This window comes from Amblyomma mixtum, chromosome 1, assembly GCF_055824585.1.
Source record: "Amblyomma mixtum isolate Tamu chromosome 1, ASM5582458v1, whole genome shotgun sequence".
Classification (NCBI taxonomy): domain Eukaryota; kingdom Metazoa; phylum Arthropoda; class Arachnida; order Ixodida; family Ixodidae; genus Amblyomma; species Amblyomma mixtum.
Window position 1 is genome coordinate 55,783,126 of NC_143012.1, and position 71,109 is coordinate 55,854,234.

Sequence of the window (71,109 nt, forward strand, 5' to 3'; positions counted from 1 at the left end):
GACAAATTTTTAATTAATGACTAATTACTGATTAATCACTCAGCACTAATTGACTGCTAATTAATGACGCTTAAGCTTCGCCTTTAGGAGTGGAACGCGGCAGCGTGTTGTAGCGCTGCCAGGGAGTCCACGGAACGCCACCATCCGTTCGGTGCGATGCCTTGCCCTTTGAACGCAACGCTTTTTGAGGAAAGGAAATGGCGCAGTAATTCTCAGTCATCTCGGTGGACACCTTAACCGCACTGTACAGGAAGGGAGGAAGTGGCAGTGAGAGAAGAAAGAGGGGCCGTAATGAAGAAACTGAAAATTGTATTTGAGGAAAGGAAATTACGCAGGAACTGTCTCACATATCTCGGTGGACACCCGTCAAAACGCGGACACATCTGTCGACACGCACGTAGACACGGCTGCCGACACGGATTGCTAACGACAGCATGAGGCATTAAAGGCTTTCGCCTTAAAAACAGCAGACGGTTCAGCCTGCCAAGCAAGGAATATTATTACGACGCGGAATATAGTTACGGTGGGCACTTACTGTCCTTACATTCTAAAGGCATTTCAGCTGAAGCCCTTTACCCGGAAGCCTCTTACATGAAGGCATTCGCTCTAAAAAGCTCTACCGTAAGGTATATGCCCTAAAAGCCTTTGACTTCAAGGCGTTTAATCGGCAGCCTTTATCAAAATGTTCTTTGACCTAAAGACATTTACCCTGAAGGCATTTACCTTAAAGGCCTTCATACAAGTGTACATCCAACCAGGCACTCATCCAGGTGAAGGCCTGCCACAAAGCAGGCTGAAGGAATAGCACACAACGGATAAATGCGCGGAATGGCCACTATAAGCGCTTGTGCACTTAAGAAGCATTACTGAGCAGAGGGTGCATCAGGGATCCTATAAGGGGCGTGAGTGGCGGTTGTTGGAATCTAGAAGAGTGCGGTGAGGGGCTAGTTGGTACGACATTATGAGACCAAAAGTAACTGCGCAAAAGGACGGGACAAGAGAAAGAACCACACGGGACAAACGCAGACTGACAACTGATTTATTCCACCAACTCCTCTTTCCTTCAGCAGCAAAGCGCATGCGCACCAACCACAAAAACAAAAAACAGAAGCGACACTCATCTCGTGGAATCAAGGAACTCGAACTCCTTGCGGTACAGGTGTACTGAAGCATCGCTAATACACTTATCAGGCCCTAACCTCGCGATTTCCAAGGCCTCAATAATTTCTCGTTCCTGCTTATCCCTCGAGCGTCCGATAATCTTAGTCCTATCGAAAAGTGGATTACAATCTTTGTCATCATGCTTGCAAGTGTGACAATGCTTAGGCAGATGCTGCCCCCTTGAATCTTCTAAGGAATTTGCGTGCTCTAATAATCTTATGTTGACGCAGCGGCCAGTCTGCCCTATGTAGAACCTACCACAACTCAGGGGAATCTGATAAATTACATTGCATGTAAACTGTACGAACTTATTCCTGTGGTTAATGCCACACTCAACCTTCTTTTGCTTATCTTTTCTCGCCAAATTGCACAAACGCGACAACTTGCAAGGTGCAGAAAAAATGACGTCAACGCCGAATTTTCCGGGTTGTTGGAAGCCGTTCAAGTATTAGTACTAAGTGCCCACGACAAAACCACAAACAATGCAGTGCAAGGGGATATGGGCTGGGCATCGTTCGAAGCACGGGAAGCTAAGAGTAAAATATATGAAGAATGTCAGAGCAAATTAGGCGCTAATTGGTGGGCAGCTAAGGTATTTAAATGCTTATACAGAAAGAGCAGTGGCTCACAATGGCGGAGAAGGCTTAGGTAGCTAACCAGTAAGTATGCAGAACAGAAGAACCGAAAAGCAAGGAGGTTTAAATGTGGGCAAAAAAATGCAGAAGGTAAACACTGTTGAATTCTAATGGGAAAGAAGCAGAGTGTAGAACTATATCGATATTAGAAATGGTCGATCAAGGAGTAATCGTTCTATGATAACTCAAGAAACAGTGCCCTACTCTTTGAAGCTTGACCCGGGTATCTTAGAACGCGCACAGCTACAAAAACATGTATACCAAAGAAGATGTCATATGGGCGGTGTGTATTACAGGGTCTGTCCTGAAAGTAATGAGACTAGTCGCGGTGTGGCGCGTGCATGCTCTAGATCGGGAAACCGCTTTTGGGGAAGGAGCGGGAACCTTCAGCTTCACAGTGCAAAGACCTCAGTTGGCTTCGAGCAGGTCAAACGAGTAGACGTGCTCAAACGTGTACCCCTGTTTAGTCGCTGCGTCGAGGAAACCACGGAACAGCGCGAGGCGGTGAAGCTTTGCAATAAACTGAATAAATCACCGACCGAAACATTTGACAGCATGTGGTAATGATGCAATGTCCAGATCGCAAGGGTTCCAATGGCACAAAGCATTTACAAATGGCCGTGAAGACGTTCAGGACCACATAGTCAACGTTACCGTCCGTAACCGTCATCGACAGGCGCCTCGAGCGCTGCTTTTTGTGAACGTCGTCACGACAGTTTTTAAATGCCTTGTGCCATTAGAACACACGACGTGGACATTGCATCGTTCCCACATGCTGTCTTGATCACGTTGATTGACTCGGTAGGTGACTTACCCAGTTTATTGCAAAGCTTCACCGCATAGCGCTGTTCCAACGTTCGCTCCATGGATTCCGCGACGCAGCGACGAAATATGGGTACACGCTCGAAAATGTCCACTCGCTTCGCCTGCTTGCAGCCAACTGAGCTCGTCGCATTGTGAAGCTGAAGGTTCCCGCTCCTTCCCCCAAAAGCGGTTTCTCGATCTAGAGCGAGCACGCGCCGCTCCGCGACTAGTCTCATTACTTTCAGGACAGACCCTCTAGAAACAGTGCAGTACGATTCATTCCAGCGAGACCACGTACAAGCATGCAGAAGCGAACACGTCCAAGCACGCCTTGTACGAATCATCCGGAAATCATAACCGTTGGAGTGCTTGCGGTAATTGTAGGGCTTATTGTGACCTGTCATCGGGAGCTTTCTATCGGAATACTAGAGTGTTCCTTTAAAGCGCATGCGCTATAAAAAACAAAAGGTGGGCATCTCTCACAGTTGTCTGTACTCCAATAGCAGAGAAGTAGCTGTACTGAGACCTGTGCAACCAGAGAACAATCACCGAATGTGTACAACTGTAACCATTGCACTCCGTTGTAAGAGTACAGGAGCCAACTTTGCAACCCTTTGGCGGGGGGGAAAGGAAGTGCAACTGGTAGAGTTAAAGAGATTAAAAAGATTAAAAAGATCTTTAAACGGCGAAATTTGCAGCTGTAAAAGAGATTGGAATAAAAAACGTCGCATGCGAAAAGCACAAAACTTTAAAACAGAGAAGCAGTAAAGATTAGTAGCATTGGAGGCCTTCGGCATCACCGCTCACTTGACGCGCTTGAAGCCACATGTTTCTGCAATATCCTCCACGTAGCTCGTGTAGACACTTAAGGAACCTCCGGAATAGGAGGGACAACTCGTCGCGGGTCCCCCAGGTAGAAAGAGAGGGGGAGTGACTACTAGTACAGGTTCGTCTTCTTCCCGCGGTTGTGAGGCTTGAAGAGTCCAATGAATGTCTGCGTCGAGCAGAACACGCAGGGCTTTCCGTAAATGACCTTGCCGCGACTCATCGGCAGGGGCGGCTCTTCGGCGGCCACTTCTCCCAGAAGCACCTCGCGTCTCTCGATGGGACCCATCCAGGTGGCTTGATGCTCACCGGTAATGTAGTGCTTGTAGTGCACGTGAATGGCTTCGGCGTTCAGTAGGCGGGTGGCCAACCATCTGACGATGGTCTCAGCGGCATCGTCCATAAATTCCACCGACAGGAGGCAAAGGTAACGGAGCGTCTGGACCAGCACGATGTCCTCCTGAAGCAAAAAAATTGGCAGTGGTTTAGCTGTGGTTAAACCTGGAGGATTGCGAGAGCAACGAGGAGAGAGAGAGAGAGGCGATGGAGAGCGCGCGGCAGCGGCCCCGGCACGCTAGCTATGCGCCGCTACTGCGCTGCGCATGCGTGTGACGTCACTGCTACTCGCGCATGCGCATTATGGCCTTGCCTCAGCTCCGCGAAATGGCTCGGCGACTAGCGTAGTGTTGCGTTCGCAACAAAACACGCAACGACAGGTGGACGTCACTGCTGCCGATAGACGGGAAAACGTAGTGCGCACATTGGCGCTCCTTTCACAGATGATTACGAGTTGCTCAGCAAAAGCTGGGCTGGCACGGAGATCGTACACTATAATTGACAAAAAAACGGAGGCAGAATGAAGCGTAGTTAGAAAGGAATCAAGTGCAAAGGCGCGTCATATGAATGGGCTCAGAAAATGAACTCCTTCAGGGGACAGAATACTCACAGTGACTATTTCTCGGTAGTGACATTCGCACCGTGATTACACAGATAAAGGCAGCTAAAGAATAAACACAGATGCTGCAGCGGATGGCTCTGGGTGCCAGCACGGCTTCTTAACAATGTCCCGGCATCGCACAGCACACGAAATCAGTAGTGGGCCGCCACGGGCAGGATTCGATCCCACGAAATATTGTGGGGGATGGTGGACCGGGCCTGAGAAACATGGTCCTTTTTTTTAGAACGAGAGGTCAGCTCGGTGTACAACTTCCGATTTCGATGTGAATGAGACAATGACCTTCAATGTCTCACAAGGTCAAACCTTGACTGCGTGGTGGTATGGCCCAAACTATGGTAGTATGACCATGTGATCACATGACTATGGCCGTTGGGTGCCTAGCATTGACCTTGACTCTGACATTTGATTTGAGGCAGTGGGCACCTGACCTATGCCTTGAATTTGACATTCCATCTGAGACAGTGCAGACCATGCTGAACAGACCCTTCTCTCGTGCAACTAGGTTCAAGCCACGTTGAACCCCGCCCCTTCAGTCCTTCAGCTTCAGTGTTTTGCTCGAGGCAAACAGGGTCCCTAAATCCGCAAGCTGACGAGACCCGGCAGGTTTCGCATTATGTTGCGCATGCCTGAAAAAAAAATGGTTCCGGTTGCAACCGCCCCTGCCGAGGAGTGTGCTGGCAATATCCGCTCTGCTCATTCATGTCCGCTATGCTCCTGGCCCGCGTCCACTTGTATAAGCTGTCTACTTTTATCCGAGCTTCTGTCCTGCGAGAAGCGCTCCAATTGATAACAACCACTCGAAAAGTACACAACGCGCACAGACAGGAAAGTATGGCGATTGTGTTATCCCGCTGCTGTCATATTTTCGTTTCCCTAGCTCCGCAGAAATTCGCACAAACAACCGAACTTGCTATCGGATGAGTCGAAATGCTCGACTTCTCTCATCTTGAGAGAAATATACTTTCCAGCGCACTTTCTGTGTAACGTTAAGGAAATTCACAGAAATTTCACAGCGCGCATACAAAGTTATCGGGAGTCATCTATCTGCATATTTTTGCTAACTTCTAACAGCAGTAAAGAATGCTGCATATTTGGCGCCGCATAATATGTATGTACAGTACGGTTCACTATTAAGGGGAACATGCGATCGCGTGGCCCCCGCGCTTCGCGGCACGCTGCCGGCGAGACCTTGTGGGCATTGTCGGCACAAGACGCATGCGCAGTAAGCACGGCTGCTGCTCTTCCCACAAATGCGCCTCATGCCACATATTCTCGCCGCATCTAGGCAGCAAGGCTTCGTGAAGCGCGGAGGCAACGCGATCGCATGTTGTCTTTAACAATGGACCGTACTGTACGTAAATATTCTCAGTTATCCATCAGAGGGTAATAGCCCAAACAAACCTTTCCTACAATTATATTGTCATTCAATCTGGACTGTGGATGCATATTAAGTACGCTGTTTAAAATATCAATCATACTTGTGCATAGAGTACTCACATGATTTACGTTCGCAGACGCATCAGTCTTAGGTTTCCCGCGGTGTAATAACTACGCGGCGAACTGTTTTTTTTGTTTTTTTTACGGTCAGACTCCCTTCGAACGCGCGTGATAGACCTTGAGAAGCACCAAGAGAAGAGAAGTTACAAGACCTTGTAATTACGCATTCCTTCAAGGCGTTAAACTGGTAATGAATTTTCAACAGACTGTCCTGAGCAAAATAGTAAAAAACAAGCGCGAAAAGAGCAGTCACCACAACTTTTCAGAGCATGCGCGACATTAAACTAAAAAGTAGTGCTTCCCTCACATCGATGGCTTGCACTAAAGTCATTACGGATGAATTTTTGTTCACCACAATCCCACTAGAGGCCTGTGTGCTTACACAATCCCCTTAACCCCATTATCAAAAGTCCATTGAGAAAGCTAAGGTTGTTCCATGCTAATGGTGCAAGCCATGGCGCAAGACTACGTGCAAGCCATGGTGCAAGACTACGTGCAAGCCATCTATACTGAAATGAGAGGGCATAGCTATCAGGCTTCAATTCCCTGCGCTGCCGCTGCGAGTCCCTTCCGCGTAGCACAGTACCAGGAAGTCGTAGCTCTTGAAGTTGAGCCCGTTGTACTTGAGAACGAGGACACGCAGCCTGTCGTTCAGCGCCAGCAGCTCGCCCAGCTGCTGGTATTCCATGAGGGGACTGTCGGAGTGGTCGATGATCCGCAGCTCGGCCAGCACAGACTTTGCGAATAGAAGGGACCCCACCTTCGGGACGTTGACCGTGAGGCGGCCCTTCCAATCTCTCTCGCTCAGAAGGAACATGTCATCGTCAGTCAGGTGCAGTTCCTGTTCGCAAAGATCGCAAATCCTGCTCCGCCCTTTGGGCCCCGAACGAATGTCAAGGTCTTCGAGGCGGACACACTTCTGCGCCAGTCGTTCAATCGCCCCGGTGTGGACAATACCGCAGGGGGGGAGGGAGATCGCCCGGAGAACTGAGAGCGGGTCAAGTAAAAGCGTTATGTCCAGGTTTCGGTCGCAGTGGAATGAGTTCATGTTCAGCTCAGTGAGGTTCTTGAATCCCTGGAACAGACGTAGCAGGGGAGCAGAGCAGGAAACACCGGCAATTGCACTTGGTAAGCGTAAGGAGCTAAGGTCCTCCGACGTCACCAGGACCAGGCAGAAGGTGTACACATCCCTCCAGTTGTTGCGCAAGCTTGCCTGGTGGATCTGCTCGGGAAGATTTGGATCGTTGGCGGCGACGACAAGCAAGGGCTCGGACAGGTGCACCCGTTCGGTTGACGATGCCAGGTCTCTGAGTCGGGCGATGTTCCACGGGTGCGGTTGGCGTCGGTACAGCACGTTGGCACACACGCGGGCACATTCTGTAAAGTCGGGCGCCTCTGAGGGTTCGTTAGGTAGCGGTGGCGGCACTTCGGACGTGAACGCGAACTTCTCGATGAGGGGCCGACTGGCCAAAATCTCTCTGCACCGTGAGATGGCGCTCTGCAACCTACCGCCCATCAGGTGCACGTGCAAGTTTTTCACGTTCGGGCAGCGCGCGAAGAAGGCATTTAGAAGGTTAAAGTTGACGTCGCCTTCCACCTCAACGTACAAAACACGCAGATTGTGTGCCTTGACGTCGCTTAAGTCTCCCGCGCTCAAATTACCTATTTCCTCGAGCTGTTCTGCGCTGTCGCTTTTCACCATGGAACACTCCAGGTGCGTCAAATGCTGAAGTTGTTCCAGCATGAGGCTTAGGAGATCGTCCACACCCACGCGGGAGGCGACGCAATCCAATCTGCGCAGGTGGTCGCAACGGGCGATCAAGCGGGCCAGGCCCAGTGGCTTCGCGACGATGCAGTTATTGAGGACAAGTGTCACGAGAGGTGCTTCCTCGGTGTCGAGGTACCTCTTCAGCTCCAATGCAGGGGCGCCGCATCTGAGAAAGTAGACCGGTTCTGTGGCCATGCTGAAATGGCTGAAAACTTATCGTTGTACTCGAAGCACTGAAGCCCGGGATCCGAGAGCGCTCTTTGGGACGAGCTTCATCTGCTTCTGGCCGGACGGTGTAGCGGTACTGATCTGTCGAAGGAAATGGGCCACGTTTTCGACTTTTGAAGTATATATTCTTGATAGGCACAGGTGTGGAACGGATGCGTGACGGTGGGCGTCGACAGTGGTTTTCGCTGTGGTGTCATGCGGAAATGCTGCAACTGATAAAAGCTTGGCATGAGGCACTATCTAGGTAAGCATCGCAGAAAAATATCAGGTTAAGATGCTGTATTTGCAGCGCTCTCCTGTAGACGTCGATGATTTTTTCACGCTGCTGCAGCGTACTCGTCTTGCAAAGGCTGTTATTAGAGAGTTACGGCGCAATCCGCGATCAGCTACCGTGTCTTCCGCGTGGCGCCACTGCGCGTACGCAGAACGCCGCGAGAGCGCCAGATGGCGACACGTGCCCGTCAATCGAGCTGAGCATGATGGCAATTGCCACCACCCCGTTTCAAAGGGGGCGCTCCTATCCATCCATCCATCCATCCATTGAGTGCGCGCCTGCCACGTCGAGACCAATCGGCGCGTACGGAGTGGTGCACCGCGGTAGCGGATCACGGTCGCGGATCGTGGATCTCGTTATGCTATAACTCTCTATTGCTTGAAGAGCTGGTCAAAAACTTCATGGACATCGTGGATCTCGTTATGCTATAACTCTCTATTGTCTGAACAGCTGGCCAAAAACTTCATGGACACCGTGGATCTTGTTATGCTATCTCTCTACTGTCTGAACAGCTGGTCAGAAACTTCATGGACTTATAGTAACATCCAGCATCGGGGCGGCTTCGGCATTCAGTTGCACTGCGGTTTACCGCACGTACGCTGACGGAGAAGGACATCCCGCAGGCTTTCACAATTCACAACTTGTAAACAGTCGTGATGCTGCAGCGTGTGTGCGCCATGCTTACCCCATTCAGGCCTCCGACACCGAATATTGTTAGCAGTAGTTAAAGCTATAGCATTGGAAGTCCCATTCGGGAAAAAATCCATCGTCAGTGATTAAATTCGCCTGCATCCCAGAGAGAAGTGACGTCACCAGACCGGGAGAGAAGGGAAGTCACCAGATCGAAAGGGATGTTACTTCCGTTAAAGTCATCAATAGCTTCTCACGCTATCGCATATTTGCGACACAAAATGCAGTTAGGTCTGCCTGTGAATTTTTTTTCTTGGTGTGCAGGTTTGGAAAAATCTACTTATATAAACTAGCATTGTAAACACGCAAACCAGAATATGTTTACCAGTCGTGGCAAAATATGTCGTTTTTTAACGCATGAAAAGGAGTGGCCCAAATACGTAACGCCTATAGGCACACTGGCGGAGAAAAACGTAAGGTCAATTCGTTGGTGATTTTTTGCTACTTACTAAAAATGAAAGCCACGGCTCAATTTCAATAATTTTAGTTGTGTGCCTCTGCAACAGGAGAAATAAAATTTTGAAGGCTGCTCATCTGCACTTTGATGATTGCGATGAATGCTTTGGAGAAACGGAAGAAAGCGTTTAGATAAAGGTTTCGCTATTACGTCATTTGTAGCTTCTGCGGCACGGCGATGACACGTGTCGTGCTAACGGTACCAAGAAGTTCCGGAAATAGCGTTCACCTTTTTCTGTCTCGTTGCTTCCTTCCCCTGTGTTCAGCCATAATTACCTTCGTAGTCATCTTGGCATCCCTTTTGTGTACCTACTTCTTAATGAGAAATCATTGTCTTCAGACCAGCTAACTACTGAATATCTGTAATAGTTTATTTCTCTCCCCAATAGTCGTTTCTTCAAAGCGACCGTCTACAATCGAGCCTGGGTACATCAAACTGGGCATTTCGAATTTCTGGCAATATCAAGCGCACAGATTATCCCCTTGAATACTGTGTGTAATAGTATACCGGAAAATCACTCGGTATATCGAACTCCGGTTTCGCCTGTCGCTCCATATATCGAACTACGTGCTTCGCCCCTGCAGATGGCGCTTCTCATAATGACGCTCTTCAATCACCCTTCGCGCTCGGAGTCGAGTCCGCTTTAGGAATCCGTGTGAACAATTAACGTGAAAATGGGTTGTGCTTCAGGCTGGCCTTCGATCTCTTGTTCTCATTTTCCACGTCCCATCGTCTTTGTGCGGTAAGGCCGCCGGGGTGTCTCAGTGGTTATGGTGTTCGGCTGCTGACCCGAAAGACGCGGGTTCAAACCCGGCCGCGGCGGTCGAGTTACGATGGAGGCAGAATTCTAGAGGCCCGTGTACTGTGAGATGTCATTGCACGTTAAAGAACCCCACGTGGTCGAAATTAGGCCCCGCCTTTAAGGATATGACGCCATGGCGTTAAGGGATCCCGTCAGTGGCTACTCTTGCCCACGTAGACACGGCCACTGTCTCTATATTATTGATAGTTCCACACAACATACATGCAAAGAAAAACTTTTCAACGTGAAAAACCGTGAAAAAACTTTTCAGGCGAATACACAGATAGACATGACAGAACTGGCGCTGCACGCTGGCCAGGCAGGGCGTTGTGTTAACGAACGTGCGAGGGAACTTGAGCGAACCTGGGGAAACACATTAGACTCATACATGAATCTACCCGCCCATTGCCGTTCTTGCAAGGATCTAAACGGTAGAACTGTGAGCCACGGCTTGACAAGATCAAAATTCTGTCCAGGAGCAAAGATAGATTAGCTCGGGAAATATCCGAAGCCTTTTTTATCAAGGCAAGAGGCGACATGTGTGTCAGCACCACCTCTGTCTCCCTGCATGCCAGCGAATTCACTTTGCTTAAAAATAGGGGACGAAATGCAGTCTGCTCGTCTTTATCTACTTTTGCTGTCATCAACATGGGCGTCCGCAGAACTTTTTCCGGATGGGGGGGCACCCGATATCCGGGGATGGGGGAGGCGGTAGGTTTGTAGTTGTTTTCTACTAGGGCCTAAATAATATCCGTAATTCTAGGGGGGGGGGGGGGGGGGGCAACCGCCTTCCCTTGCCCCCCCCCCCCCCCCCCCCTTTCTGGACGCCCATAGTCATCAATAGAAAAAGAAAGAGAGAAAGGAAAAAGAAAAACTTTCCTTCCTTCTTTTCTTTCCTTCTGTGGCCAGTCGTAGATGCACGTGCGCTCACTCTGGTCTTTCTTATATGGCCGCCGCGGTGGCTCAGTGGTTGTGGTGCTCGCCTGCTGACCCGAAAGACGCGGGTTCGATGACGGCCGTAGCGGTTGAATTTCTTTGGAGGAGCAATTCTAAAGGCCCGTGTACTGTGCGATGTCAGTGCACGTTAAAGAATCCCAAGTGGTCGAAATTTCCGGCGCCCTCCACTACGGCATCTCTCATAGCCTGAGTCGCTTTGGGACGTTAAACCCCATAAACCAAACCAAACCTTTCTTATATGTTCAACGAAAATACGTGTCAATAAGCATAGTTGGAGTCAGCGGCCGTCCTGTCATGCCTATCTATGTATTCGTCTGAAAAGTTAGCGCTGTTTAAAATTTCAAGAAAAGAACATGCCTCTGTGACCTATGAAGTAGCTTTCAGACTCCATGAATTTTCGCGTTAAACGAAGTAATTATGTAAAAGTTATTTGTTGTCGCTTCGGGAAAAAAGCCAGCTTTTCTGGCGCACGCTATAACAAAAGCAATGCGAACTTTTTGGCCAGTGGCAATTCCTGGCAAGTTATATAATATTTCGACGGTAAAAAATTCAATATCAAACGATCTTAAAACTGTATCATGCACAAAAAAAAAGTATTACCCCAAATACAAACTTTGCGTGAAATAGTGAAAGTAGATTTTTTGTGATTAATATAAGCTTGCGGAACGCTCAGTGAATTACAACGTGAATGATCAACAATATCGGCGGAGGGATTGAGGATCAGCCTTTCAAAACAAGGTTTGGTTTATTGGGGTTTAACGTCCCAAAGCAACGTCCTAAAGGGGCGCCGTAGTGAAGGGCTCCGGAAATTTCCACCACCTGGGGTTCTTTAACGTGCACTGACATTGCACAGTACACGGGCCTCTAGAATTTTGCCTTGATCGAAATTCAGCCTCCGCGGCCGGGATCGAACCCGCGTCTTTCGGGTCAGCAGCCGAGCGCCGCAACCACTGAGCCACCGCAGCGGGGGTCATTTCTTTTAAGGACTTTGCCAGAATACAATTACGGTAAAAGCTTTCGGCGTCATGCATTTTGTTTTTATGTCATACATTATGCACGTTTAACAGTGTATAACGATTATTTTGACGTAATGGCGCTTGCAAAAGGGCTCCATGCGGTGTAAACACGATCACTTTTCTGTTGTGCCTTCAACGCACCAGTAACGAGACAAAATTTGCAGCACACATGAGTTAATAAATACTCACCAAAGTGTTTGGTTTGGTTTGGTTTATGGGGTTTAACGTCTCAAAGCGACTGAGGCTATGAGAGACGCCGTAGTGAAGGGCTCCGGAAATTTCGACCACCTGGGGTTCTTTAACGTGCACTGACATCGCACAGTGCACGGGCCTCTAGAATTTCTCCTCCAAAGAAATTCCAGCCGCCGCGGCCGGGATCGAACCCGCGTCTTTCGGGTCAGCAGCCGAGCACCATAACCGCTGAGCCACCGCGGCGGCCGTCACCAAAGTGTCGATAAATATGAAAACGTTAAGTAAGCCAAACGAAGATAATAGCGATCGACTGTTTGATGCAGCGTGCGGTGAGCGGAGTATTATTAGCGGCCCGTTTTCGGGCTTAAACATGTTTTCAAGTTTTTTTTTTCTTTTTCGGGAAAACAACGTCTTACTCTAGTGATTCACTGGTAGAAGAAACTAAGTTTGCGGCAGGACTTTTACTTAGGCAGCTTTAACGACTGCTTCCAGTCATAAGGTTAAGTAGCAGAGAAGTTTGTCGCAAGCATTGCATCGCAAAGCAACCACAGGACTCGAAAAGAACACACCGGGGCTGAAAGCGTTGTGTGGTGTGTGTGTGATGTTGACCAAGCTATTGATAAGACAGACTAAGATTTGTTGAGCTCTTTTCTGGTGCAATGGAAATTTTGTAACTAATGTAACTTTCTGTGTCATGTCACACGCACATATAGCCCCAGTTGTACGCCAAAGCCGCACTGTTGCTTGGCACTTACTGCGGAAATATTGTTTGACCGATAAACATTAACTTATGTAGCCCCAGCATGCCTGTTTTGCCATCTAATCTATTCTTCCATTTTCCCACACTGAATCTTCTACTTCCTTTTATTTATCTACTACTTGAGGAGATTATCTGAGCAAGCTTTTGTCGTCCCTAAGCCGATGTCCTCCAGCCCTTGAACCTTGCGTCCGTTAAGCCTTGGCCTTCCGACGCCCATCTGGCCAACTTTATTTGCAGTATTTAAAACTTACACTTCTTTGTCGGTGAGAGAGCTGCATGCACTGCCGTGTTTGCTCCTATATAGGTCGACCTTGTCGGGTCAAACAGACTTGACCATGGATGGAAGATTAAAGAAATGAAATGCAAAACTAACACTTATCAAAACGCATTTTTCCCATCTACCATTCATGACTGGAATCGCCTGCCCCATGAAATTGTTGAGTGCCGTTCCGAACCTATGTTCCGCGCGTTGCTATCGGATGTATGAGTGCGCAGTTGGCTTTCTTTTTTCCTTTCTTTTTTCGTCATGTATTTTTGTTGTTTCATATTTCATTCATTTTGTACTTGCTGTGTCATGCCTTGTTGTATTGCTTTTTTTTCCTTTCTCTTTTTTTTCTGGCCTATTCTTCTGTTATGTATCCTCATCCCCCCTGCAATAATGCCTACGGGCGCTGCAGGTATTTCCAATAAATAAATAAATAAAACCGCACAATGCAATTAAATTCAGTCGTCGACCAACACGTGAACCGGGTCCAGGACGAGTCGCAAATCAGGCTGCAAAGGCACTACGGCAGTAGTGTTGAAAGCCCTACGCTCTGGACACTTCTAGGCTTCACAAACTATGAGAATTGCCACCATTGTTACTGGGCAAGGGTTTCACGAGCTCCATATCTTGTAAGACAGTCGCGAGAGTCTTTATTCTCAGATAGGGTAGACGTGAATATAAACGCGTAGCCTCCGCACCGTTATCGCGCCCAACGTGTGCTTTGGGGCCGTTGTTGCAAAAACGAAACTTTTCCCAGCGCTCAGACACGCAAGCGATTCATGCCTCCCGAACATGGGCCACAGTTCATAAAACCATAAGCCCTCTTCTTTAAACCAACGGATTGTTTAGACTGCGAATAAGACAACACTGGCAACTATACTGGTTCAGTGGACACCTCAATCGCGCTGTGAGGTGCTTGTGGTGTCCATCTACAAGTTGAGGCAGTTAAACGCCTTTTGCTTTCTCTCAAAACCAGCGGTGGGTTTAGATGCCGTTGGTTTTGAGCAAAGGAGCACAACTGCCTCCCTGGGCCTCATCAATAGCGCTGTGAGGTGCACGAGCTGCACGTAACGCGTTACGGTACCTTTTAAATTTATTCTACTAAATGGCTTGCGCAAAGGCATTGCAGCCTTCATGGCTAACGAGCGCGAAAAGACGAAGACCAAGAGAAGACAACACGACACAAGCGCTCACTCGCAACTGAACGTTTATCGGGAAAAATACAGCAATATGTACACAAAAAGGCGAAAATACAAGGAAGCAAGAGATTAAGGTTCAATGACGCCGAACCAGGAATCTTGATCAGGAACGGATTATACGCGCATCACCAAGAGATCTAAAGCAATGCAATGAATATCTGTCGGCGCGGAAGAAGAAATACACGAGACAAAATCAAGTGTCATCAAGGAAAGCTACTTCATCGCTTGTTAGGGTGACTGAAGGGGTGCTAATGCACGTGTCGATTGATTTTGCGATCTAATACGCTTCCTTTATCTCGCGTGTGAGTTAATTATGGTGTGTAAAAAGAACAGTGGTGTTATCAAATTTTGGCGCACAGCGCTTACGCTTTTCTAGCCGGTCACATGCCCAGCAGTGGTCAGACAGGTTAAAGCCGCCTTATGCTCCATAAGGCGCATGTTTAGGCAGCGGCCGGTTTGGCCGATGAAAGCATGGCCGCAGGTCGTCAAAATTTTGTAGACTACATTTTTTACAGCTTTCAACGTATTTGTTAACGTGCTTGATGCCACATACCGTGCTGTTCGGGACGGGATACTGCGTGCTTTTGGAAGGCTGCACACAGACGGAAAAGCTTGGCAGGGGCGGAGAAAACGACGTCAATATCATAGCGTCTACCTACTTTTTGCAGCCAATGTGATGTGCTATGAATGTATGGTACGGGATGACAGCAACCTTTCTTTTTTCACACTTGTGCCTACTGCTGGTAGTGTGGGACCTGACAGAACTTGCAAGCCTCTCACATAGACTTGAGAAGGCCACTTCAGGGAACCTTGATGCCCTCAGCCTAGCTACATGTTCATGAAAAGCTTTTTGAGCATTGTGCAGACATGACTTTACGAGGGCCGATCTCAGTGAAGAAATGGCTACACCGTGATGAATGGTTTTTGACTGCGCTGAAGAGTAATTCATCAATGGCTTTGAACTTCTGGGCGCGTAACACCAGCAGACATGATCAGGCAAAAAGTGCAAGTTCATATCTAAAAACTGAAGCTGTTTTGGAGGTCGAAAAGAGCTACTTTCATTGAAGACATTTAAAAATGCAATCAACGCGCCTGATCTGAACTGAACTTGAAGCAAGTTTTCCCTCCTCCATGTCGATAATTTTCGCTGCGACGCGCCGCTCAATCGCTTGCATGTGAACCAGTTTTAACGGTGGCCTCAGAGTTTGGTAGTGAAGGAGGGAGCATCCGGCAACAACCTTGAAGCCTAGTCTTAACAAGTAAAGATATAGTAAAAAAAAGAGTGTGCCCCTCCCCCGTGATAGCGTACGGTAAAATCTAGCCCCGCGGCGCGCGCGCATGCGCGGATTAGCGCGGCAGACTGATTGTAGATCAATCTCCTAGCTGTAGGCGGCCGCGCCGCGGGTCGCGCATACGCGCGCACTAAAACATACCAGAATCAAAACATAAAGGACTGACTCGGAGGGCGAGAAACTGAAGGAGAAAACGGCTTCATAAACATTCGGCTTGCGAACGCTGGCCGCATGACGTCACGCTCCCTTCTTAATTTCTTTATTCCCTCCATGGGTAGTGATAGGGCGTGGCTCAAGCAAGCGACTACTAGATGGCAGTTTATATGGGTCAGGTTCGAAGGAACTTCCTAACGTTCATATTGCGGTCAGTAATAAAATCTTAAAAATTGAGTGCCAGTCGACAGGTTTATTCAGCATTATCGGCGGCCGTGACATTGTAGCATGAATACAGTCGCATTTTTTTTTCGTAGCCGTCAGAGAGCGCGGCATAGCCAATCTCATCTGCTGTGAAGCGCCTTGGTTGTGTTATCATTTCTCCATGCTGAAACGTATTGGGTAGGATGATGATGACAGCGTTTCGGTGTCGTTTTTAGCGCCGCCCTAGCGGCGTATCTTTGTTGTCTGAAGTTCTGCCAGGCTATCCGATCGTGCGTCGTCGTCGCAGCTCGTCCGTGCGTACGCACATAATATGCGACGTTCCTTGTGGTGATGGTGCCCAGCGATGGCCGTGTCCGTGTGGTGATCCCCAGCGAACGCACTCCGGTCTTCCTAGCGGCGCCAGGAAGGCGTACTTTGTCCCGTGCGCTTTCGTCCTGCGACAGCGGTGGCCCGCCGACGATCGCTAGGCCTAACCCGCTGCACTGCTGTTCCTGATCGACCCCCGTCACCTAGCCTTCCCGTTCAATGCTACAGCTTGTCTGAGGACCCGTGCACCGGACGGAGGACTGCACGATCTTGCGTCACACCGCTCAAGAAACCCCATTGTTGACGAGCGGGTGACGCCTGTGTTCAAGTGGAGCCTAGCTTTTTTTTTGTTGTCCGGCGCCTGCATGACACTCCCTGTGCGAGCACCGGCGGTGTTGTGACTCGAGAGGTGATCGATTCCGTTCGTCTACGTCGCCGTGGTTCCGGGAGCGCTGCTTCTCCGACGGAAACGCCGGTGTCACACCGCGGCGTGGTGTGAAGTGCTCCGGGATCGGGTTGCTGCTTTGCAGTGATCCCTGTTATTTTTCTTCTTTACACCTGCCTTGACTGCACAAGTGGCGTGACGTACAGGGAGACATGGCCGGGAGCTTTGATCCGTACGATAAGAACAGGTCAGTATGTGTGCGTGTGTATGACACGGTTCGGTCGGGGCGGCTATGCGGGCAGCTGTCTGTGAGGCGATAAAAACGGACGCCCGCACGGACCGGACGCCCGGCGATGACGGGTGCCGCTTGAACCGTTTCCTTCGACGAGGCTGCGTTCTTTGAGCTTTTGTTCTACTTTTCTTTTCGTTGCTCTGCGAGCTCGAAACAACGTTTTTTTTTGTCTGACGAGGGTAGCTCCGGGGAGCCGCTTTTGCTAGCGTCGCGCCCCACCACTCCGTTTATTTCGGGGGTTGAACCCCCCTTCCCCGTCTGCCGCCGAAGATCGTGTTTCACGGGACTCTCGGTTAGGCTTACGCGGTTGAAAACGAGCGTTTCGCGTTGTCGGCAGCCTCTTCCCGAAAGTTTCGCGTCACGGCGTCCGCCGCAAGAAATAAATGCCGCTTGTTGCGCCAACCTTGGAAGGAACTACCCTGTTGGTTGTCGCAACCTTTGCCGTTACGTGGGCCGCGCACGACCGCGATGTAGAAAGGAGGGGGGGGGGGGGGGGGGGGGAGGGGTTACTTGCGGTAGTTTTTAACCAATTATGGGAAAAGGGAGGCTGTAAAGCATAAATAGCAGCAACGTTTCCTCGTGCCGAGTGTTTTTGGAACGACTTTCGGGCGCCCGTATTTTTGGAGGCAGTTTTTAGGCGCCCAGTCTCCGCAAGGTTGTTGCCTTGGAACGGCGTTTGGGGCGATCAAGGCTGTCCACACCACAGGGCCGTTCAGTTGATGGCATGAGAAGGGTTGCGGAAAATGTGCCCGAACCACTGGCGGTAAGGCATCGCGCGTAGATTCGGGAAGTTTGCATAGTGGTGCGCGTGTGCTGGTGATGACGCTTCTGCCCATTGTTGCTGGCATTGTTTGTAACAGCGCTGTTGCAGGAATTTGCCGCTGCTATCAGTTGTCGCGCCGGTACTTGGGCTCAGGTCCTTCGATTACTCATCATAGTGTGTTTATAACTATTATGTAATTGATACAATCTGTCACCACACGGAGAAGGCATTTTTGGCACCGGAATGCAGAAACCTGGTATCTTGTTCTGATATTCTTTCTGATATAGTGTTGATAACCTTGGTGATGCATGGTGGATTGATTGTCATTTGTCACGGACAAATGCTCACATGCTCACAAGCTATGTGATGAGGGCTACTTGTCACACACAGACTTACGGAGAAATTCCAAGCGTGGCCTCATTTTAAACAACTCCAGAGGGTTTTTGAACTATTTGAGTTGACTGTCTTAGTTTCCTATCTCAGTTTCGATGAGTGGTTGCTCAAGATAACGAGGAAAACAATTTGAAAACACCGAAAACCAGGAAATTGGAACGAAAACTGGGATTTTGATCATACGATGTCATGTATACTGTCGCAAAACCTCTTGTGTGCGTGTTGATTGGCCAAATTGGGAACTCTTTAAGTGGCTGTTCTGATCGTTGTCGCAAATCACCAAGAGCTCCGAAATTTTTTACTGCGGCTAATATCGGCAGGAAAACTCGTGATGCTATGCAGGCCGACTTTGAAAGTGTCAGTAAAATGTGCGGAGGTAAAAAAAAAAATAACGCTGGAGTTCTGTTCATGCTCATAAATGCACATTTTGGTTCTTGACGAAAACTCTGCTCCCAAGGATCGAGCTGATCAATCACGAGTGATAGCTGGAGCATGTCTGTGTACTGCAGATGATCAGGCTGCGATCGTCACTGGCGATGGCAGCAGCGCTGAACACATCTTACTGCCTGTTCCTTTGGTGCACCTATAAAGGTGTGAAACAATGTTTGACAGCCTTCAGCTGTCTTTTTTTTTTTCGTGCCCAGGATGTATTGATTTAGTCACCTTGACTAAGACATTACATCACTTTATTCTTACCATGAAATATGCATTTAATACCCGTGTGGAGTGAATTGTAGCTGATACTAAGGTGAGAAAATAACTTTGGCAAAGCATGCAATCAATAAAACCGATAATCGGCAGTTCAGTATTGTTGTGCTGGATACCAAGGGAAGAGAGGTGTCATGGATGGCAGGCAAGTTTCAGAGTTAAGGTTAGAAAATTTACTATAATGTAGCAACTGCGGCTGGTCACAAACGAAGGTGATCAGAAATTTCTGGGTGAGGTTTCTGTCGTGCCTGCAGCAAAGCTGAAGTAATTGTGGTTGTGATCATGGGCCACATGTAAATTGCCAATCACCATATATTTTCCTCATCAGGCATTGTCTTATGTTTATTGGAAAGATGAATGAGAAGGGATGTTTGGGGAAATACATGTTTTGGAATTCTGCATAAAAATTTCCTTTTTTGCGACCTCTCTGATAAGTTAGACTTAAAACTTATTAGAGCTCATTTGCTTGATAGGACGGTATGTGTTGAGCCTCAACGAAGCTTGTTACATTCCTGTGCTTGTCAAAGGAAGGGTAAATGCCATGAAGCATTTGAAAAAAGAAAAAAATGGTATCTGCCTTCTGCTGTCCATAGGTTTTTTATTTTTTTCCGGCATTCTGGATATCAGGTGATAACAAAAAAAAAAAAACAATGCACATGTAATTGCAACAGTTCTCATTGAAAGTTGTTCATTATGGGATGTCAGAGCCTGGGCTGTAGCAGTAAACAAGCTGGAAACGAACAGAGATAAGGACTGTCATTGTTCCTTGGTGAGCTATTAAAGACAGGTATCTGTACTTTAAAATAGCTCACTTGAATTTGCTGCCGAAAGCCATACGGAGAGCTCAACTGCCCCAGTACTCAAGTAAGGAAAGGTGAGGAGTGCGTAGGTAAATACGGTGAAGTATGCAACTTTTAGAGTTGCTTAATCTTGCAGTTATTGCAAATGGCCTGCCATTTGTGATGAAAAAAAAGTTGCTTTGCAAACAGTTTGCAATGTCACTAATTGAATTTGAATATCAGAGTGGTTATGCTTCCTTTTGCCTAGGCACTGTGCTGTAAAGAAGACACTGAGATTATTTTTGTCTTAGAAGTGTAACTTCTTTAAAAAGTGAGAGAAAATGCCTGAAAGTACGGCTATCTGCAACATTTTGCCGCCCTTGCTCTGTGCTAGCTTGGTGTTAATAGCGTTCTCGTTTTGGTCACTGCACTGAACATGTACGCTCGCCGTCAAAAGTAAATGGAAGGCAACTTTGTAAAAAAAATTAATTTCTTTAAATCTAAAGCATATTGGTCCATGTTTGTTGGTGCACAGTGCAATTCGCACAATCACAATTAGGCTGCACATATGTATTCAAGGATGCATAAATTGGGGGGGCAATGATTAAACTTTTTTTGTTAATACTGCCTTCCATTTACTTTTGACGGGACCTGTACTCCATTTCATACATAGCTGGCAACGCTGTGGGCGCTGCGAAAGAAGTGCGTCCATGAAACCATATTACTCTGCCACGTATCGTTCGTTCTTCTCGAAACCTTGGCGAGTGTTTGTACAAAAACAAAGGGCAGGATAAAATGAAGTGCTAGCATTGGAAGTCATTGTCGGAGCTGTTAGGAGCTCAGTGTTTGGGCCCTGTGGCTGTAATTTTCACTCAGCGTGAACTACTTTTCAGGCTGCTTATCATGCCGCCACATGTAATTCTTACTTCTCTCTACGTCTCAACAAGTCGCAGGACGAGAATGCGGAAAGAGAGAGAGAGAGAGAGAAAAGGACGGAAAGGCAGGGAGGTTGACGAGGCGATGCCCAGTTGGCTACCCTACACTTGGGGAGGGGAACAAAGGGGAAAAAAGGAAAAAGGTCGGCAATGAAATGAGTTTTCCAAGTGACCAGCGACCACCATGTCACGGGAATAGAGGGCGCGCAATGAAAACTTAAAGAAATTAAACAAAGTCTAGGAGGTGCCAGTTTCTAGGAGGTGCCACTTTCGCTTAATGGCCACACCGCCAAAATTTTGAAACAAAAGTGCGGCCCTTACCTGCGTATATACGGTGTGGTGCACAAGCATATGTGGGCGCACATCACCAAAAAAGCTGTACATTTCGTTTCATTCTTGCACATTCGGGTTTATGCAGGCGCTCCTCTTTGCACCAGCAATTCTTCCACCTGTGTTGGCAGATCAGGCGACAGCTTGTTTTTTTTTTACTGGGAGGACGCTTTGCACATCGTTTCTGTCACCCATAGGTCAGAAACGTCGAGGCTAACGAAAAGGGTTCAGTTTAAGTTAAGGAGAATGCAGCGAGCTATGAAAAGAAAGTTGATAGGCTTAACTTAAGTGGTTTAAGTGACTGGAAGCGGGTAGAGTGGATGAGGGAACAGACGCGGGTTAATGACATCTTAGTCGAAATCAAGAGGAAGAAATGGGCTTGGGCTGAGCATGTAATGCAAAGACAAGATAACTGCTGGTCCTTAAAGGTAACAGAGTGGATTCCAAGAGAAGGCAAGCGTAGCAGGGGGCGGCAGAAAGTTAGGTGAGCGGATGAGGTTAAGAAGTTTGCGGGGGCATGGTGTCCGGAGCTGGCATAGGACAGGGTTAATCGGAAAGGCATGAGAGAGGCCTTTGCCCTGCGTTGTGCATATTGAGGCTGATGGTGATGATGGTGAATGTGATGAACTGTTGCTCACACTTGCTAAAGCGCTCTCATCTTGCCAGGTAGTGGCGAAATGGAATATATGCCTCGTGTATTTCGCATCATGCGGTGAATGCATTCGCGTTATTTTCACCGGCCACATTTTGCGGTGAATGCATTCGCGTTGTTTTCACCGGCTACGTTTTGCGCCATGAAATATTTCATCAGCCATCCAGATGTGAAAACCAAAATGTTGTTTTATTGTTCCAGTTTAGACAGGCTTCTAAACGCATAGTAGAAGACAGGATTTGAGAAAACTGCGATATTTTTCCACTGCAGAGATTCTGAGAAAGCGATTCCCTCATTTATTGCGTCAGGCCTAGTAACATTTCAACATGTGATTTTGATATAGTGGCCACTTTCTGTGCTGACTTCTACTTGGTGCAATAACAGCTGAAAACAGCAGGGGAGCGACTACTAAAGAGTTGAACCCAAGGCCTGAAGTTTGGCTCCCTTTCCATTTTTTGCCAGAATTTTGTCTGAGACCTCACTGAGGGTCAGCGGACTAGATTTTGGCAATAACAACTTTATTGTTAGTATATAACGTGCCTAGCCTCCCTATCATCGCTGACCAAGTATGAAACGCAGTACGAGCAGAAGTGCGTAGGACTATAGTTTTTTTGTCATGTGGTTGGCCCTGTGCCCAGTATTTTTTTCTTTATTTTAAAGTACACATGTAATTACATAAAGACGCTCAAGGATCCTTAGCCAGACGCTAGTTGTGGATCCCAAAATTAATACAAATAGGTCTGCTGACGATTCAGGAAAAAAAACATACATATTTGTCGGTGTAGAACGAAACATTTGCAATACAAAACATTATACAAACTGAGACACTATATTATGACATACATATAACCAAAGAAAAAATAAATGTCTTTCTACATTGAGACTGCCATGTTTAATAGGTTAATAGTAATATGCCAAGCCACAGATGCATATAGTGTCGCTTTACTGAGACGATTCTGTGTGGAGGAAAAAAATTCTTCAATGCTGTAAATGTATTAGGTGAATATATGACTGAGCATGGGATAGCATTCCAAATTTTGACACCACAAAAACGGACACATCGATGACCATAATGATTGTTAGATATTGGAAGCAAGAGGAGCCTTGTATGAAACTAAAGGAAAGGTGCTAGGGTTGCAGATAACATTGTTTACAAAAATTGCTAAATGATAGTCTCTTAGGTTAGTTAGTGGCATAATGTTATTTTGTTCAAATAAAGGCCGCGATGGAGTTCTAGGTGCAACAAAATTGATCATTGAGACAGTGTTGGGTTGACAATTCACAGAACACACTGCATTGTAAGAAACGGTGTGGGTTCAGACTGAATGCAGTGCTTTCAGCCCGAGTCGGCCTGCATTGTTGTCATGCATGTCGGTAATACGAGTGCAGACGATGCTAGGCTTCAGTAGCACAGATTGCCGGGCTTATTACAGTCACAGAAAGTACACAGCACTGGCACTGATTTCCAAAAAGGTTGTTTTCCAGCACACATATATACATGCGCGTCCCCGTAGCCTGAGTCGCTTTGGGATGTTAACCCTTTCAGGCGCTATTTTTTGTTTTATTGAAATCAGTTTTTTTTTTTCACCTAAGTAGTACATTCAGGCCTCAAGAAAGGGAGTTTGTTAGTTTTTGAGTGTGAAAGACTAGAGGGTAAGTTTTTACAACGATATGGCGAATTCCGTACAAAGTGTCAAATTTGTTAGAAATAGTAACATCGAAATGTTCTCATGTCTCAGCTAAGCACCCTAGGAATCGTGGAATCATTTCGCATTTCGAACATGCACATTACGCCTTAAATTGAGCAATAACAATCAGTGTTTTCACTTGCAACAAAATCCATCCGCACAAAAATGCTGGACGAAGTGCTACCTAGCTCACGGTTGAGTGAAATATTATTTACTGCGCTCGCTACATGGCACACAAAAAAACCCAACTTATTTGCGACAAGAAGGGTGCTCAGTTCGACCGGAACAATGATGTCGCTGCTAGGTGCACCAGTCTCTCAGAAAAAGCTGCGAGTTTGCTGTATACACAGTTGTGTACAGAGCGCCTGAAAGGGTTAATCTCCCACAAACCAAACTAAGCATATATACACGCCATATCATCACGACATTCCACACCACATGACACATGCATGCAAGGTCAGTGTCTGAAAAAAGGCGAGCTCTTTATCAGGAAGGCATACAGAGTGTGTGCTTACACATCTTCTTCCTAATCTGTACATCCTCTCAGCGTCAGTTGTTTGCCCTGTTACCCTCTTCTTGGTTCTGCCATTTCGCAGAGGGTGGTTCACAGTTATGCTATCTTTTTCTTTTTGTCCTGCGTTAAGCTACCGATTGAAAAAGTGATAGGCTTGTCTAGTCCTCAACATATGTTAGCCCAGACCCTCTCTCTCTAATGTCCTCGGAACACCGTTGCGTAATGTCTTTTTAAGTGGATACCGAAGATGAAGTCCATCCAGTTTGTGTTCTTGTTAAAATCGATTCTGTCACTCTTTGTAGGCAGGTCAATGTTTGGCCGACAGTGAAAGACATACTTTTCGTTGAGATAACTGCACTTAAAAATTTTCTCGTCACTCGATTCAAACTCGTTACGTCAAGGACTCGGTAATCGCTGTTTTAAAGTATAGACAGCATAACTTTTGTGTGCGCGTTTTCTTCTTTGTAACGATGCGTAAGGCATTATTGTACATGGTTTACTACATGGCATTCTCCTGCCACCGGTAAATAATTTGTAATCAAAGTTCGTTCTCTTGTTGTTTTGGTTTCAACAGCCGAATGATGACTGTGACGTTAAGGTATGCCTATAGGTCATCTGAGACATGAAAAAATCCAATATAATCGCTGGTTTTTCCTTTCAATTCACGAAAATGCTGAAGCCAGCCTGTCTCAAGTGCTGGAACAACAACTTATCTAGAAGCAGTGATTATATTGCAGCTTTTCTGTGCCTCATGTGACCGATAAGTGAATTTTGACGTTAAAGTCATGATTCTACTCTTGAAACAGAAACATTGTGACAGAAGAATTCTATTATATAATTCAGCGGTCGTTGGCAAATACCACATGGAGATCCGTGCATAGTAGTGTCTTCCACATCACTGTAGAGAAAAAAACACACCACCAGAGTTGAGTGTCTATACTCCTTTAAGGTGAATGGTAGTGTAGGCTAGCCTCGGAGACCCGCTCCAACGTTTTTATATGACCAGTGGAAGCTGCGCCTAAATGGAATGTTTTCCACCTTTTGTATTTTATAAAATCCCTCCTTTTTGTGAAACCAGCCTCTCTGTCATTAGAATGCAGTAGTCCGTTGATACAGGCCAAGTTCAGTTTGTCCTCGTGAGCCCCTTTACAGTGCTTGCTTGTTGCTGTAGCCCCATGATGTGAGCTTTGCACGGATGCCTATCTATTTCAGGGTGTGTGCAAGCATAGCAAGGAAGTAAAATGCTTTCAGTCCTGCAGTGTCCCACACGCTTTTGAAAGTTGGTGCACGTAGTGACCAAAGTACGTCTACATTCGGGAGAGATGAGCCTGACAAGCTCTTCTCTGCTGCTGGGGTTCACAATTCCTTCATTAGCTAATGTGTCACGTGGCTTGTGTTGTTGTCCGTTGAAGGAACAGCTGGCAACTAAGCCCGTCATAGTTCAAAAGCAGTAGCTATCAGCAGTTTTGTGCTGTAAATAGTAGTTTCATTTCGAAGATGTGCAATGTGCTTAAATGTTGTGCTGTTGCAGAGTGGCTTTAGAGGAATCACATCGTACTTGAATAATTTACAACATTTTATTGCGCTCGATGCTGTAGATTATTAGTAATTCCCCAACCGACTGCTCACCTATGGAGCTGAAACGTGGTGGCTGACAAGAACAGTTAGACTTAAACTTAGTACAGTTGCGGAAAGGAAGGTTCTAGGTGTAAGGTTAAGAGACAAGAAGGGTGCAGAGTGGGCTAGTTAACGCTAGTTAATGACATCTCAGCTAAGATGTAAACAAAAGCAATGGGAAGGGCACGTAACGTGGAAAGCAGTTAACCCAGTGGTCGTTATGGGTAGCAGAATGGATTCCAAGAGAAGGCAAGCGTGGCAGGTGTTGACTTACTTCAGGTGTGCAGATTACTTGAGTGGGTGCTGATAATGCTGATCCATTGCTTTTGACTTTTCATAATTCTCGGTCACTGGAAAATAATTGTATTTAAAGGGACTATGCAATAAATTAAAAGTCACTTGTAAATGTTTTCAATACTTAGAAATGATGCTAAGAATCATTCATACCAAGTATGACTCTTCGGAACTGAGCTGGCAATTTACTATGAATTTTTAAAAACTGCGTTTTTTAAAATTCGCGGGCCGATTGGTGTCTTCGTAGTGAGCGATTTTGAAACTAAAATCGTGGAAATAGACATCGCTAGTCCCGTGATGTCGACAGGCCACCACACGCTGTCATTTGCTGGAGCCGCGGCAGCCACAACGTCACGGGCACACTTCCGGTAGCGGTGAAAATCGTCTGCTCGAGCTGCCGCGCGACCCCCTTGGGCAAGCGCGAGCCAGGGCATGGCCTTCGCGCATATGGTTCAATTTACCTCTGCTGCCTCTTTCTGTCTGGAGTTTGGGAACCGCTCGCAGTGCCTTTGTCGGCCGCTTGAGGCGAAGAGAGACCGGAGAGATGCTGCGGACGCTGCTACTGTGGTGCTGGGTGCGACAACCGGAAGTCTCAAACCGAATGTCAGCGAATGACGTATTCATGGGTGGGGCCCAGTCCCAGAGCTGTTTTCATTATTTTTTTTCTGGTGCCCCGCATGTATGAGTTGAGGGGGGAGAGGAGGAGCGTAATTTTTAATCGTCTTTAACTTCATTGTTATTGATGCTGGCTCAAAAATTCTTGCGCTGGGGTGACGAGTGATGGAATGCCTATCTCCCGTCTGCTTTACGTAATCTCAATTAATTTATTGCATAGTCCCTTTAAGTGAAAATTGTGCATTGCTTTCTGGTACTTGAGGGTTTCTTTTTGCGTGGTTCTGAAGTGCGTGCGTGTGTTTTCTCCCTGCTCCAGCTGGTTCTTTGGGCCCATGTCGCGCCAGGAGGCGTCCGACCTCCTCATGGCCGAAAACGAAGTGGGCGTCTTCTTGGTCCGCAATAGCACAACCATATCGGGCGACCTGGTTCTCTGTGTCCGGTGAGTGCCCTCTTCCATCATTGGTCACAATATCACCACATTCCAACAGGACAGAAAGCGGGCAGTGTTGGGCGATATTTTGTGACATCCCAGCAGCGGGTGCCTTTAGAGAAGTGTTTAACACGTATCGAAATGTTTCAAATTGAAATCTGAGCGAGTGTGTTTTGTGCCTAGGTAATTACGCAGCCAAAATGTTATCCTGAAGGGATTGAACAAGTTAAGGAAACGGTGCAACTGTCGTTGTCCTCGTTCATCTGGGTGTTGTGCTTTGTTTGTGCTGTTTTTTTTTTTTTGAGTAAATTGAGTATTGCGAAAGGCATTGGCAGGATGGGGCTGTGACGGACTTTTTCTGGCCATTCGTCATGTTTCACTGACAACCACCGAAGGTCCCCTAACTGGTTCTCAAGCACTTTATTCAGTGGATTGACTGGACAAACTTAAAGAGATAATGCGAGTATTTTCTGCATTCTGAACACTTTGACACATGCATCGAAATAGAAGATTTTTCTGAGAAGGGGTAACAAGTTTTAAGGTCGAACCTTGCTGCGTTAAAACAACTGAGGCACCGAGGAATCCATTCACATGCTCTCCCTTGCTCGGGGACTGTGGTGTGTGCGATGCTGAGCACATGAATTTGCAGGTCGAAACCTGAATTTAGCAGCTGCATTATGCGGAACTTTCAATTAGTGCGCGTCGCCCTACCTGTTTGAGGACCCTACGGTGTTGAAACCGATCTGGAGCCTGTCACTGTGGCATGCGTCATAGCTTGAAGTGAAACTTTGGCAGTTGTGAAAGGGAACAGTTCAGCAAACTTCCTTCTCAGCTAGAATAAAAAATTTTCATTTCATGTCAAAGCCGTGATTGCTGTGGACAGAGGGAGAGAGATGATTGCCTCGATGGCCGAGGCTTGCTCCAGCCACGGCTGGTTCGTCTCGGTGACAGTGGAAGGCTGAACGTCTGTTCAGCAGCAGTGAAAGGTTAATGCTGCTCTGTAAACTGCAGGTGGCTGGAATTTAGCTAGAGCTCTGTGTTATGGCAATTAATATGCTCGTGACGAAGAGGAATTTTGGAGGGCATGCAGCAGCTGTGCTTTAACTAAAAGGCCACTTGCCTACTGATGTGTGGATACTTGCTGTTGTGGATGTTTGAGTAAAATGTCACTTGAGTTCGTGATGGAGGAGCACTGAGTTTTTGTGAGGTTGTTAAACCATCAAGGAACTGAAGGCATTTGCTTATAAGTGTAGAGGTTGTCAGATATTAGAGTGCAAATTAGGATTGCTAGTATAATAGTTATAGGTAGTTATTTAAGGCACGAAAAGTGGTGGATTTTTTAAAAGCGGTAAACGTCTTCAGGCGAAGGATTGGTCTGCACGTCGGATACCTAGCTTCGTTTGGAAACGGGGACCTGCCTAGTTGTGACCATTGTTGAGACGTGTTTCTAGTTAGTACATACATACCTTACTTTCATGCACCCTACTTTCACGCATGTTTTACTAGTTGGAGAAGTGTCACCGTTTTGCTGTGGTTTTCCGAGTTGATGATTATCGGTTGATTGTTGCCCACTTTTAAACTCTTCAACATTTACTAACCATAGGTTACTCATGCTGCCTTGTGGTTCTCAAACCAGGTTTTAGAAACTCGTGGGTTCCTTGGTGGGCTTTTTGGGCTTCCCGAGCATGTGAAAGTACACGTAGCTCAACCTCGACGTTCCTTTAAAGCTGGATTCACATGGGGGGGCCTTTGTGGGGGGGGGAATCGATGATGTTGCCGGTCGGCGAAAGCCCCTGCCCCACCGCCGCATCTGAGGTCTGTTAGCTCACCTACCCCGTCTCTCTGTGTGCACTGTGCTTTTAATTGCTTGACTCAAGCTTTGTTGACTAGCCTGTGATTGGTGTGGCTTGTCGATATACTAAACGTCAGTAGGACGGAAAGCTGGGCGAGTTGGTTTTCAATTGTACTAGCCATACTGGCACAGCGCGAAAGACAGACACAAGCGAAGGCGAGCGCGACAACAGCGCCGTGTTGTCTCGCCTTCCCTTGTGTCTGTCTTTCGCGCTGTGCCAGTACGGCTAGTACAATACTAGACGTCAGCTGAGCTGCAGCAGTTATGGAAACATTATTCGTGCTTTCATGTTTAGAAAAATTTATAAATACTCGATTGTTATGAAAGTGACTTGCAGGGGGGCGTCCTGCAAGTCTGTGTCGTGCATTATGCTATGGGGACATCATACTGGCATGCACACAGTTGTCTTTCGTTTGTAATTTGTTTATTGTTTATTGGGGTTTAATGTCCCAAAGCAACTCAGGCTATGAGAGACGCCGTAGTGGAGTTCTCCGGAAATTTCGACCACTGGGGTTCTTTTAACGTGCACTGACATCGCACAGTACACGGGCCTCTAGAATTTCGCCTTCATCGAAATTCAGCCGCCACGGCCGGGATCGAACCCGCGTCTTTCGGGTCAGCAGCCGAGCGCCGTAACCACTGAGCCACCGTGGCGGGGTTTTCGTTTGCAGTTAGTTTACCAGCCATCTGGCAAGCTTTATACAAGGCGTGTCATCGATGTTGCCATGCTTGAGTACGGGCCTTGGCCGATTAGGCGGAGGTCAGTGGGCACGGGTTGCAGATGTAAACTAGTGTTGACGGCTTTGTTTGTTTTTGTTTGTTGTCTCAACTTTGTTTTGCCCGCCAACAGGGAAGAAAACAAGGTGAGCCACTACATAGTGAACCGGGTGACCCAGGCAGAGCAGACGCGGTTCCGCATTGGCGACCAAATGTTCCCGGACATCCCGTCGCTGCTCAACTTCTACAAGCTGCACTACTTGGACACAACGCCGCTCGTCAGGCCGGTGAGTGGCCGACAGCTCTGTGCCTGTGTGGCTGGCTTAGTCTCGTCTCTGTGTTTCCTGTGTAGATCGTACTCCTTGGTCTTCGCATTATTATATTGCACAGAAACATGTGAGTGCAGTTATTTCATGCAGGGTGAATTTAACAGTGAGTAGCACTCTTATTCCCAAATTTTTGTACAAAGTTTTAGATGAAGTTGGTGCTAACGTGTGTACCTATTTTTCTACTAGTTATTCTGCCGGTTTACAGCGTATTAGGCAGTACGTAGAGCACACAGCAGAGTCTTGGATGGTTGCAACGAGGCTTGTAAGATGGCAAATGACATTGGCAATCAAAATTGAGGGGCGTATGTAACTTTTCCCGCATTATATTGAAGATATATATGTGTATGTGCGGGTGTATGCCTACCATGATGCACCAAATTAATGAGCTCTGAGAGAACAATGGAGTAGGAACTGCTTATCTATGAGTGCGAAACCAGGAAGCAGGCCAAATAAGCAAGCAAGCTGCCTTGCTAATAGTAAAATACAGTTTTTTCTTACATCTGGCAGTGGTCTGTGAGGCGTTGATCAATCTTTCGTTTCCTGCAAAGTAATCCTGCAGACTGCTGTGAATGTCTTCCGTTGTTTGCTCTTCCTGGGAAGAAATAGAACTCTGGGAAAGCTACCCACTCATATCATTGAGAGTCCCATTTTTAAAGCATCTGTGAATACATTTAATGGCTATTCCCTGAAACATATCCTCGTTGGAGCATGTGTTATGCATTGGAAACTGTGCATTTTTTTTTTTACAGCAATCAGTTCAGTATTGGTGTGCGTTGTGTTATGTTATGTGTTGTCCTGTATTCCATATTGAAAATGTATGTGTATATTTCTTTTTGTTGTGGTGTATTTGTTATTGCATATACATTTTGTTATTTTTCCGCCCTTCCAACGACCCTCAAATAGGGGTTAACGAAGTATCTGTGATTAAGTAAAAAAGCGCATAAATAAATGGGGGCCCGCAGTATAGGGGCTCCAGTGCCTTCAAGAAAAACGTCACAAAAAATGCCATTTCCTTGCAAGGGCTGTATGCTACTAAGGTCACGAAAAAAACATTCAGCAGCCCTTTCGCAAGTGTATGTGGTATCCCATGAAGTGTGTGCTCGCTTGTATAGTTGGTAAAACTAGGAATACGCAGCGTACAGTTTGCCGTGACTTCTGTGCACATCAATGCCTCCACACCCCGAAGCTTGGGGGGGGGGGGGGGGGGGTGCCTCAGTTTCAAATAGGGTAGTACTGTCAACTTGCCATTCCTCCATGTACATGGGTAGCTGGGTAGGGGGGGGGGGGTGCCTCAGTTCAAATAGGGTAGTACTGTCAACTTGCCATTCCCCCATGTACATGGGTAGCTGTCAAGATGTTTTGAAGTCCTTGAAGCATGTTGTGTAGATTGTCATTGTTCCGATTGCTGTCTCAAATTCGTGACTCGCGAGTTGACAGCTGCGTGTAATCAGCTTCCATTTCGAATAAGGTGCCGCTGCATTGTGATTGGAACAGCGTCTGTTCCATCATTTGTTGACACTCCCATGAGAGCCAAGTGAGCAGTTAAAACTAAAAAGAAACAAAAAGAAACATCCTTCCTATCAGGCTCACAGAATAGCCAAATGCTACTGAGTAGAGCCGTAGAGTGAACATAAAATTGCAACCATGCTGTAGCATCCCTGATATCTTGTTTGTCTCGCCTCTATTTATGATGAGATGCTTTGGTTTCAATTGTAAGTCAACCCTCTCCCCCTACTTTGGATTTTCAAATTAAAAAGATAGATCGACCTACAGTCGTGTAAATACATTAGCACCTATGGGCTTGAAGGACTTTTAATTTAGCCGGCGTTTTGAGATATGAGAGTTTGAGTTAAGAACGGTTTACTGTATTTTTTTACTGTATTTTGTATTTTAAGGGGGCAAAATGACACGTATGAGTGGGGAAGAAGAAAGTGAAATGAAGAAGTAGCCTTATCACTTAGCGCCATAAAGGTGTGATAGCTGATACAATAAGGGTCCTATAAAGATGTGATAACTGATAGACTAAGGGTCCTATAAACGTGTGATAACTGATGGACTAATGCTCCCGTCAGTCTTTTTAGCCTCAAGGAACCTTGCATGCCTTAGCCTCAACCCAACTCACTTTATAGTGAAACAGTCTGCTTAATTGACTACAGAACAATTAGTCCCTTAGTAATGTGGGCAAAGAGAGGGGGGGGGAGGATGGTGCTTGTGCAAATTTATGTGCTTGCAAACCCCGAGAAAAGCCTCAAGGGAGCCAAGTGTTCACCAGAATCCACTTTGAGAACTTCATTGATAGACTGACAATTCTGTTGGGTATGTGAATTCTACTGCACGGGATATTTTGGCATTAATTGGGTCAGCACTGCAGTGGGTTGAGGGCTTCCGCACTTGCGGAAGCCCTCAAGCATCACCAGTGCACTGTTCTGGATGCAGTGGTGCTCCAGCTGCTCCATTTGCTCCATTTTGATACATTTACATTTTGCTGCACCAGTCTGCTCCAAAAGTGACAAATCGATCAATATTGCTCCTTAGCTGCTCCAAAAAGAAGATACGGTCGCGGGAAAGCAACTATATTGAGCCATTCAGGATTTCGGTTGACAACCTACTAAAATGTTTTCGCAGTTGCCAACCTAGGGCGTTGGTGGGCTGCCTTGTGGTAAAATTTAGCAGCCAGTTTTTATGGAGGAAGGAAAGAACTCGGGAGAGGCTGTTACTTCACATTTTTTGAAGCCGGCTCCTGTAGGGAAAGAAACTGAGCAGGGAGCGTCCAGTGAAGCCTAGTCATAAAGACCATCGCCGCCCCCATTGAAGCGCGTGATTTCAGACCTTCATGTAGTAAAGGTGTTGCGGGAGTTGACCTTGATGTAACGAACTGGCTACGCCCTCTCTCTGTTAGTGCTGAGCCACTCAAAATTTGTTAGAACCACGCGAAAGTTCCGTGACGATAAAGCACAAACTGACATGAGAGGAACGCCGATCGCATCAAGCCGCTGCAGTTGGCGCAACGCGCCGTGCTCCAGCGCCGTTGGCGCATCTCTGGCTCTTTCTCTTTAGGAACGTCATACCACGTGGCGTTACAACTGTTCATGCTCAAAAGCAGCTAAAAATGATAGGGCATAGCAAAAAAGAAAAGACACGAGCAGTGCGCGGCCATCACTGCCGCGTGGTTGTAAAGAAAAATGCAAAGAAAAATCTCAGACTTTTTAAAAATTTCGTTATGTCCACGTTTAACTGTAGAGCCAACATGAAAAAATGATTCTAGTAAACGTGTTCTCTGGACTTTTAGTCAAGCACACTTGGTTGAACTTGCGTGCAAGGCAGTGTGAGCATTAATAAAATATTTTCTCTGTTTTTGTGATTGTTTTTTTTCTAGCTACGCATGGCTGAACCTTATCTCGTTAGGAACAAACTCTTTGTGACTCCTTTATTCCGTTCATGCTGTTCCTATGTTGCTCCAGGGTTATCGTTCTGATACAAATGTGCTCCAGAATGGATATTTTTCTGCTCCAAAAATTGCTCCAGAACTTGAAATGGCTGGACCACCACTGTGGATGCAGTATGGGCAGAGCCGTGCATTGAAAAATAATTTCAGTGCAATTTATAACCGCATCGAATGGTTCAGCACTTAATCTTCCCATGTCAAATGGAAACAAGAGAGGCTGTCGTTGTAAAGGCGCTACTGGCAGCGAGGTTGCCTGTTGCCGCGAAGTGGAAAAAAAAAAAAAAATCTGAGAAACCAGCTTGCATGCAGGAGTGGACAGATGTAATCGAAGCCCATCTGAATATTGCAGTGTGGGGTTCTTGCGAACAATAATTGGATATTGCAACAGTGGGCATACGTATTTCGTCCCTCCAGGTTATCACAGAAAGCTGATTCTTATCGGGCATGGACATGATAAGCGGCGCACTTTTCGGCCCTTTTGATTGTTGTTCGCGATTGTTCTTCAACATGCCAGAGTAGTGACGCATCGAACAGCTCTTGCAATGTACAGTTGTACCAGGATGCATCGAACTCTAAGGGGATCGGGAAATAGATGTATCCGTCATTTGGTATGCCAAAAATGGCTATAGATAAAAGTTATCTGTAACCTAGAAGCAAGGTTACAATGCACCCAAGCTAGCAAAGCACTTGTCGCAGCGACGTGTCGCCCACCAGCGGGCTGACTGCTCGCCAATACGTTGCTAGTCATTGTCAGGCTTAACCTGCTTTGCATTGAAGCCGCAGCTGACAGTGCTTTGGAGCTAGCTTTTGGAACTAGGTAAATTGTACTTTTTGAGAGCCAAATTAGGGAGTTTGTTCAGTACGTCAGTGAATACAGCATGTATTCGTCAGCAGTTACAGTATGCAAATTAGCGGTCTCAAGATGGGTGAAACCATTGGATGCACTGAAATGCAAGCACAATGTGCTATGGTCTGTTGCTGTTGAGCGTTAAGGGACAGAGGCACGGTCTGGGACACTGAACACCCGAGAACAACCAATGTGTGCATTTGCTTTCGCTAACTATGCAGTGATTTATAGCTGGACATTGTTTGTAGGGAAGTTTTGTTTGTACTAGGTTTATTTTTTAACAGCACCTTTAATTTAATCCACTGGACACAACTTGTGAGCGTCCTAAGCAGTTGATTTCTGTTGTAATGCCTCGTAAACTGGTGTAGGTTCCTAACAGTTTGAGGCGCCCTGCACACAACAGTGTACACAGTGAGCTCGCAGCTTTTTCGGAGAGTGTGATACACATAGCTGGTTTGTTTTTGTTCAGGCAAATTTAGGATTCTTAATGTTACAAACAGGTTGCTTTTGTGCGGCTACTGGTGAATGGGCTAAACTATATGCATCATAACAGTGAGCTTGGTGGCATGTCCTTTGGATTTCCATGTAGACTGATTTTTGACACCATTTATGGTATCGCTTTTTTGATTTTCTGAATTTCTACCATCTTCAGAAGGTAAAAGTGATTCCATGATCCCTTGGGCTTTCATTAGTTCGTCCTAGTGACACTTTGTCTGAAATTTTGTACACGCCTGCAACAGTCGTAACTGTTTAATTTCGCATTGGGAGACCGTCCTTCAATCGAAACAGTGGGTAGTGCCTAAAAAGGCTAATCAAAATCATTGTGTAGCTGATGTGAAACTATGCTCCAAGATCTTTTAGTCTGTTTTAGACTGGAAGGCAGGGGCCTCACTTATAAACACAAGGCTTGCAGTGAAGATTTCCTGTAGCCTTCAGATTCAGAGATGCCCATTTCTGGAGGTCGTACTTGGCTTTATTGCCTGCGTGTGCAATTGGAGTTGCTTCCTTCCAAGTCCACCCACTCCAAGACTGAAAAGGGGCCACCCTCTCTCTTTTCCTTGAATCCGCCCTCCAGAAATGTTGCCTCCGTTTCATCAAAGACAGCTCCTTAATGCAGGTTTTGAAACTACGGACTTCTCGGACTTGGTCGTTTCCTGCGTTCTGAGAACACTTTTGCAGGATGTGAAAGGAACGTTGAAAAGAAAGCAAGATGTTACCTAGACAAACGAAAATGCAGAGATGATTGCCTTATCGGCATAAAGTTGCCAACAATCCGAAAAATGTTGGCAGTGGCTTAGCTCTGCTATGCCAGGATATACGCAACGTGACGTCACATGGCTCTGCACCGGCGGCAGCAGCGGCGAGTGCACGCGATGAGGCGACGGCGAGCGGCGAGGCGATGGCGAATGCGCGCTGCGAGGCGCAGTGATGTCACTCGCTCCTCGCGCATGCACGGTATGGTCGACGAAGGGAGCACGCGAAACGGCGAGACTGGGGCCGATGTAGCTCACGCTACAAAAGCTGCCAACCATGTATGGCATCCCCGTAGTGCTCTTGGCCCCGTGCAAACTTTGGCGCCTCTGCGAGCTCATGTCAGCAGGCAACAAGAAATATTATCACAGGAAGAGACGTGAAAAGCTCTTTGTCACATGTGAAGTGGGTGGGGTTAATGAGGTCCTCCTCACATGTGGCAAGGTTTGTGTAGGCCAGACGGGCAGATGTATTTATGATTGCACAACCGAGCATAAAAAGCTGGTAACAAAATCTCCCTTAGCGGCCTTTGCGCATTGAAAAAAAGCGTGATCCTGCTTGAATAACAAAATCTGAAGAAATTTGAATTTTTTGCAGAAGCCAGAATGCTTTACAAGTGAGCTTTTAGAAGCGCATCACCTAAGAAACAAGAGGAATCAGTGCATTAGAAATAAATCTGTATTGTTGCATGACAACGAATTTGAATTGTTTAGGAAAGCACTTCAGCGAGCCAGCTCCATAGTAGTCTGCTGTCGTTCTGTTTTAGCCTGTTCGTTTCCGCTTATGCTTCCGTCCGTGCTCTGTCTATTGTCCAGCTGCCGTCTGAATCAAGTCAGTCTTGGAACGTCCGTCCTGTTCGTCTCCTGTTAACATCCACGTCTCGCGTCCCGGTCTTCTCGTTTTTCCAACAAGTGAGCCATGTGCTTACTGGTATTTCACTTGCAAACAACAGGTTCGCCGAAACAGCTCTGCGCGATCGTCCTGCAGTTCGCCGGGTGCCCTGTCATGTGCTGCGAATGGTTTTGAAGAACAACTTGTTGAGGTTGGCTCCTTTCAGACCTTGCCAATCAATAGTTCTTTGCTTTCTAAACGCTTATGTAGCTTCGCAAAGCTTCTAGCATATGAAGTTTGCTCATGTTTTTGGACACATTTTGTAGTGCCCATTTTTGGTGCCTGTCATACTTTCGGGTACCTCAGGGTCTGGTACCTCAGGGTCTGGTACCTCAGGGTCTGGTGCCTCAGGGCCTGGTACCTCAGTACTAGGCTCTATGAAGTTGCCCATGTTTTTGGACCCATTTTGTAGTGCCCATTTTGGTGCTTGTCATACTTCTTTCGGGTACCTGAGGGTCGGGTGCCTCAGGGTCTGGTACCTCAGGGTCTGATGCCTCAGGGTCTGGTACCTCAGGGTCTAGTACATCAGGGTTTAGTACTTCAGGGTCTGGTACCTCAGGGTCTGGTGCCTCAGGGCCTGGTACAGTCTTTGTCAAAAGTAACCAGGCTGCATGGTTCGCTTCTCATTCGTATGTAGACCCCTCACGGTTTCCCTAAAGATCAAGAAGTTCTTTAAAGGTGAGGACAGGGGTTCTCCTTACCATACAGAGATTCATAGCTTGAGGGCTGGCATAATAGCTTTACTATACGACTAAAAAGCAAACCATGCAGCCTGGTTGCTTTTGACAAAGACTGTACCTCAGTACTGGGCCCTATGAAGTTGCCCACGTTTTCGGGCACATTTTGTAGTGCCCAGTTTTGGTGCCTGTTGCACTTCTTTCGGGTAGCTCAGGGTCTGGTGTCTAGCAATGGGTAAAAAAGATCAAGTTGTATGGGGAAAAAGTGCCATTCATTGCAGTAGGATGTTGTGTAATGAAGCCCTGCACGGGCCACTATCTGAGACCCAAGCATGGCCCAACCCTGGCCCAGGCCTGTTGCTTCTAGCCCGGCCCGGGCCTTCTCCGTCAGCAGTTCAGGAGGTAAACCGCTGTGTGCAAGTAGTCTCCTGCTACAGAAGAAGGGGCCGGCAACGGCACTCGTACCGCAATAACATTTGAGATAATTGTATTGGTAGACGCTAAAAAAGTGGACAAGATAAGGCGGATCGTGCGCTCGGCTTTTTGAACGATGGATCTTGTCTGTTAATAGCCCCAAGTTCCGAGAGCCAAATGAAAAGGGTGGCATACACACACAATCCACATTTACGGCCCGCAATGTCAGAATATTACAGCGTTCTCAAAGCCACAGCGAATACATTTCTTGTTTCTTTAATGACCACGATTTCGCGGGCTTTAATTCATGAGCACAGTGGCCGCGTTTTTGTGGAATGAAATGGATAAAACCTGTGCTGCTCTCACTCCACATTAGCAAAAAAGTAGTACTAGTGGTTGTAGTGCACGTTAAAGAACCCCGGGTGGTCGAAATTTCCGGAGCCCCTCACTACGGCGTCCCTCATAGCCTGAGTCGCTTTGGGACTTTAAACCCTCAATAAAAAAAAGGTTTATAATAAACAACTGGAAAGGTTTTAGTGCCGGGATTCCTTGATTTCCGAGTCGTCCCAGACAACAGAAAAAAAAAGACAGTTTTTAATTTTTCTAGCGTGAAGAAAATGCAACTATAGCAGCAACAAGATGAGCTACTTCGGCAGTGATGACTGGTGATAGAGTGAAACAATGTGCTGTTGTAATTTCGATACGACCTGTCTTAAAATAAAGGGGGTGTCGGGAGTACTCCATGGAACCCATGGGCCTCATAAAACTGACTTCAAAAAAACCCTGCTCGTATTTCGTACATTCTTTTTTCATCCAAGAGATATAAATTGTATAGCTGCAACTTCAGTTTTCGTCAAAATCAAATTCATACTTCCAAACTTGCCTTGTATGCTACAAGGTGGCTGGCAGTGTTGTAAAATAAAAAAAAAAGTTCTTTTATTTGATGTACCAAGAACCTATCATGCCGCTTGTTTTCAGAGCGCAGTTGCATGTCTTACCTCACCGTTTTCGTTTTCCGTTTTCGAGCATGGCTGCCATGCTGCTGTGCTGGGGACTACAATACTGGCACCCAGGTATCCATGACGACGGTGCTCTGATGAAACTTACTGGTGAAGCCAGTTGGTTGCACTTCATCAAGGCCTCACATGAATGAGAAAAAAAAAAAGTGCTCATTTTTTTGAAGCCAGCGGGAAAACAAGCATAGGGAACACAGGGGCACCCGTCCATGGCTGTGCATTTGAGGGAGTTTCTGTATTGCAGCCATGGAACTGCACACAAGGAGTGATGGAATGGCAGCTAGAAAAGCTGTCAGGTAGAAACGCGCTACTTCTCTGTTGAATTCTCTTCAGTACAGGATTGTATTCGGAGGGTTGGATTGGGGAGAGCTGGGGATAAAGGATAATTGAGGAGGAACATGGCTGAGGTATAATGTTGAAGAAACCGTTAATATAGTAGTGTGGATTCAAGGAGAAACATTAGTTCCTTTTTGAAAGGAAGACATGGGAGATTTGCAGCGAACTTCACAGTGACATGTGGGGCAGAAATCGGGCACCAGATGGCAGGTGCCCGGTATATATATATATATATGCTCCCGCCACAGGGAGCAGAGTTGCGGGGAAAAGCAATGGCAACACTATTCGCAGAGCTTTGATCACATGATCCCACTGACGTCAGATGTTCCAATTCATTTTGTATGAGCCAGAGCAGGCCAACTGCTCCCATCTTGAGTGCATTGGGCTTTGTTATTCGATTTAGGGGGTATTGTGTAGCCACCGCTGGAAGGACTGAGGGGGTATTGTATAGCCGCCACAGGAAGGACTGGGGGGGTATTGTATGGCCACCACCAGAAATACTGGGGGGGGTCAGGCAGTCTGGTTTGTTATCCGACTGAGGGGGCATTGTATAGCCACCACCAGGAGGAGGAGGGTCACAAGAAGTGGCTTTCCTGCAGAGCATGGAACATCATGGCGGTCCTTCGTGCAACTCTGCTCCCTGCAGAAGCAATACAGGAACACTGTTGAGAGTGGACACCGTGGAAATGAAAACGCTTGTGTAGGACTGCTGATTGGAGATCAGCAATAAATGCCTGTGTCCTACCGTTCACCCAGCTAATCTGATGATGGCAGTGCTGTTTTATATACTTCGTAGGTTTGAGCTGGGGTTTGTTGGTATGGCAAGATTACAGTTTTTAGGCTTGGTATTCGCGTTGTCTATGGCTGGACGAAAAGGATTGGTCCAGTCTGTGAAAGTAACTCCTGCTTCCTCCCGGTCTCTTGCAGGCTGCCAAGAAGGTGGAGAGGGTCAAGGCCAGATACGACTTCGAAGGGAGCGTGAGTGGCTCAGCGATGTCCTTCTTGTTTATTGGATGTGGCTTTTTAGAAAGTGGCTGATACGAGCGGTGATTATTAAAAATTATTGTTTGTGGGAGCTTTTCTTGGCTACCGTGAACACGAAAGCGAGCAACGCATATTTCTTAAGGATCACTATTGCCTTCAGTTCATTCTGGTGTCGACAAAAGGTCTGGTAGCACGCGCACGTGTGTAGAGTGTAACCAAAGGTAACATGAGAGTCGGTCTTGTCAGTGTCAGTAAAAGGTTTGACAGCTTATTTCTGGTTCCAGAACTTGTGCCATTTTGTACACTCTTGAATAGAATGCGTACAGCTTGACTGCTGTAAGGCCAATTTGACGATCACTGGCTGTTCAGTTGTCAGCGTTGCTAAACTGTCACTTGAAGTGAGCGAGACTCGTACACGTAACCAGTTCCTGCAGAATAGCTGGAACAAGCTGCTATCTTTTGATGGACGATCAGTGTGTACATGCTTCCTTTGGTTCCTTGCCGTGCAGAGGTCTTACAGTACATGCGGCCTATACACCATTTTACGAGGAGCGGGCAGGAGAGGGAGAAATACTCTCAAACACGTGCGCTGCGCGACACCCCACTGTTGCCGTCCTCCCCTGGGCTGATAATCCGGCGCGCGGAGCAACGTCCGCGGCTGCTTAGCTACCGGTCAAGCGCGTGTTTGCGTCTGTACAACAAAAGCAGCAATGTTGTACGGAACACGAACACCTTCTAGACATCACTGTTTTATTGTCGGTTGCGGAAAAAGTAGACGAAAGTAGAAAAAAAAAAACAAACGCCGCCAGTGTGCACGCGCATCATGTTATGCGAAGGTCTCATCACGTCTGCGGTGTCCATTTCTTCACCGCTGTTCCGCCGGTCCCGAGTTGCATTGGCAGTGGACGTAGTTGGTGAACAAAAAATACTTGCGCCAAGAAAAAGCTAAACGTTAGCGCAGTTTGTGAACGAAATGCAGACAGAAACAAACCCACTTCCTGTGCCTAATATCGGGCGCGGAACGAAGCGCAGCGCCTGGGTTACCAAACTATAATCTGTGCATAATTTTAAGAGATCAAGTATTTGGACGGCCTTGGCAGAGCTCTTTTTTAATTCAGCAGTACACTATGTGAGGACTTCACAAATTTGGCCACAACTTCTTTTCGTCGCCCCACATGTTCGTCAATATCGGGAGGGTGTGGGGATTGCCACCTGAAAAAAAAAATAAACATGTCGTTAGTGCAAAAATACTAATCTAATTTGCACAGCATGGCATGAATAGAGGCGGCGACATGAACTTTTACCCAACTGCAAAGTGAGAAAAAATGCAGCCATGGCAACGTAAGATGAAAAATACACGGCGTGTACAGGACGGTAAACTCTGCCATGCATTGCAATAAATTATTCGCCTGAAATTGCATCGAATGCACTCTAAAAAAAAAAATCCACACTATGCATAACCGTGCCAGAGATACAACAAACGCAGCGACTTGAGCAGTGCCCCGACCCGATTGAGATTGGAATTCTCAACACAGGTCGGCGATTCTGCCTGTCAGTAAGTGGTAATAGCGTTCCTTAGCGTACCAACCTATTAGATCGTGTAACTGCACATTTTCTGGTATTTGTGCACCAGTAAGTGCTGGCGGGAGCGGAGAAGGCGAGAATGCGAATCGCTTTCAGTCAGCTGGCTTGTATCGCTCGTAGTACGAACAGCCCTACGCAAGCGGCAGGAGGGGCTGAATTTCAATTTCATAGCGCGTATCTCCGCAAACAAACATTCTAATCATCAGAAGTGGATTCGTTTCGGTCATGTACTCGCTGTTTCCAAAATGTTCAGTTTGTAAACGGGGTACTCTGTCGCAAGCCTAGCATCTAAACTGTCACAGTCGCCATGTCCAAGCAGGCAGCGAAAGCGTTCATGAAAAACTGCGCTCCACGAAAAACTAGATAATCATTGCCCTGCGCGACCTTGTGTTTCAACACATTTTGCTTTCGTTTTTCTAACATGCAACACCGTGCCACGTTTGCCCTACAGGCAACCGGCGACAAAAAAGCACGCGTGAACTGCGAGCATGGCACTCACCGATGCTGATCGTTCGCTGCGTCGAGGAATGTTCGCTTGCTCCCAGTTGGTTATTGCAGGAGCTAATGGCATAGCACACACGAGGATTGACACGAGGCGAACGCCCACCCAAAATTTCTAGGCTTGGCAGGAATAAAATGGGCGAATGACACTTTCAGGGATCGCACGCTGCTTCGGCTGCAGCCCACCAGCTGCAAATTATCAGCCCAAGATGGCGTCGGCGGTAGGCGGCGCTCGAGTAAAACAAACATGGCGGCGCCCAGGTATCGAAACTAAAATCATGTATACATTTCTGTGTGATCACTGTCTCATCTGATTGGGGAGGTATGCAGTTACAATGTGTCTGATAGGTTCCGACCGATAGGTGTATGTGTGTGGCACTTCTGCTATTTTTTGCACATTGGTTTTTGAAATGACTGGAAACTTCAGAGCCCTGCCTTCTTCAGCCTGTTCTTTTATAGGTGGCCAGAGTACACTGCACAGAGCTACCGCAGTGGCTCAGTGGTTATGGCACTCTGCTGCTGACTTGAAAGACTTGGGTTCAATCCCAGCCGCTGTGCTCGAATTTCAATGGAGGCGAAATTCTAGAGGCCCATGTACTGTGCGACGTCAGTGCACGCTAAAGGACCCCAGGTGGTTGAAATTTCCAGAGCCCTTCACTACGGCATCCTTCATAGCTTGATCGCTTTGGGACGTTAAACCCCTGCAAACTGAAAGCAAACACTGCACAGAGCTTTACGTTCCGTGCAAGCTTCCATGCAGTGCAACAGTTTAGTGTAGGAAGAACAATGAGTAACCTTGATAACTGTAGTGTTGACATGCACTTACGATGAGGGCTTGTCAAAGCGATGCACGTAACATCAACAGAGTTAGCAGTGCATTTGGTTCCTTGTGGAAATCTTTGCGAAAGCGAATGCTTACTTTTTTTCTTCATGGGGTGTTACGGAGGTGACGCAGACACCTTAAATCGCGCTGCACGTGTGACCTTTACAGGGCGATGCCGACGACCTGCCTTTCCGTAAGGGCGAGGTGCTCACGGTCATCTCCAAGGACGAGGACCAGTGGTGGACTGCACGGAACAGTCTGGGGCACACGGGATCCATCCCTGTGCCATACGTAGAGAAGGTGAGCACACGTCGCTCTCTTATCGTCGCTTTTTATTTTTTTCTCTGAACCCTTTCAGTGCAGACAGCTGTTGCACTTCTTGGCTTGTCTCTGCGTTTAAGGTCTCGCGGGTGCGTCTTGAAAGCGACATTGTGTTGAGCGGCGTGTGTGCCCTGTTCTTTGCAGCTCGACGACTGTCAGCTCCCGAATGACGGACACGGGTGGAATGGGCCCGTGTCGCCCCCGCAGCTGGGATCGCCGCCCGTCGCTCCACCCAATACCAGGACCACATCCGCCGTTGGCGACCCCATCAAATACAACACACCGTCGAATGTGCAGGTCAGTCCTTGCACCAACATCCACGACGCATGCTGATTGCAGCACTGGCCGTTGACAAGGCGGGTGCTGCTGTCAAGTTGCAGGGTGTTGGGGCAAATTTAAAATGCTTGTGGGCTGGCTCTCGCTATTGATGGCAATCAAAGTGACGAATGTGTACAAGCGTCACTGATTCTTTGCTGTTTGGAAGTGTCCTAGAAATTTTATTAGATGGCCGAGGTGCGTTTTCGGAGTCAACAAGAGGGTTCATGGAAATATCTGTTGTGGCACTACTTACAGCTCCTACTTTCTATCTTTCCTCGCCCACTTCCTATGTTGATATCATTTATTCAACTAATTTGCTTGTGCTGTGATGTTGCTGATAGTACTGCATCATCGCAAGACCAACACATGTGAGCTCTTCTTTGCTTCATAGCTTGTTCTGCTGCAGTGTAACCTCGATAAAAGAAATGGGAGAAGGCTTTTTATAAGCATGCCATGCAATGTGTCAAGACGCACAGTGCGTGTAGTAGTGGCATGTACGGGGTGTCTACAAGCCAAACCCACTGGCAAGTATAACGCAGATGTGAGAAACTGCGGCATTTTTCGTCCACCCGGTTGTACAGGTTGCGGCCTTTGGCACTGCAGCAAAAAAAAAAAGAAACTAATATAGAGTGACCAGTGGAGACACACACGCTGCCAGCCTTGACAGCAGTGCTTACCTTTCGGGATTGCCTTGTACTACTCTCAGGTCATGCACATATGCGGCACGCAGTGTACTGTACGACGCTGTACAGTGAGTGATGTCGCTGGACAAATAAGTTGTGTTACCAACGATGCGCCAGCATGTGTGCCGACTGCTGTGAAACAGGCAAGCAGTGGGAGCGAATGCTAGCCAGGAGTAGCTCTGGCACAGGATTCTACCATTATTCTTTGCGTAGGCTGGGGAAGCGTTTTTTTATCCTTCAGATTAAGAGGCGTTTTTTATAAGTTGGGTGACGTTGAGTTGACGGTGGCGAAAATGGGAAAGGCACTATAGCATCTGATTTGGACGGACACCAGAACGTGCTGAGGGGGAAAAAATTTTGAAAATAAAGGAGGGACAGAGAAGTACGGCATACTGGCCAGTCTGCTGTCGCCGTTCCGCACACGCTAAACATAGGTGTGAAAATTTTGGTACGTGGTAAACCACTATCGCGAAGTGGCATTCGCGACGTAGCATGCGGGAATGCTGCCACAGTTGCGATGCAACAGGCGAGTTAGTAGTGCATGTATTTCTATGGGAGCTTGGTCGGGACCGGCTCATGAAAACGTAACAGGCACCAAAACGCAGCACCCGAGAAGCGTAACAGGCGCCAAAACACAGCACCCGAGAAGGTAACAGCGTGGTTCTACTGTTTTAGACTTTACCTGAGCCACAGTCATGCTTTTTTCATGTTGGCACACCTCGCATCACTATACCAGGCAATGCGACGTGGCCGCAGGTCACCTGTCCCATTTTCATCGCGATCATGCTCACTTTGTAGGACATCCTGATGGCAACAAAGAGCGTGCCATTACTGTCAGTGGCAGCCATGAAGAACCAATAGCCAAGCCTATCCAAGCCAGCCTGTCCGATTGACTCCGTTTAAATCCAAGATGGCGCTTTTCACTGCGGCAGAGAACCGGTTGGTTGCAACAGCGATGCCTGCTGGCCTGAAGATGCAGTAAAACCTTATTATTTGAAATGATTGGGACCACGAAAAATGTTCAAATTAACTGAAGGAAAAAAAAAAACAAACAAAAACTTTCAGTTGAAAAACAATATCCACAGTATTGCTGCCATCAAAATGTAACTTTCGGACTCCAGAGAGCCTGGAATGATGGTTGCTAAGTGAGGTCCGAAATATTGTGAAAGTCTGAATTATTGGAGTCTGAAAATTGGTAGGCTACTGTACACAGTGCAGCATGGCTGCAGCAGTCTTTTTCATTCTTGTTGGGTTTGCGTTCTCAGTTTCGTAGTTGAAATGCACAGAGGCGAGCAACCTCAAAGAAAACTGACAGCTGTCGTGGCCAGCAGCTCTGTCCCCATCATTTATAATCGTAAAACAGCAGAAGCGACCAGCAATCAAAACGAGCGAATGGACAAAAGCAAAGCTCAATGGCAGCAGCACCACTGAAACACATTGAGTGAACGTTGAAGTGTCCAACTTACTTGGGTAATCGTTATGGAGCACCGCGCAACTCCATCAAGTCTTGGCGCATGATAGCCTTAGTCGCTTATGCGTCATTAAGCTCAACTCAACCCCATCAAGTCTGAATGCTGTTCTGAGTGCCAGATGTCGTTTGGCTCAAATGCCCTTCCAGAAACGCGTCGGTGTTGCTCAGGTATAAGGCAGCTAGCGTTTATAAGTATTTTCTCTGAAGAGGGTTTGCTTAGCCACTACGCCCGACTTGCATGGGACTCCACAAGGCCTATGGTTTCTTATCTGTTTGAGGTTTTTGTCTTTAGGTTTTGTGTTGAAGTGCTTGGTTGGTCGCCCTGACCTCCTCGTCCCCGTCTTCTCTGCAGAGGAAGCTGCCTGCCAGGGCCAGGGTGAAACAAGCCCGGGTGCCCAACGCCTACGACAAGACGGCCCTCAAGTTGGAGGTCAGTCACCTCGGCAGAGAGGCTGTTGGTTCTGCTTTGTTTCCAGAGAAAGCCCTCCTGGCCTTCCCGGGACATGTGAAGATACAGCAAAACCTCATTATTCAAAGTCATTGGGGCTGCGAAGAGTGTTCGAATTAACCGGATTTTCAAATTAGCTGAGAACAGCAAAAAATAAATGGGTCCCAGGAGTAAAATTTCATAGCGGGAATGTGCTACCATTATGGGATAAACTTCGCGGTTGCCGCATAGTGCTGTGCAAGTGTCGACCGTCCACATCTTGTAGCCCTTTCTGCCCAAAAAAAGAAAAAAGTTGACTCCGAAAAAATTGGCAGTGGGTTAGCTCTGGTTAAGCCTGGATATACCAGCGAAAAGCTGCAGTTATGCTTGGTTTGACGTCATGGCTGTCACAGTTGGCGCACAATGCACCGGGAGCACCACGTTAACGGTGGAGGCAAGCGCGTTATTAGCCCCCCTTCTGCATGCATGGTAACTGTGGTAAACATGCGGCTGCAACGAAAGGGCATACGGTGGCGAGTGGCTAGTGTGCAGTAGCCAACTCCCTCGCTACCACTTCTGAGTCTTCTTTTCCTCCTTCCATGGCGAATGTCTGCGCCTCTTCTATGGCCGCTCGCGCGTTCTCGTACCGCCTAGCGAAAGAACCTTCTCCTCTTGGGACGGCGGCGGCGACCGCACGGCAGCGGCGAGGGGTAAACCGGTGGCGAGGAGAAGTGGCGACGTGTTGACGAGCCTAGTGAAGCTTTTCGCTTCAATATACCATATAAACGCGTGTAAGGGCCGCACTTTTTTTTCCAGATTCGGGAGCCAATTTTCTGGGTGCGGCCCATACACGCGATTTAGAAAAAAAAAATTTTTTTTAAGCAAAAACACAGCAATCAGGGAATGAACGGCATTTATTCTGGTGCACGCTCATCCCAAAGAAGCCGCGCAGCATGTCCGCTGTCAACGCGTAGCCGTTGTTCCGCATTTCCATCACTAGCAGAGCAGTTCGGGAAACTCACACGGCCCGCCTCGCCTCGGGAAGCGCGTTTTTTGCAGCTTGAGTTTCTCAATGCACCCTTTTGATTGCACGGTCATCGGACGCACTTCTCGTCCATGCCTGTCCGCGGCGGCACGCTGTTGGAGAGCTAACTCCCAGCTGTGTAGCTGATAAGGTGCTTGCCCATCGTGCTAAAACTGCATTAATCGGTGGCAGCACGGGAAAGCCACAACTACCACGAACGCGCTAATCCGCCATAAAAGGCTGGAGCTGGCGATATTGATGCTGATTAGATAGCGGGAAGTCGGGGGGGGGGGGGGGGGGGGGGAATTGACGATGATGATGATGGCTGTAGAGTCACTGGAAAAAATTTCAGAGTACCGCAAAGGTCGGAATTTGACTGGCAACACTGAGCGGCCGCTGCCATTTACCTTCCAAGCCGACTGCGTCGCAGGGAGGTCGCCGTGTTGGAAGAGCTTGATATTCGGTGACGTATCGGGTTGAGTGTTCACTGAAGCGCAAATACTTCGTGCTCGGAGACGATGGTTGCTCAGAAGAGAAAAAATATTGTTATTTTGTGCAAAGTAATGCAGCCAGCGGTTGTTTTGCTCCGCGGTTGCGTTTGCTGCAGGAACTGTGCTATGATTGTGAGCAGCGTCTTAGCGCTGCTATCGGGAGCTTGTGCACGCCTTTTTCCCCTTCCGCGGAGCAAGCCACGAAGGAAACATTTCGCCACTCCGAGCAGCAAAGAGACAAAGCTCGTGCTTTTGGGCAGTGAGCATCGTGGACCGCCATGGGACTGCCGTCTCGTTCAAGCAGGACGAAACTACTTGACGTTAGCTGCTTCTTCCCATCCACTCTAGGCTTCTCGAAGTCTTCAGCACAAAAGTGCTCCTGCAAATGTTTGTTGTTCAGTTAAAGAGTGATGCTGGTCACCCGAATGCTGGGCTGCCGAAGTAGGCTCCCAAAACTTTTTCGAGTGAAGCCCTGTTTCAAATATGTGGAACAAGAAAAACATGGAAGATAGCTGTAACAATGAGCTGAAACACCCAAATAAAGAGGCGAAGAAAAAGAATACGTTATAAAGGTTTCTAAGTTTACGCAGTGACACTTAAAATAGCTCATTTTGGACGTAAACACGCATGTCGCCGCAAACACGCAGCTTCATGGATTGTTATCATCTGACCCATTTCTATTTTTCTACCAGTCCCAACACAACTGAACAGAAAGCGGCCGTTATGTGAACGTAAGACATGCCCGACCATACTTTTATTGACTGCGATCGTCACGGTCCGCGAAAAACAAGTGCCATGGGTCGAATGACTCGAGGCGCGGAAAGATCGTGCGAGTGCTTGGTGCACGTTAGGACGTGGAATTCTCGCGCGATAAATGTGCCTTTGCGTGCCACAAGCACGGAATAGTCGGAAGAGCCGCGTGTGTTGAGTAACAAGCGCGTACACGTGTACCCGCGTCAAGCGGGCATGCCGCGAACGATCCCTGCGCGACGGTCTTGCTGTGAACTCCTATTTTCTTAGCATCCTATCGCTAACACCACGTGCACTGCGCTTACCTTCTAAAACAGCACCAAAAAGCACAAGCAAGGTGCACTTACGCCGCACAAGCGTGTGTTTTTTGAAGGCTTGAAGTTCTCCCGGCCGATTCTGTGCAACCACGCAGAACGACGCTCTCGGTCATTTTGCCCGGTCGGAATCGAGAAAAAAGTCTTTCCGGACTCAATTCGGTTGCTGCATCCGAAGGCGCAGCAGCCAGGCATGATTTCTTCAGTATCAAACACGAGAGCGACAGTTGCAACACGAGAAACGTCGGGAACCTGCGCTCTTCTCAGCCGGCCCGACCGGCGCTTGGAAGGTATATGGCACCCCATGATCACGTGGTACGGTTGGGCCAATGACCGCGTCGGCGGCGCGGGGAAAAGAAATGCGGTACTCTGAAATTTTTTCCAGTGACTCTAGATGGCTGCGGCCTCGGGCGCCATCCATGGACGGTTTTTGGAAGCTCTTGTGCGCGTGCTTGGCCTCCGCGATCGAGCGCACCGTTGTTCGCAGCCGGAGCCGATCGCGGAGACCACGGCGCGTGCATTTAGAAGGCTATTCCCGCCTGGGTCATGGAAAGTTCGGGTGCAGCCCTTACACGGATTTATTTTTTTTTTAACATTTCCTTCGGGAAAACGGGGTGCGGCCCATACACGGGTGCGGCCCTTACACGCGTTTATACGGTAAGTCAGTGTACCCCATCTCCCCCCGCTCCATTCCACCGCTGCGCCGCGCACTTAACTCTCAGCAATAAATGCATAACTGTGCGATCTCTGGGATAGCAGTCTGAATCCAGTGGAGACCATGAGAGAAAAACGATGCTCTGACTTGGCTTTCCACACGGCCGTGTAGCCCGAGTGACTTGCAGCAAACTCAGCTGCAGTTGCTTCTGTACGTTTTGATTCCAGCGCCGTGCACTTCCCGTGTAGATTATGATAAGTTTGGTCTCGCACTACCTACCGTTCATCGGAGGAAGGCAGAAGCTGCCACCAGTATGAACGAGCTGACTAAGCGGCGTGCAATTCAAATTTTCTATCTTCTCTAGCGAACCAATTTGCAAACGAATTTACCTTTATTGACACATGGAGTTCCAAGCCTCCTGCCGGGAACGGGCACCGGACGCGTACCGTATTTACTCCCATAATAGGCGCACTTTTTTTTCCAGAAAATCCGGCTCAAAGTTAGGGGTGCGCCTATTACGCGGGGTAAAATTTCCGGAAATTTTCCGACTCGCAAAATTCAACATACCGCATAAATGCACCCGTGTACGGGCCGCATCCTGTTTTCCCGAAGGAAATAATAAAAAAAAATATCCGTGTAAGGGCCGCACCCAAACTTTCCACGATCCACGCGGGAATGGCCTTCGAAATGCATGCGCCGTGGCCTCCGCGATCGGCTCTGGCTGCGAGCAACATGCGCTTGGTCGCGGAGGCCACACACGCGCACAGGAGCTTCCAGGTGCCGCCCACGGATAGCGCCCAAGGTCAAGCTTATCATCATCATCAACTTTTTTGTCCGCCGCAAGCAGCCGCGAGCTTTCGCTATCCATATCGACGTCAGCATCACTAGCTCCAGTTTTTTTATGGCTGTCAAAGGGCTGGTTTCTGTCGTGTTAGTTCATCGTAGTTGTGGCTTTCTCGCGCTGTCGCCGAGCGTTGCTACTTTAGCACGACGGACAAGCGCCTTAATAGCTACACGGCTGGGAGTTAAATCTCGAACACCGCAAGCATGCGGCAGGCCGGAAATTCGATGTGGACGAGAAGTGTGGCAGTTGCGACTGTGCCGTGCCTAAATTTTCGTATGCGACTCGTATCGCCGCGGTTTTCGGGGTCCTAAGTCGGGAAGGTTTCCGGCTGACGAAGCTTTCCAAACAGACGTTTAAAGTGAGCATCCCTGAAAACTGTGTGCGGCTGTTCCACGTGATGTCGTTGTGCGTGCTGTGGGTCAGCAGCATCTGCGACGGGAGCAGCACTAGTGAGGACTAGTAGTAAGTTAAGCAAGAACTTTGTTAAAATAAAGATTGTGGGGGTGGGGAGGCGTTGGCTTGCAATCGTGGAAATACAGTACTGATCACAGTGCCAAGTTCGGGGTGCGCCTATTATTATGCGCGGAAATAAAAAAATCCGATTTTTCGCGACCGAACTGGGGGTGTGCCTATTATGCGAGTGCGCCTATTATGCGAGTAAATACGGTACTACCCACCGCTCTTCGAAAACTACCACAGACCTCGCAAATCAGTCGGCTCTGCTTATGGGTCTTCCTCTCAATTTCGGATGGTCAGTTTTTCTGAAGAATTGTTGACGTATTTGCGACGGTACTTAAACTTATCAGAGATACTGGCAACCTATCCCCATTACCATGGCACACCACACAAAGAAACGGTACGGGCTGGCATTATGCGCAGTCTATCCATCGTGGGCATGGGGCAGGATTGGTTGCATTGCACTGATGTTGCTAGGGGTGGAAGATGCTTTAATGCCAGTGGCTCTATTAGACATCCAATAATGGAGCTGACAATAATAAGTTATTACTATTAATTACTTAGTCCAGCAGTGCCTGGATGAAGCGCCAAGAGCATGTTACTTTGAAAGCAGTGTCCGTGGCTGTGTTGCAGTGAAGCGCATCTTTACTTTTGAGGCATACCATTAGTGGTTCACAAGCCACACTGTACATTGGTTTTTGTGCTAGGGTGCGGTAGAAACCCCCTATAGTGAACTCAGATATAGTAAAGGGAAACTGCAGTCCCATTTCTCCCTCCATAAGCCACTGCATTTTTTGGGGGGTTTGTAGTAAAGACATCTTTAGAGAGAAACACAGTAAAGAGCACCTGGCTGTGGACGTATACTTCCCCCGGTATGGAGGCATCACAGCGGATACCGTATGTGACTCCTTGTGGGTCCAAGTGCGGGTGGGTCGCAGCTCTGTGGGGCGTCTTCGCCCCCGGCTCCCCTTTTTCTTATTTCTGCCCACGTCTTCAAGGAGGGGTGCTTGCTTCACTAATGGGGCATCATAATGGAGAGGCCCACTGCAGGACTAAGGCCTCTCCGATTTCACTCCAGTTAACCCGGTCCTCACATCATTATAGGTATTCAATACCATCATAGTGCGGCCGCATAGTGGCTGTGCCATTTAGCTGCCGAGCCCATGGTCATGGTATTGAATGCCAGCCACGGTGCTTGCAATTCGGTGTAGCTTACTGCAGAAATTGGAGGGGACGCATAAGCTCCGCCATAGCCCTTCAAAGCTTTTATGGCCATGAAACATCTCCTTAACGCTATGGGGGAGATCATTATATGTTGACTGCGCCTTCCATGAGGTGGCGCTGAGTCCTGTGGGGGCAATGACCCGAGCAGGCGAGCGTCTCTACGGCCACAAGGTTACAGGCAGAATGGGGCACCAGGGGTGTGGCAGCAACTATTTTCTCTTCCAATTTTGCCTCCGTTCGCAAGTAAGTACAGTGCACGTGAAGCGCAAGCCTGCGATGCCGAATACTAGCTGCATGACAGGTTGCCGCTCAGGCTAAGGAGGTACGCAGAAAAGGCCTCGCTGTTCTGTCTGTCGAGCGACACCGAGCAGTGTAATACCGCTGTCACAGGGCCAGTTTCAATGGCCATATTGAGTCGAGGGCCATCGAGATTTTCGATCGCCGTCGAACTCGAGGGAGTTGTGGAGCTGCTACACGGCAAATCTCAATGGCCATTGAAATGGTTCTCGCGTCTTACGCCAAGCTCGTGTGGCGCCACAATCGCTACGTTCGGTTTCGCACAAATAACAAAAATATATTGACGAAACTTAACTAAATGTTGAAATACACTTTCTTGCAGTCATAAGGCGCGTTCACACTTGTTCAAAAATCCGGCAAGCGAAGCGGATTCGCTCGCCACAAAACCTAGGACCTGTTCTCATCTGTTGACGCCCTGGCGAGTTGGAACGGCCGCGCCGCTGCTGCTTCTCGCTGTGCGCACCACGCCACCGCTCGCGGCGTACACAGATACAGTGAGAAAAGAGCATAAATTTATGCTGTCTACGTACCACGAGCGTATGCACGCTTACGTACGCTAAACGCAGGTGCATTCCACATTTAGTTCAGCGTATGCTAGCAGAGACGCAAAAATAAACTCAGCCTCTAGTGGCGCCATCTGGCGGTGAAAACGGGAACCATTACTGTCAACAAACCGACTCTCTTAGGCCTAGCAGCGGCAGAATCGTCACTCTAAATAAAAAATAAAGCAAATTTATCACTTATACGTTTTCTTGTAGGCAAGATGAGACGAAGCGAAAGACTGGTGCCCCATTTATGACCAGTGAACGGACAGAAAAACGCAGCAACAACGAGAATTCGGTCCGAAGCGAGGGGTCCGGCTTTGAAGGGCGCCGCCATGTTTGTTGTCGTTCGAAGCAATGCTAGCAACCTTGGGCAACGCTCGAAGGCCCTCGAAATCTCGATAGAGTTCCGGGCTGCTCCGTCGACTCGATAGACTATTGACTCGATGGCCATTCAAACTGGCCGTGTAGCAGCGCTCGATCGCCTTCGAGTCGATAGACTATCGATTCGAGGGCCTTCGAAATGCCCGTGTGACAGGGGTATAAAATATGGAAGCGGACAATACCCTGATAGGATAGCGGTGGATATAGCTTCGACTCCAAGTATGTATGTGTCTGCAAGAAGCATTTGGCTCCACAGGTTCAATTCGGCCCGACGAGTTTGTGGTCAACGAAGTGTCACTGCTACACGAAAAGCTGAAACTCAGGCCCGGCGCCGTCCCATGGATATTCGAAGGCCTATCAGCGTACTTGAGCAAGAATGTGCGACGATGTTGGGTTTCAGACAGCTGTACTCTTCAGTGTGCTTACGGCTTTTGGTGCAAAAGCACCACTTCACAGGGTTAAACCCAACCAGGAATCTTGGGGCGTCCCTGACTTTGAGAGTGCAGAAATAAAAAATATTGCCGCGACCACAACTGGGTTTTGAATCCGTGGCGGCGTGAACAGATCAGTGTCGCTGGCCACTGCACGAAAGCGCTATGCTATCGCTGCAGCTGATCACGCCTCATGTTCAACTGTTCTTATCGCAAGGTAAGAGCCAGCCTTGAGCAGCCTTACGCACTTTGATGAAAGCAAGGACTCGGCTAAGACAGCCACTGCCCAGACACATAAAAATATGTTACTGGCCGCTACGCTAGATCTTCCAGAGTGGCACTGCAGGCAGGTTGCGGGAAAAATGAATGCGCAGGCTGGACCCAGGTACGAAAATCGCTGTTTTATGAAAAGCAATGAAAGAAAGCAAGCGCGTTAGTTGTTTTTCAGATTCAGGCCCCAAGCAAAGCTTACTAGTCGCCGCTGTCAGTCGCACAGGGTTTTTAGAGTTGTTGCAGCCAAGAATTGAGGTGATAGCCAGTAAAGTAGCGTCTATGCTGAGCCGAAATACCGATCCACAGAAACCCCAAATACCAAGCGAATGTGAGTCCGTTAGCCGGAAAACAGCCACTGCGAATGGGGCTCGTGCAGCCATTCGTGCCCCTTCTCCGAAAGCTGCACTGTTAGCGGTGCGCGCTGTCCCTAATGAAACTTCGGCCGGAGTTTCGTGACCAGAAAAAAACATTGAAGAACCATGGCTGCTCCGCCTTAAGGGTATGACGCGATAGCGTAATGGGTTAATTCCCACATATGCAGCATTGGTCATCCTCTACTTAACATTCTTAGATCCCTGGGAGTCCCCATACCCCTCCTGGCGCAATGGTGCAGCGGTTAAGCGATGCGCCACTGCCCTGCAATGGCAGGTGCTGCCACCTGGTGGGCCTTCTGCGGCCCAAGTTGGAAGGTAGAGTGCGAAAAGCGCACGAGCTGGCCCGCTTCAAGAACGTACTTTCTTCGCACTAAATCATGTTCGAAGAGCAACGCATCAAAATATGCCAGAGTAGAAGCTTGGGCGAGTTGGTGATGCTTCATTTGCCACATAGCGCTAAAAAGACACGGACACAAGGGAGACCGTGTCCGACTGTGTCTGAGAGATAGCGCCCGTCCTGTGTGTCTCCCTTGTGTCTGTGTATTTTTTAGCGCTTTGTGGCAAATGAAGCATCAAAATAGGCAGTGTATATAGTGCTGTGCGACGGCGCTTTTATGCAGCCTTCAATCTCATCCGATTGTGCAGCAACAGCGTACAACAGCAACGTCCCGTGGCGCTCGAGCTACACATTTACTGCCGTTACGCTGAAAAATGTCCGGTCCCTGCCGCATCGTTGATGTACTTAGGTGACACGTTCGTAACGCTCGGAGCACTAGATTTCGCGCGCTTACTGCGATGGTGTCGCCCGCGAGCGCGGCGTACAACGACGCTCTGTACTCCCTAGTCATCGCTAGGCCTAACTTGTTTCGTATCAAAGCCACAGTGGACGGTGCTTTTGAATTGACCTACGCTATAATGAATGTTCTACTTATGGCGCTGCCTTACTGACAACTTAATTGTTTCATATGAAAAGAAATATATACGATTGATTTCAATGATGCCTTAGCAACGGAGCTGGTGTGCAAGCAGATCGGGTCACTCGCGCTGCAACGGCAGCAGCTGCTACGCGGCTGCAAACGTAAGACTAGCTTGTATCGCAGTTATTTCTCCTACCAGCAACTCGGTACAGGCCAGCGATCCTCAAGGAGGATTCATTTTTTACTTTTCCGTATCCCAGGGCTTATTATTTACGAGAACGAGAAAGTTTAGCCAGATCACTGCGTCACTTCGTTCGTTGCACCACCACCCAGAACGGTGGCGAGCCCTCTTACAACGGCGAACCATGATACGAGATAACCAAGTTAAGTTTGGTATCCTCGATTAAGCATAACCGCATTTAGACTGCCCGTGTGACCGCAGGTCAACCAACAGGTGGCTGCCGCTGTAATGCTGACAGAGCAAAATGGTAATCTGGATGTGCCTGTCAGACAGATGGCAAGTACGATCATTGTCGGCTAGACTCGTCATTGTGAACAAATTGCAGCGGCAAGTTCGGGTTGCGATCATTGCGTGGGGAATAAAAAAAATTGAATTTTGCCAACAAAATTTGGGGGTGCGATCATTATGCGAGTAAATATGGTAATCCAGACTCTTTCACTATGGCGTCTCTCATTACCTACAGACAGTTTTGGGACGTGAAACTCTGTGTGATACTATAATGGCCTCTTTTGAGTTCAGTGTATTTGGTTTCGACCATGTCACTGTGCTGTGGCTGGTCTTAAGGCAACACTGACCACGTTCTCCCAACTTACCCCCTTCTCGCAGGTGGGGGACATCATCACCGTGACAAAGACGAACATCAACGGCCAGTGGGAAGGGGAGCTGAAGGGGCGCGTGGGACACTTTCCGTTCACGCACGTCGAGTTCATCGACTCGGAGAACCCCGACGACGACGAGTCGTAGGTGCACCCGACGATGACCGGGCATGCGCACCTTGCGGGGGCCCTTCCCCCATTTTATCCCCTCGCCATTGCCAGCCCCCTCTCGCCACCTTCTCTCCGCACGCCGTTGCGCATCACTCTCCGCATCACCGCTGCACAGCCGTGTCGACAGCTTCGCCTTGAGAGTTGCGACTCAGTCCTCCGACGGAGACGATGTGTTGTCCGTCAGGACCGTCACACACCCCACCAGTTGGTGGAGTGGGTGCCGAGCGACAGGCCATGGTGCCCGCCATGGATTCTAGGATGGTGTGCGAGCCGGCAAGGCTGCCAAGCCCAGCGCTGGCGGACCTTGTAGTGACGCTGGGGCATGGAGTTGATGGTGTGTTGTGTTGCCTGTGTAAAGAAGGAGTGCGCCATCGCGTCTATGTTGAATTTGCTGGTTTGATCTGTGTGTGTGTGCGCGCGTGTGTGTGCATGTGGGCATGTTGTTAATGCCGTGTGTGAATTTTTCTTTATTACCACTTTGCCCACCCCCCTCCCTACTCTTTTTCACTTTTTTGTTGATTCGGAACAGTGAGCACATAAGAACAGCTGCTGCCGCTATCGCGCGGTGAAATTGTGCAACATTCACGCGGCGCAGTGTCTCCGATGCTGCCCCTGATTTAACGCCGTGATATGTCCAGTGAAGGGGAGATGGTACAGTTAGGAGAGGTGAGTTCTTTTGCTTCTGAAAAGGTATTTTTTTCTTCTCGATGCTTCTTTGTTGACAGAAGGCTCTTTGTGTTGGTCTTGACCGAGGGAAAGTGTTTTGGCACAGCGGTTTTTAATCCTCTGTCTAAGTGCTGTTATTCCTTTCCCCTTTCGAACTGCGGCAGTTGAAGGATAGGAAAGCTGGTTTGTTCAGGATGGTGTGAACAAGGATTCTAACAGCAGTGCGTGGCATTTTCAAAGCACAAAGTGTCCACATGGAGGACTTTTTGTATGCTGGAGCGGTGTGAAGCTGGAAACAGGTGTAAAATTTTATTGCAGCTGAAAATTTACCTGTTTGCATGCTTTCGTCTGGGAATGGTGCTGCTTCACAATTGTGTTAAGTGCTTCGTTCTCTTTGTAAAGAAAGCACCACCGTCAAAGTCCCTGTTGCGTCTCTTAGGGTTGAGAGCCCAAGTGCGAGGTGAATGTTCACGTCTTGGCTAGATATGGCTATTAGTTTTCTAGAAGTCTAGTTTGGTAGATGTCTTGCTCTCAGTGTCTTGTTTGCTATTCTCACCTTGTTCTGAAAAACGGATGCTCCGTAGTCTCGAGCTGGCTATACAGCAAAAACTGGATATAACGAAATAATAAACGCCCGTTTTTTCGTTATGTGCACCTTTTGCGTAAATACTCTGAAATGCAGTTCAGAATGGAAAGCAAAGTGAAAAACGAATGTAGGTGGAATTGCCTTGTAAACGTGCGCAGCAAACACTCGTTTCTCGAAGCCGTAAATACGGAGAAATGGGATACGGAATATGGGTTTTATGATCGCGCTGACAACACGACTGCAGCAGCAGCAGCAGCTGGAACCATCTCTACCGCTGCTTGCACTACGCCGCTGTGTGTAAGGTGGTGAGAATGTGGGAGTCAGTAGCATCCACCTCTTCACATGTGTCCCCTCTTTTGGTCTGCCATCGGCCTAGGAAATGGACTTTTCGCATCATCGCTGCCCTCCACCATCCCCACTCATGCCACCTGTCTGCTGTTGGCGCCATCTCCGGAATCATGCATGCAACTGGCTTGCGGTGATTTTAACGCCATCTGGTGCGATGCCTCAGAAGCGAAAGCTGCGGAGACTGCTGCGTTTGCCACGAAGAGGTGCCAATCATGCTGAAGCACAGTGCGTTATGTCAACTGCGTTAGCTCGTTGCGATCATGGATGTCCTCCTCATGATGGTTTGCGTTTCATCGTCGTGAAACTTTTGCATGATTCGGCCAAACTTCCAAGTAAGGCAGCACCAACGAATATAGCCGGCCTGGCGAGTTCGTTGCATCGAGATCAACTTTCACAATGCCTTCGTTTCATGGAGTTCACAAGTGCGCACACCTCAGTGGAGGTTGCGCAGGGGAACTGAAAAACTGATATATCAAGGAATCCACTACATGGAAGTTAGTTGCATGCAGGGTTAACTGTAGTCAGTTTTAGTAATTTCGCAAACACAAACAGCATGTATGCTTTGCGCATGTAAAGTTTTGCGGTTTCATCACTGCTGGTGAAAGAATAAAAGATTTTTGTACAGGATTGTTTAACTTGTTCTTTTCATGGTTTCTTTTGTGTCAGCTTTATTTTGCCGAAGTGCAAAATCTTTTTTTGTCAAGCCAAGCAGTTGAGAAATTTTTCTTCTTTGAAAACTTTCTAGTTCCGAAGGGAGGACTTTTAATTGTGTTTGATGGCTCTGTTTATGGGGTTTTCATGTTCCCTGTGTGTTCAATAATTATGAGTACTAGGTTTTGCCTGTTTCGCTCAGACAGGTCATGTTATGAGAGCAAATAGCCAGGGAAGTTGCGCATGCCGTTAATTCCCAAAAGTAAATGTGACAGTCAAATGTTGGACCTGTCCAACTTTGAGGAAAGTACTGTTGTAAGTTGCACGCAACCTTGTGAAGGCAGTTTCTGGACTCAAATTTGCGCATGCTGACACACATTTGTATTGAAGGCAGTACACCTGAACTGCTTCTGCGCACTCATGTACTTTAGTGCACATAGTTTAGAATTAAATTCTCAGCAGTGTCAGCTACAAGTCCATTCGCATGTGCAGGTTTCATTCATGCTTTTTTCCTCATAGTAGGTCTGCATAGCCTTGTCTCTTGTTCTACTCTTGGTCCGACTTTCTACTCCTTGTGCAAACTTAGACGTAACTTTCATCAAGCTTATTATCGACAGTCGGCAAGAAGTCTACAGATGTTTTACAAGAGGCTTGGGTTTCACGGAAAGTCAACAGGAACTCAACACATAGTCGTCAGGTCCTGAAGAGGTGTGTTTTAACACTTGTAGGCACATCTGCATTAATTAGCCTGTAGTTGTGAACAAGCTGAATTAGCCGCCGCGGTGGCTCAGTGGCTATGGTGCTCGGCTGCTGGCCCAAAAGACGTGGGTTCGATCCCGGCCGTGGCGGTTAGAATTTCTTTGGAGGAGAAATTCTAGAGGCCCGTGTGCTGTGCGATGTCAGTGCACGTGAAAGAACCCCAGGTGGTCGAAATTTCCGGAGCCCTTCACTACGGCGTCTCTCATAGCCTTAGTCACTTTGGGACATTAAACCCCACAAAACCAAACCGAACAAGCTGAATCTGCGCATGTTTTACAACCATAACAGTTGACTCTCAACTCTGTCGTTGTACGCAGGAAGAGGAAGGGTTAATTGCTGGAATGTGTTTTTTAGGGGCACTTCAGGTATCCATTTGCTTGTCTTGCTTAGTTTGGTTAGCAGAGTTCTAGGGTGCACTACAAGGATTGATTGGCTTGCGGTACGTAACCTTTCCCAAGCTAGTAGAAATGAGCTCCAAGCTTATTGCCAGTTTGGCTGCTCGAGTTCTTTTGAGCAATGCAAGTCGCTAAAACAGCCTTGACTGACGGGCGCTTGATTCCTTACATGTGGTCGACATGAAAACTAAGGTGACCACGATCCTTCAAGCTGTGTCATTTGCATTGTGTCTGTTCTATTTGGAACACCCTTGTAAATAAACGGGCGGTTGATTCCTTACATGTGGTCGACATGAAAACTAAGGTGACCACGATCTTTCAAGCTGTGTTATTTGCATTGTGATTGGAACACCCTTTCTTGTAAATAAAATTTAGTACTGGTCAACACACAATGTGCCCAGTGCCTGTCATAAACTGCTGGGTTTCGTCATCTGCGTGCTGAAACAAGCTCTTTCATTTCTCTCGTATATCCTTCAGAGTTTCTCCTTGGATGCTTCTAGGTGCTTTAACGGAATGTATCCTACGCTCATGTTGGGCACTGCGCAGTCTTTCCTATGAGTCGTCCATACGTTTGCCTCCCATCTCGTACTGTGTTGAATGGTTTGTGAGTTTGCCATAGTGCCAGTGCATATCAAAGTCTCGGGGACAGATCTTTTTGCTTGAATCAATCGAGATATGCGTGTTTGTATATTTCTGTGTTCTACTGTGCTTGTGAGTTGTGTCTGTTCTTGGTGCGCGGAATGGGAAGTGTGGAAACAGCCGTGGTGCAACCGTGTGCAGATGGACACGCCACTTGCAGACTGACACCGTTTGCAGGTCGACACTATTTGCAAGTGGAAAGTATTGCTCAGGAAAGTATGGCGGCTTAGGGCAAAGCTGCTACCAGGAGTTATTTGTAATAAGGGAAGCCAGCCGTGCAGACAATGCAGTTTCCTGCAGTTGTAGAGGTGCTCACGTGATGTAGACGAAACCTGAGTGAAAGCTTTAGAATCCTTTGAACGCATGTGACAGGTTCTTGAGCGTTGTCTACGAAACAGAATGCCTTTTCAGTAGTGGGCTAAGGTTGCTTTTTTAGGCTGCTTTTGCGTCCTATGGTTTCCTGGACCCTCTGTATTCTCTTTCATTTGCCTTTTAGACAGTGTAGTGATGAGCGATCGCCTAGATGCACATACGTGGTCTCCCTCTGCTTGCCGTGCGCAAATGAAAATGCCTGAGAGTGATTTTGACTCCGTTTGTGTTGTCGTAAGCTGTGCAGTAAGTGTACAGGCAAGAATTTTTATTGAAATGGTTGTCACGCAGCAAAGAAATAAAGGTGTAAAAAATGTATGAATGGCCAGCATAGTTTCTTTGTAATGCTTTACTCTATAATGTGCCGCCGCTTTTACACCTTCCAAGCTTGTTCATGCACGTGAACACGTTTGAGACGCCCAAGGATTGTTAAACGATATTCTTTCGCCCTCTACTTTTTAGCTCCAACAATTATCGCACGCCGGACATGTGGCGTGGTGGGAGATGTGAACGGAATGCAATCTTGTGATGTGGCAAGGCTGTTGTGGTTGTGCATGGTTTCTCAGTGCCATTCGCATAATGCTTTGAGCGTTTTTAAAGGGTTTTGTATTAGAATTACGCATGGATGCAAGTCCAGTGGGTAAACACCACAACCTGTAGTTAACCATTGGGTGCTACACTGCATTTCGCCCTTTCTCGCACTGGTGTTTTGTCATGATGGATGCCAGCCTGCATCTTGTACGCCAATCTGAGCGTGTGTTTCGCCTGTGTGGTAAACCCTCTTGAGGAAACGCCTTGTGTGCATGGTCCCTCGCTGCCAACAGTTTGTATGTAAGCACTCTGTGCTAGCAGACCCACGTTTGTATCTTCGTCTGCGTACGGCTGTGTTCCGCTGTCGGGACATGTTATTTGTGAGTCCTTGTGCTCTTAGCAAATGTGTGGTGTGTGTGTTTTCTTCGCTAGGCACTTTCGCAGAAACCGTGTCTGTTCTCGATCACGTAGGCGCTTGTCACATCCCCTGTGGTCGACAGGAAATGGTGCCTCGTTGTCTGTCATGGCGTGTTGTTCACACCTACCATTTCCACTACACCTGCAGACACCTTTATCTCCAGCAAGATAGCATCCTTTCCGAGGCAGCCCTTGGGATTCTGAATAGTTGGCCGACACAAAGAGGAATGAAAATTGAAAGCGGCCATTGTAGTTTCTAGTCTTTATTTTTGGTTCACTAAGGTGATTGTTGTCACCATGTGCAACAGCAGCAGGCGTGGAGCACCTTACTACAATATCCACACGCAAAGTTTGTGTTCTCAGTGTTGAGGGTGGCACTCCATGCTGGCAGGATGATGTCTTATTAAAGGTCATGGCAAAAACGCAGAAAAAGGATGCTGTGGGTACTGATCTTTCAGTCTGATCTTTCTTGCACATCCCATGCACCAGAACCTGAAGCTTGTCACCACGTCCTGGTCGGGTCTTGAGCTGTGGCCAAGCTTTCTGATCGGCAGCCTTTTTTCGGACTAGTTGTGATGCTTTTGGACTCTTGCACTGAGCAAGACACTTGGAGGTGCTAGTCTGTAGCCTTGACCCTCATCAGTGTGTTTCCCTCAAACTCGGGAACGGAACAAGCATATGTTAATATCTTGCGTGCCTGGTGATGCAAGGCTTAAGAAAAACAATAATGACACCAATCGCCTCATAGCATGACGGCCAGTGGCATCGCTGCCTGTCCAGCGGTCCTGAGCATTATCAGCGCGCCCATGGCCAACGAATGGCAGCATTTGCGTTTTGTAAGCCACCGTATAATGTGCAAAGCACCCCCCCCCCCCCCCCCCCCCTTCATGAGTGCCACCCAGGAACTTGAGAGTAGCGGTCGCGCGAACATTCACTGCAGTAGTTACGTCATGCCTTGGCTGCGACTGTGCCTCAGGCCGCCACACTCCCTCACTCGGGAACGTTTTCTATGGCTGTGATGAAAAGCCTCTTTGGGCACACATGCAGAAGTTGTCGGCATTTTTCTTTTTCCCTCTCTCTGTCTCCACTTTTAGAAGCAAGCCCCAAGGCACAAGTAATGTGTGCATGCATGTGTGGTGTGTTTTGGGCCCCGCTCCGGCCTTTCCCGTTCATCTTCAAAACGACAAGAGCTTTTTGCACAGATGGCACGCTAACCGGCGATTACTTTCTACGAGTGACTTCCTGGACACTTCCAGGCAATTATGCGGGGTGCTTGGTGCACGCTCTTGAAGCCAGCGAGAAAGTGGTGTTTGCATGCGTTTTCTCGGCGAGATGGTTTCCATACGGACTTGCTCTGTAGTAGCTTTTCTTTTTTTTTTTAGGAGTGCCATTCCCTCATTTTTTGTAAACGCCTTTTTTGGATGACAACGGGTGTGAAAAAGCCTTTGTACGCGTGTTTATTGAGCACGGCTGTATGTTCCTGCCTTGCACAGATCAAATACGTGTGTCGTTTTAGTTTTTTTCTTTTCCGCATTTTTTTTTTCTTGTGCATAGAATCCGCTTTGTATTCTCTTACTTGAACAAAGTGCTCTGAGTCTTACATCACTGCTGTTTTTCTGTGTCCCCTGACCAGATGGCTTCTCTGTACCATTGCAAAGAGAAGCTGTCGTGGTTGCAGCGATGGCTGTGTCACTAATGTGCTGGGATAGGAAACCCTTGAGCGGCGGACATAACTGGCATTTGAATGCTGATGCCCATTGTATCTATTCCTGACTCGGGGTTACGCTGCCGCTGTTGGGCCCAGGTAGTGCACTGCACGGGCTCGGGCCAGCCCGAAAGCCCGGGCCGGGCCGGGACATGATTTATTTTGCCGGGCCTGGGCTGGGCCCGGGCCGGGCTCGGGTCCGTACAGAAACGGCTGGTGTCCGACTTTTCATTCACTATTGCAAAGTAAAGTATACAATTGCGGCATTGAAGCAGCGACACGGATGAGCTATGAGTTATAGTACGCGCTGAGAAAAAAACTAAGCTTTATTCATTGACTTATTCATTTCCTTATTTCCACGCCGCGGTGCAGTAAGAGTAAAATTCAACCGGCCTTAATTGGCCATTGATCGTTCGTCATCCCAAAACATACATATACACTATTAAAAATGCATTCGGGAAGAACATATTAGTTTAGGACGCTTGTAGTCCTCAAGCACATACCATGAAATACTCAAGCCTTTTAGCTTTTCGTTTGTCTAGAGAGGCGACCAGTTCGGCTATGAGCTCAACCTGTGAGAACGCGTTCACTAAAAAAATGTCATCCTACTGCTTGCTAGGCAGCTTTAATATACTTCGCGGGCGGCAGAATATAACATTTAAAAAAATGGGGGAACGCAAAGTAGACTACTACGCGTGTATGCAGCCCTTTTTGTTTAGCTCTCGGAACTTCCGAGTTTATCATTGCGAACCTACACCAGATCGGTCTCCAAAAGACGGGCCTGGCGAGCACTACTCTTAATCACTTCCTTCTGGGTTAAAACGAACCAGCTTTCTGGAAGTCAAACTGCGGTTTCAGAACCTTTGTCGGCCAGTTCCTTATTGGCGTAGTAGCAGTCTACTTGCTCAAAGTGAGCAGTATACCTCAAGCGTTACTTTGAAACGGGCCGGGCCCGGACTGGCTTCACTACGGGATTCACGGGCCGGGCCGGGCTCGCTAGAGCAATAATTTAGCGGGCCCGGGCTTGAAGTCGCGGGCCTGGGCCGGGCTCGGGCCTAAGATTGAGGCCCGTGCAGTGCTCTAGGCCCAGGCATAGTTAAGTGAGGTGCCTTTAGCCCGTTTCACATGCTGCAACTAGAATGAAAATGTTCGGTGCAGTCGGTGATGATTGTTGGTCAGTGCTTTCACATGCAATGCATACTGAGCTATGGTGTGTCTATAGTTGGATACAACTTTAAAAACAGCAGTTAACACTGGGCCGCAGTCTGCGGCGTCCTGTATTACTACAGAGGCTAGAAGGTTTTCCTAGTGTCGCGACCGAGCCGGCGCAGCTGAAATAACTTGCTATGCTCAAGGCAGATGGCGCTGCCGCCCGCTGGCGTGCGGGCGGGCGCAAAAAGCCCCTATGGGTAGTGCTCGCTGGTTCAGTCGGTTGATCGTGTGTGGGTTGCTATCACTGCTTTGAGAAGGCGTTAAAGTGTTAAAGACGGTGCAAACACTGGCATAGGTTCTCTTCTCATTTAGATTCGACACGGACTAGCTGTAACACCGACAGTGTGCCGCGGCAGGAGCAAATGCAAGCGTCACGTCGGGCGTCACCTACTGCGCCGTAAAGAAGCGTAAAAACGCATTTTGTACATGATACCGAAATGAGAAAAGGAAGCGGCACAAATTTCAGGGTGGAACGTCTTTATTACACAAGGTTCCATGACAACAATGTACTAATGCCTTTTTTTGTGCTTAGTGCCCTGTGCGAGGCTACTGACAGCGCCTCATTTTCAGCAACTTTTTCTTTTCGCGCTGAGCGCCGCGCTCTTTGTTTACCGACTTTACAAGGAAATGCATCCTAGTCAAGGCGTAAAACTTGACCACTTCTGTCGCAATTCGACGTCCATGCTCCGCGCAGCCCACACCTTGAAGCTCACGTCCCTGAAAAAAATGCAGAAAGCTGACCATGCTATCTGCGTGTAGCTCATTGCGGCTGAAAAACACCGTAAATGCGTCCTCAAGCTTAGCTATGAGCTGTTCGATTGGCCTTGATGGATAAACTAAGCCTCCATGGTCAAATTTTCGAGTAAGTGAGGCATTGTTGTTTGACTCGGCTTGCAAAGGCGAAGTGCTGAAGCAAGTTGCACATTCGGGGCACGGAAATCTTTTAAGGATTTTTCTTACAACATACCCAGCTACATAAAAAATTAGTCTGCTGTCACTTTTTTTGTCTACACAGCCCTGATGATCGCTCAGGCTGCTGTGCTCCTCGAGCAGCTCTGCAGCAGAAGCCAAGTTTCCGCCATCCAGTAAATTATCGACAAGTTCAGTTATTCTTTCCTTTTTTTCTTTGGGAACATCAGATGGTTGCAAGAGGGCAGTCACGACTTCTGCAGGTACGTTTGCTCCTTTTGGAGGCTTTGCGAGGCTGTAGAAAGAAAGGTTGTTGATAATTATCAAAAACTGACCGACAGTTGGATGATCATTGCAACCGAAGCACTGGCGCACAATCCCAAATACATTCTCCATCCTGTCTTGGCTTAGGTTTGCAGTCAACAAGTACTTGTACTGCAGCGACGTGGTCAGGTATTTTACAAGCGACAGTGTGCTTTGCAGCGTTACACGCAGCCCAAGGGCAGTTCCTGCACTTAAAAAGCCGCCACCATACTGTGCAGCATGTTCCTCCCATTCCTTGAGAAAAACAATGAACTCATTCAAAAACTGTGCACTTCTTGAATCAGCACGAAGGCCTTTTGATGGGATTCTAGATGACATTATAAAAATTAGTCTTTCCATTAGTTTTACAAACCGCTCTGTCGGTTCGATGTTTCTGACGTTGTCCTTTTGCAAATGGTCCCGATAAAAGAAAATACCCTTTAGTACCTCCTGACTGAACAGCTGAAATGCAAGGTTTACTTGCATTTTTTCGAATGCGTTTGGATGCACATGTGATTGCGTGATGTGTGGCATCACCTTCAATGTCACAGATTCTTTGTCCATTTTCCAGGCTTCCTCTATTACATAAGCATGAGCATATCCAGCTGGAATTTGTAAGCCTTTTCCAACAAAAGCATTCCGCACACACTTCACCAGGTGGGGGAAGTCCGATATGAAGTGGATACTTCTTTCTTTGTTTACAGGGTGGGGCACTTTACACTTGATTTCCTTGGAAGAAGCTGCACAGATGAGAAAGCAGAATCAGTAACTGATGAGCTAAACAGAACAAAACCTTTTAAGCAGTTTTAATGCAACAATCAACCTACCTTTGATGCCGAAGAGCTTCCACAGGCACCTGTTCCAGGGAGCTCCATCACTTGTCCAGAAATCGACAAAAAGACCCGATTTCTCGGCAAGTATCGTGGCTTCAAGAAGTATTTTGGAAAGCAATGGAGCTTTCACATTGCCTTTGGCAGCAAATACCCCGAGAATTTGTGTCCATTTTCCTGCAAATATAGACCATTGTATTGTGAGGAAAATAGTGTAAGTACTAGAGGCATGGTGTCAGTGAAAAGCATTTAAAGAAAGCATCTGCTTCGTTCTCAAACATTTTAACTCCTGAACATACACAAGTAGTAACTTTTGTATAATAAAACACAATTGCGCAACCTTAATTGACTCACGCACCTTGAAATGGCTGGAACATTATCACGAGGCCATGATCACTGAGCACGGTCTTGCTGCTTTCGTCGCTAAATGGGCCGAGATCAACAAAACCACTAAGTTCACCAGAGCCCATCACGTTAATGTTCTCGGAGAGCTTTATCTCGTCGAACACAAGGCCCCCATGGCGACTAACTTCATCCATTTCATTTGTCTTCTTTTCAAGTGCAGAGAATACGCTGTCATTAAACCCAAACGTGCTCTTAAATCCCTGCAAATACTTGTCCAGGCATGACTTGCTTGGCAAGGCCATAATCTCGTGCCGCCTGACATGTTCATACAGCTGTGGGCTCCTCATCCGCATGAGGATACATTCCAACACCCACAGCTGATCGAACCGCATGCCCCGGGTTGACTTTCTGGAAGCTGCCTCGAAACATGCCTTCACAGCAAGGCGCTGCTTTGGAGGAAGGCCTGCGATTTTATCCTCCAGCACAGTAGTTGGGATGGACTGCGTGAGTGCCCGGAGGTCTTCGACGGTCTTGTTGAGCTTAGACAGTTTTTTTTTGGCTCGGAATAAATCAAGGGATTTTCGCTTCCTTGCATTTATTTGTTTCAAAGTCGCTAGTCGCTTCTTACGCTGCCTGCTGAACTGGTTCAAGATGAGCTTTCTTGAGTATTTGCATCGTAGACAAGTGTTGCCATCGGCCGTCGTCACAGCACAGGTTTTCGAGAAGTATGCTTTTCCATACTGTGTATGTTGGCCAGGTGAGAGAGGTTCAATCTCAAAGCCGGGACAAAGTTGCAATTTATCTGCCTTCATCAACGCTGCGACGGCGTCCTCTTGACACTGCACATGAAATTCTTCAACTTTAATGTTTCTGCAGTGCAATGTGCAGATGTACCCAGCTGCTTCGGCGCAAGCCGAAAACGTTACGTGCTTGATCACGCGCACGTCACTTGGCTCCAAACTAATGTGCCACCCGAAGCACAGAGCGGCAGGATCGTTCATCAAAGCAATTCTACAACAAGATGATGACGGCGGGACAATGTCACGAAACGGATGCGGTGCGTGCGATTGCAGTTCTAATGTGCACCCTTCATCACTGACATCTGCAGGGTAGTTGTTTATTCCGTTACCTGATGCCATGCGCTTTGGTGGCGGACAGTTGTCCGCTAGGTTCCTTTCTTTCCTTTTCTGGGGAACAGGCCTCGTCATATAGGAAGGAGCATCAGGAAATATCGTCGGAACGGCATCATCGGTGAGCGCTGGTCGCTCGCGATCAATTTCCACAACCTTCCCGTCTATGACGTGCTTGAACGTCCTTTGGATGTAGCGTTCGTCGAAATGCCTTGAGCACACGACACAGGTTTCATCGAGAGCCTTGTCATCTCGCTTTATATTTCGAGCCCATTCTTGCAACCGATGAGGGTCGGACGGGGCGCGGAACAACGATACTTTTTCTTTCGAAGACTTGTAGCCACCTTTGCAGAGCGGCACGAAACACGTGCGACCTTTTTTTGTCGGCATTATCACACGTGCTGCACAGACGTCACATTTTCTCAACACTACGAGGCATCGAGAGTCGCACAAAAAAATCACGCTCAAATCGGCCGCGCGCACTTGCCAACTTGCTGGGCGAACGGCGCGGCTTGCATAGCGCGCCAAAAGCCGCACGCCTGGCAGCTGCAGCGCCACCTACGCTGAGCATCCAAACCGGTTTCACAGGGGCCCCTTGAAACGGCGGCCGTTCACGACACTAGGAAAACCTTCTAGCCTCTGTAGTATTACTCTGCTAGCCAGTTAGAACAGTAAACATCAGCTTTTTAGTGTTTGATTATATTAAACAAGCTAGATATCAAAATTATACGGCTGATAATTTTTTTCTTGTGATTAGCTTCTTGTTCTGGTAGCAACAAAAGTTTTAACAACGCACTACTTTTTTTGTCATGGAGGAGCTGTGTGCGGTGGTCCTGAATGTGGGCAGAGCTAGACAGATACAACTCAAGTCAGCAGTGAAGCTCTGCTGACTTGAGTTGTATCTGTCTACATAAAAAGAACTGCGAAAACCAGCCCGGGGAAACTGGCTCCTGAACGTGGGAATTCCATGCAGCAGCCCTGTTCAGTCAGGTGAGTATCAGTCTGGACTTTACCAGGGAGAGCAAAGAACGTGACACTAAGAAAGATGAAAAGAAAATTATCGAAGATTATGGCAGGGCGTAATCTAGGAATGGTAGCGGCGAGACTGAATGATGCCCTCGATGGTGACACCGCTTGTGAAGTGGTGGAAAGATTAGCTCAGGGAGTTGACAACAAGAATAGCTCACAGCAGGTGTAGTTTGTGTTGTGCACAGTACCAGAGGTGATAGGACAGAACGGACAGGTTGACGTGGAGACGTAGTGACTAATAATTGGGAAATAATACCCTGTCACACGGCCAGTTTTAATGGCCATCGAGTCGAGGGCCTTCGAGATTTTCGATCGCCATCGAACTCGAGGGAGTTGCGGTGCTGCTACACGGCAAATCTCAATAATAGCCATTGAAATGGTTCTCGCGTCTTGCGCCAGGCTTGTGTGGCGCCACAATCGCTACGTTCGGTTTCGCGCAAACAAAAATATTTTCATAAAACTAACTAAATGTTGAAGTACACTTTTTTTGCAGTCATAATGCGCATTCACACTTGTCCGAAAATCCGGTGAGCGAAGCGGATTCGCTCGCTGCAAAACCTAGGACCTGTTCTCATCTGTTGACGCCCAGGCGAGGTGGAACCGCCGCTCCGCTGCTGTTTCTCGCTTTTGCACACCACGTCGGCGCTCTCGGCGTACACAGATAAAATGAGAAAAGTGCATAGGTTAACGGTGTCTACGTACCACAAGCGTATGCATGCTTATGTACGCTAAACGGAGGCGCATTCCCACTTTTAGTTCAGCGTATGCTAGCACAGGCGCAAAAATAAACTCAGCCTATAGTGGCGCCATCTGGTTGTCAGGACGGGAACGATTACTGTCAACAAACTGACTCTCCTGTTAAGCCTGGCGGTGGCAGAATCGTCACTAAATAAAAAATAAAGCAATTTTATCACTTATACGTTTTCTTATAGGCAAGGTGAGACGAAGCGAAAGACCGGTGCCCGATTTATCACCGGTGAACGGATTGAAAAAGGCAGCAACAGCGAGAATTCAGTCCGAAGCGAGGGGTCCGGCTTTGAAGGGCGCCGCCATGTTTGTCGCCGCGCGGCGGAAATCGGTGTGAACGCGTTCAGTCGAAAAGCCGTCGGCATAGTAGTATTCGGAACCGTGTGTCAGAAATAATCGGGTGCTGCGTATAAACAATCATGTCTTGCCAACCGTTTGCCGCAGAATGTTCCAGATAGAGTCATACGACACAACGCTTCGTGCAGCATTAACTTGTTAAGTTAGAGCCCAACTTGCAGCAGGTATTCGAACCGGTGACCTAAAATCGGGGGCTGCGTAAAAAAAATCGTATGCGTGGTTCAGGTGTGTACCAAGTTGAGACTGTTACTGCGTCATTTCCTTTCCTCAAAAAAACAATTTTCGATTTGTCCAACGGGCAATTAAGGCGTCATGCCGAACAGGGGATGGTGTTCCGCAGCACTGCAACGCTGTCGCCTTCCACTCTTAAGTGCGAACCTTAAGCGTCCTTCAATTTCACGACCAAGTCGGATCTCCTAAAAGCAGTTACCGCGACGTGAAAAAAAAAAACATCTGACAACACATACGCAGCTGCGGTCAAAAAGAAGCGTCCGCTGGTTCTTTATCAAGGCTGCCGCCACACTCCACACAAGACCCGACAAACAGCCTACCTCACTCTCAATCTAACGTGCCGCAACGCGACCGGACGATCAGCGAAAGGCAGCAAAATGGAAACACTGAACAAGACATCACATGCCTACTGATTCCGATGCTGTTTTGTTCTAATCCGCGCCAGCGCCTTGTCACGAGGTCTCCCAGAAGTAGCTGTACTTGCAATAGAGCCGTTGGTGTCGGCCTCCTATGCTCCGCAGGGGCATAATACCTGACATCAATAATCAAGGCTTCAACAGTGACAGCTTCACCATAACTGACCATCCTCAACATCTTTCGCATATGCGCCATTTTCCAGTGGAACGCTTTCGGTTTACGCTCGAAACTCTCTGAATCGCGTGTCGAGGAAACTTTGAGACTGCACGAGTACTGTTTTCACCATTCACAACCACCAGATGACGTCAGCAGATTGCTAATAGGCTTTCGCAGGGATATCCCGGCCTCTTTGGTTGATGTCCCTCCTCACAGTGACAACGAATACGTGTGCGTCGTAACAGTATTTGGCAGACCAGAGTACACTCTCAGTGGAGTTTACCTTGAGCCTTTACCTTGAAAATTCGGTAACAAGGGCACTCTTTCCGTCCTTTCAGTATATTATTTGTGGAGGCTTCAATGCTCCAATAAGTTTGGGGCAGTTCACATACATGTTCCTGATCTGCCAAGTTTGCAAAACTTCACTCAATACATTCAATTGAGCCACTAAGTGACGGCAGCATAACCTACCTCCGAGGACTGACGACTGCCAGCAGCATCGACGTGACCTTTGTAACAAGTTCAATTGCCCAAAACATTGGCTGGTGCACCGATTTAGAAACACGTGGAAGTGACCATTACCCGGTCCTCATATCTGCTATCTGCCCACAGACGGCGCAAAAGAAATTCCTTCTAAAATCAACGGA

General features: G+C 47.8%; 2 protein-coding genes across 3 annotated transcripts; one reads left to right on the forward strand and one right to left on the reverse strand.

The window, feature by feature from the left end:
* Window positions 1–3,537: 3,537 nt before the first annotated feature.
* Window positions 3,538–7,843, reverse strand: LOC149366342 (uncharacterized). Its single transcript, XM_089570380.1, has 3 exons — window positions 6,467–7,843; window positions 3,711–3,885; window positions 3,538–3,677 (listed from the first exon to the last, which is right to left on the reverse strand). The coding sequence occupies exons 1-3, from the start codon at window positions 7,841–7,843 to the stop codon at window positions 3,538–3,540; spliced, it is 1,692 nt and encodes a 563-aa protein (XP_089426506.1).
* Window positions 7,844–16,388: 8,545 nt separating this feature from the next.
* Crk (Crk proto-oncogene, adaptor protein) lies at window positions 16,389–57,954 on the forward strand. 2 transcript variants are annotated; one of them, XM_089550237.1, is made up of 9 exons: window positions 16,389–17,096; window positions 26,746–26,868; window positions 29,562–29,715; window positions 36,253–36,342; window positions 39,562–39,612; window positions 42,695–42,826; window positions 42,992–43,144; window positions 45,672–45,749; window positions 55,570–57,954. In XM_089550237.1, the coding sequence occupies exons 1-9, from the start codon at window positions 17,062–17,064 to the stop codon at window positions 55,705–55,707; spliced, it is 954 nt and encodes a 317-aa protein (XP_089406363.1). In that variant the 5' UTR covers window positions 16,389–17,061; the 3' UTR covers window positions 55,708–57,954. The 2 variants fall into 2 exon arrangements, with proteins under 2 accessions (XP_089406363.1, XP_089406372.1); XM_089550246.1 differs by lacking the exon at window positions 36,253–36,342 and having other exon boundaries at window positions 16,390–17,096.
* Window positions 57,955–71,109: the final 13,155 nt, after the last annotated feature.

Excerpts from the sequence above, each read along its gene's own strand:
- Crk (XM_089550237.1), top strand. The coding sequence starts at position 17,062 with ATGGCCGGGAGCTTTGATCCGTACGATAAGAACAG. Across the intron at positions 36,343-39,561 it reads TTGAAGAACAACTTGTTGAG|GCTGCCAAGAAGGTGGAGAG; the intron begins GTTGGCTCCTTT and ends GGTCTCTTGCAG. Across the intron at positions 45,750-55,569 it reads AGACGGCCCTCAAGTTGGAG|GTGGGGGACATCATCACCGT; the intron begins GTCAGTCACCTC and ends CCCTTCTCGCAG.
- LOC149366342 (XM_089570380.1), bottom strand. The coding sequence starts at position 7,843 with ATGGCCACAGAACCGGTCTACTTTCTCAGATGCGGCGCCCCTGCATTG. Across the intron at positions 3,886-6,466 it reads TCAAGAGCTACGACTTCCTG|GAGGACATCGTGCTGGTCCA; the intron begins GTACTGTGCTAC and ends TTTTTGCTTCAG. Across the intron at positions 3,678-3,710 it reads GCATCAAGCCACCTGGATGG|AAGTGGCCGCCGAAGAGCCG; the intron begins GTCCCATCGAGA and ends TGCTTCTGGGAG.